This window comes from Saccopteryx bilineata, chromosome 1 (assembly GCF_036850765.1).
Source record: "Saccopteryx bilineata isolate mSacBil1 chromosome 1, mSacBil1_pri_phased_curated, whole genome shotgun sequence".
NCBI lineage: Eukaryota > Metazoa > Chordata > Mammalia > Chiroptera > Emballonuridae > Saccopteryx > Saccopteryx bilineata.
Genome location: NC_089490.1, coordinates 350,246,283 through 350,313,130, shown reverse-complemented (window position 1 = coordinate 350,313,130; position 66,848 = coordinate 350,246,283). Strand labels below are relative to the sequence as shown.

General features: G+C 40.4%; 5 protein-coding genes and 1 pseudogene across 5 annotated transcripts; 3 read left to right on the top strand and 3 right to left on the bottom strand.

Annotated features, from left to right (window-relative positions):
• Positions 1–7,954: 7,954 nt before the first annotated feature.
• On the bottom strand, positions 7,955–8,905 carry LOC136320582 (olfactory receptor 51E1). Its single transcript, XM_066253740.1, has one exon. It carries the CDS (start codon positions 8,903–8,905, stop codon positions 7,955–7,957), a length of 951 nt encoding a protein of 316 aa, XP_066109837.1.
• Positions 8,906–17,893: 8,988 nt separating this feature from the next.
• OR51D1 (olfactory receptor family 51 subfamily D member 1) lies at positions 17,894–18,868 on the bottom strand. The gene has a single exon (XM_066253739.1). The coding sequence runs from the start codon at positions 18,866–18,868 to the stop codon at positions 17,894–17,896; it is 975 nt and encodes a 324-aa protein (XP_066109836.1).
• Positions 18,869–32,020: 13,152 nt separating this feature from the next.
• Positions 32,021–33,613, top strand: LOC136319592 (protein disulfide-isomerase A3-like; annotated as a pseudogene).
• A 646-nt stretch (positions 33,614–34,259) lies between these two features.
• Positions 34,260–41,948, top strand: LOC136319591 (E3 ubiquitin-protein ligase TRIM68-like). The gene is given in 8 exon segments (XM_066252779.1): positions 34,260–34,361; positions 38,985–39,065; positions 39,891–39,953; positions 39,956–40,150; positions 40,519–40,530; positions 41,080–41,200; positions 41,400–41,731; positions 41,733–41,948. Coding segments are annotated over 8 exon segments (1,122 nt in total).
• A 3,634-nt stretch (positions 41,949–45,582) lies between these two features.
• On the bottom strand, positions 45,583–48,448 carry LOC136320580 (olfactory receptor 52I2-like). Its single transcript, XM_066253738.1, has 2 exons — positions 48,385–48,448; positions 45,583–47,328 (listed from the first exon to the last, which is right to left on the bottom strand). Exon 2 carries the CDS (start codon positions 47,307–47,309, stop codon positions 46,365–46,367), a length of 945 nt encoding a protein of 314 aa, XP_066109835.1. The 5' UTR covers positions 47,310–47,328; positions 48,385–48,448; the 3' UTR covers positions 45,583–46,364.
• An 11,143-nt stretch (positions 48,449–59,591) lies between these two features.
• Positions 59,592–60,545, top strand: OR52M1 (olfactory receptor family 52 subfamily M member 1). Its single transcript, XM_066253737.1, has one exon. The coding sequence runs from the start codon at positions 59,592–59,594 to the stop codon at positions 60,543–60,545; it is 954 nt and encodes a 317-aa protein (XP_066109834.1).
• The last annotated feature ends 6,303 nt before the right edge of the window (positions 60,546–66,848 follow it).

The window sequence follows — 66,848 nt, the reverse complement described above, 5'->3', positions numbered from 1 at the left end:
AAACACAGAAATCCATTTAGAGGGGTTATCAGTAGCCAAAAGTGGGTTAATTGGAACATTAAAAGTAATTTTGACAGAAATAGATTATAACAAATTAATTTTTTAAGTGTGAGTCCATAGTGATATTTAAAATGGGGGGGGACTTTTCTTTATAAAAAGAATGACGTGTAATAAATATAAAAGTATTGATAAATTTGCAAAATTGTCTTTTTCCAATTTTTAATGTTATTTAAAATAATTTAAAAATGTTTAGAGGTTATTGAAAAACAGAAAGTGAACACAATCTCAAAGCAGCACTGCATAGTGTAGTTACTAAACACAAAAGGATAAATGTACCTCTACTATGAAGAGATTGGCAATGACTCTCTTAAACAAGTGATCAAACTTAACCAATAAAAGCATAATCTGACCTTATCCTTCTGTTGTGAACAAGAACATCACTTATGCAAAATTCTTACCAAAAATATTCAACCTGAATCTAAACATGAAGAAATAATCAGAAAAATCTTGACTATGGCAAGCAGCACAAACACACACACACACACTCACACACACATGCACACATGTGCACACACTCAGCCTGGAACATAAATTAGAAGAGATTAAAGGGGCATAACCATAACCAGATACTAGCATTAATAAAATATGATTAGGACAATTGTGAAATTTAAATCTGTGTTGTATATTTATGATATTATTAGGTTAGTATAATATGCTCAGTTTAGAAAATGATTTTGTGATTATATAGAAGAATCTATTTTAGAATATGCACATTTAATATTTATTGAGAAAGGCTGTAATGTCTACAACTTCCTTTCAAGTGAATCAGTGAAAATTAAAAGTGAATGTGCATATGTGTATGTGTGTGAATATGAGTGTAGAGAGAAGGGAGGAAAATAATAGAGAGATAATGTAAGGCCAGGAGCCGCCATTGTGGCCATTCACATGCAGGTTCCCATTGGATTCGGGCAGACAGTAAAGAAATGGTGGGAGTCGAAGGATGGCAGGCCATTCTGTTTATTGGTGTCTCATCAAGACAGGCAAGCCACAAGAGAAGCCAAGGGATCTGCTTTTCCCATGAAGGACAAGGGATCAGGGAGGCCCCTACAATGGTGATAGCAGGAACCAAGAGAGCAAGCTCCCAGTCTGCCCCACTTTATAGTATAGAAATCAAAACTTTTAATCCAATATACAAACAAGAAAGTCTCTGATACAAAGTCACTTCTCTGAGGCATAATGGGATTCCTCATGAGTGCACCACCCTACATCATGCAATCAGTCAAGGGTGTGGGGAAAAGCTTAGTCTTAAAACTAAGCCTTAGGCTATAAAGACCCTGCCTGCTTACAGCCTGTCCCCCACACCCAATGCAAACTATAAGCGAGCAAACATATATATCATACTTACAAACTTATTTGACCAACAGATAAGAAAAGAAAACAATATGAAAAAATATCAATCTGGGTGATGGGAATATGTTGGTCAAATAAGTTTGGATTTGTGGTAAAGAAAGCTGGTGGATTTGACCTTCTGTTTCTAGGCAACCGAACTTTCCCAGACACAACCAGTCACAAGTTACCAATCCTTGAGTGCTAAAATGGAAATGATTTTATTCCTTAGGAGAAAGGAATCTTTAAATATCTTTGACCCTTTAGTGTCCTAGAGATAATAATAGAAGGCCAAACCCAACCTGATTTCCAGGTTTAACTGACTGCTTTGCACTTCATGGGAATCAGAAAACGTGGAAATCCAACTGTGCTACTAAAATGAGCATCTTAATAAAGAGCAAACACACAGAAAAACAACAACAAACCATCCTTTCACCACACAGAATCTCTTCACAATGTCAGATCCCTCATAGCTCTGTAAGAGTCACAAAACATGAAAAGGAAAAGGCTGCCTTAAGCTGGATAGCTCGTTGGTTAGAGTATCGTTTTGAAGTGCAGAGGTTGCTGATTTGATCCTCAGTCGGGGCACATACAGTAACAGAGTGATGTTCCTGTCTCTCCCTCTCTCTCACCCCCCCCCCTTCCTCTCTCACTAAAATCATTAAATAAAATTTTTAAAGAAAGAAAAGAGAAAGGTCATTATTACAAGAAAAATATTGTCATATAAGAGCTGCCCCTAATTTTTGGCAGCTTGTCTTACATGGTACCCTATAATTTTGTCCTTGAGAGCTCCAAGGTTCTGGTAACATTCAGTTTGATTTAGCTTTGGTTCCTTCCACCACAGCCAAAAGCAATAGATCACACAGAGGTGCATAAGACCTGCATATCAACTAGGGGATAAAGACAAGCTCTAACTTAAGGGATTGAGGATTTATGGATTGCTCAACAATAGAGAAATCAGTGCAGGATAAAAGAAAATGAATTGTGTGTAAGGTAAAATTAATTCTCAGATTCCTGCAAGTTATATGGAGAGGCCAGAATTCACCTTCTATTCTGACTTAAACTACCAGTGTCAAGGAGTATTTTCTGGATTGATCCATGAAAACCCAAATAAGATTGGGTAAAAAATAAATATCAATTGTATTAATCTGAAGAAGCTACTAGTCTTTACTGTGTACAAACTGTATAATATAAATCGTGAACAAATATGTGCATCTAGAAGATGATGTACTAAGGGTTGGGATAGAAGGGAACTAGATTAAAAATTGAGTTTATATTTAATTTATTTATTTCCTTGTTCATTCACTGACTGTACCTGAAAAAAAGTCCAGGGGACAGAAATTTTGAACTCATCAAAATCAGAACAACGAAACTGAATGAGGTTTCTGAAGAAATGTGAGTTGAATTAGTAAAATGAAAAGTAAGAATAAGAAGACAATTATCACAATAAATTGCTCTGTAAGAAGACTTAAAGGCTCACTAATGAAAAATAAATAGAAGATTTTTGGAGAAATAGGAAGGGGTTTTATTTGTAGGGTCCCAAATCACAGCAACATGGAACATCAGAAGAGAAGAATCCCTTCAAGGTAACCCGATCCAATCAACCACATACTTTACAAATCTCCAGTATCTAGTCCTGTCCATGGCCAGTACAGGAAGTATAAGACTGTTTAAAGTGTTTAAGTCAAACAGACATGAATTATAATTTTAAATCTTCAAACATCCAAAAATGTGAGAAGTCTAATAATTAGAACACAAGAGATATTTAATGATTGATAAATTAGTAAATTTCCATTGATTTGTATGTCTGTTTTTCTGCCAATACCATGCTTTTTTGATATTCATGGCTGTATAGTATAATTTGAAGTCAGGTCATGTGATACCTTTGGCTTTATTCTTTTTTTTTCTCAGGATTCTTTGGCTATTCAAAGTTTTTTATAATTCCACACAAACCTGGTAATCTTTTGTTCTATTTCTTTAAAAAATGACATTGAGATTTTAATGGAGCTTGTGTTAAATTTGTATAATGCTTTGGATAAGTGAAGAAGGATGCTTGAGGGTCTAGAATCAAGCTCATGTGGTTATGCTAGAGCAGCTATTTTCAACATTTTTTCATCTCATAGCACACATAAACTATTCACTCAAATTTTGTGGCACACACACACAGATATATATATATATTATTTTCTTTTGCTGATCTGACCAAAAAAATCTTGATTTATGCACACTGGACAGCTATTGTTGTGTTGGCTATTGTCATTTTTTATTTGGCACTCTAAAGGAAAAGAAGTTAGTGCCTCCTAACTAAATTGTCAGGCATTGCATGTTTAAAAAAATCTTGGAGCCCTGGCCAATTTGCTCAATGGCTAGAGTGTCAGCCTGGCATATGCTGTCCCAGGTTCGATTCCCAGTCAGAGCACACAAGAGAAGTGACCATCTGCTTTTCTCCTTCTCCTTCTCCCCTTTCACTACCTCTTCCCCTCTCAGACAATGGCTTGAGTGTTTCGAGTGTCAGCCTCCGGCACTGAGCATAACTCAGTAGGTCTGAGCACATCAGACTCAGTGCTAAAAATAGTTCAGTTGATTTCAGCATCAGCCCCAAACGTGTGTTGCCAGGTAGATCCTGGTCAGAGTGCATGCAAGAGTCTGTCTCACTATCTCCCCTGCTCTCACTTAAAATAATAATAAAAAGAAATCTTGTAGCACAGCAGTTGAAAATTGCTGTGCTAGACAGTGTGTAGTGACTTAAAACTCTCTAAGGTCAGATTCTTAGTCTTATTCATCTCTGTAGTCCTAGCCCCACCTCCAATATAGTGTCCTATCTGACTATATTTTTCCATATATATTTGTTTAAAAAATCAATAAATAAATATGTTGATTAAGTGATGCTAACTAGTGACACAGTGATATGGTGCCAACTGCCTCAGCACTAATTTTTTGTACCCTGACTCAGGAATGGCCTTTGTTTGTTAGTTTTCATGGTGAAGTCTGATACTGACAATTGCATCCTCCTCTTTGTCCCCATTTCAGATCTCCTCCAGGTACTCCATACCCTCATTCTTCAACTTTCTTAGAGTTAAAAGCCCTGAAACCTGTTGGCTTCTTTCGGAGTGGAAAAAGCAGACTAGAGCTAATTCTACATCAGCTTTATTTCCTTTGGATTAAGATCAAGTGTAATAGAAAAAGTTATGAGATACCAGGAAAATGAACATGAAGAAGTTAAAGAGTACCTCTTTAAGAGTTAAACAATGAACATCAACTCTGAAATCCTAAACCAACAGTATAATATAGTCCTTCTCAAATCAAGCCTGCCTAGCTCAAGAATGCCAGATGTTGTGCAAAAAGAGCTGACACTCCACATGGATGTTCATTGATTGCATTCAAGGGAGTCTTAGCTGAGTTAAAGGAAAGGTATAAGACACCTTATTAATTCTAATAGATATGACTCAGAAGTCTCACTCAAATTTTTCTGAATAGGAAATGGTTCAACTATTTTTAAAAGGGGAGGTTGTCAAGAGGAGGTCTGGGAACAATGAAGAGAGAATACTTCTTTTGGCTTGACAAATCATAAAGAGCTTCATTTTATAAAATATTATTAAAACAAAAAGTGGCAAAAGGCAATTCAGGCCAAAGCTTTAAAAGCACATGAAACCATTAGAGAACAGCCAGTACAGTATAATTAAGTAGCTGAATAATATGGTATGTGGAAAAATAACATGAAAATAAGCATAAAAAAGAAAAAGGAGCTCACTGATATTCTAAGAGGGTTGGACTCAATATGAAAGGCAATAGAAGACTTTCGATGGAGTTCATGCAGAGAAGTTAGATAATCAGCTCTGTTTGGAAAAACTCCTCTAAGCTGTGTGGGATTTAAGATTGATACAAAAGATGTTGAAAGGCAAGGAAACCAGCGTGGAGATTATAAAAATATTCAAGCAAGAAGTGAGTATCTGGACTAGAGCGTTAGTAGTCAGAATGGAGAACACAAGATATGTTTATAAAGCATTTCTAGTTAAAAGCTAAAAAAATGAACAAGTGACTTATAGACAGATTTAACATTATTCAGACATCTTCAGGATTCAAAAATGGTCCAAATGACTGAGATGGTAGGGCCAGAGACAGGAATATACAAACAAAAGAAATGGAGAAGGTAAAGGATGCTCGTGTAAAAAGCATATGATGAGGTCTTTGTCCAGAACCTACCTTAACTTCCAGCCCAACTTCCTCAATGAGGCAGCCCCTTTCTCTTATTCTAGTCTTTAACTCTAGACCCTTCCAGCCAGGGGACCCAGGGTGTGCATTTATATTCACAAAATATTTAAGCCTATTTAGGATCAAATATATGAAATTTTATCCAGAACATATATACTATCATATAACTGGAATCCCTCCTAAATTCTATAATGATGGTAACATCTCTTAATAAACATGTCTGCTTGATTTATCTTTTATTATTCATCCATCTCCAGTAGGATTCCAAATATAAAACAGACACACACATTTAGCATATACCCGTACAGAAGCATGCACACAAACATTTAATAAAAATATGAAAAAATAAACACCAAAATGCTAGCAATTTTTTTTGTTTTAAAGTGATAGGTTTATGAGTTTTATTACATTTTTACTTTTTTCTATTTTCAAAGTGCCTAAGATTTTTATTTGTAGTAATCATATATTGTTTTCCCAATAAGAAAAAAGATCTTTTTTTCATTCTGTCTTTTTCTCTCAATCTCAATGTCACTTCTGGTCAATGGTCTAATCCTTCAGTCAGTTCAAATGAAGCTTGCATTGGCTCAAGTTTATGCTCCTTGCTCTGCTGGCCACCACTCACCTAGGTATACCAGATCCCATAGTGCTCACAACTCTCATTTTCTAGATTCTAGTCCAATAAATCAGAAATGCTCTCTCTGTGTCCTATCTACCAAGTAATCCTGTGTTATGGCCAGAAAGTTCTGGGTGGCCATGTTCCATGTTCTTCGCTGTACTATCTGCTTCTCACATTCAGCTACCTCTCTTAGGCTAGTACTCTCCCTGTGGGTGGTGCTCTCATTTCTTTCACGTTCATTTCTACTGCACTTTTGTAAAGTCCATAGCTCTTTCTTCCTACTCAGTTTCCTTCTGGAAGTGCTTTGCTGTTTGGCTAGTGAGGGTCCTGGAATCTGAGGGACCATTTTTATGCTAAGTATAGCTGGTAGGGATACATGTTTTATTGTTCTCTCTTGTGGACTTATTTTCCAAGCATTGATGCTGTGGGCTTCACTTGCAAGACAGCTCAGAACCTTGGGGATATATGTTGTCTACTTATATTCTCTACTCTGCCTCTGTAGACTCATGCTTGCCTTAGCCTTGCTTTATGGTTAGCCCATGGGCTTCCTCAATGTATTGCTGATTTTTGCCCTTGACTCCCTGGTTTGTGGTAGACCTTCCATTTCTTTCATAAGTGCCATGATATTTTCAGCTGCATCTCTCTTAAAAAGTGTCTCTCCAGATATCCAGTGATGACTTCCACTGCTAATCATACTAGTTCCTAAACTGGCCACTGATTAGGAATTACCTAAACACATTTCTGCTGCTATTATACAAGTACAATGATGAATGGACCAGAAACTGTTGAGATTAAAGCCACCAACAACATTAATGGAAAATTTCTAAATACAATACTATATGCATGAGAAAGGAAATTAAATACCTCCCCTAGAAATGCAAGACTATAGAAATGTCTAATTCACTATCCCACTGCTCTCTCTAACAGTTCCTCCCCATGATATGAGATTGGGTATCAAAAGACAATTTTCTTGTGTGTCCTTATATAATTCATTGGTCCCCACTGAACATCAATTTCTTCATTGGCACAATGGGGGTACTAATTATATTCCTGCTTAAATTGAATAAGGAAAAGTGTTCACAGGTTATGAAAACTCTCAGAGCATAATGTGTTATCTTTCATTAATGCAAGTAACAGTAATCTTTTCATGGTTTTACTTCCAATCTTCCTCTTATAGACTGGTGCCCAGAAGAAAAAAAATTATTTGTTGTCTGTGGAAGTCATTTTGAGGAAGGAAATCCAAATACATCTCCTTTTCTGAGATCCAATATGGTTGGGTATTCTGAGGAGAAAAATATCATGGTTTTAAATCAAATTGTCTGATTGTATTGAATGTTTGTGTTTATTTTACTATTTCCATGCCTTTGATAAATATGCTGTGGATGTCCCACCTTTATCTCAGAATACTGTGGACTATCAGTGCAAGCCATTTAGAGATTTAGACTGAATGGTTAAATGAGAAATAATAATCCTCCAACCACAACCACCTTAGGGTTTTAATAATTATATGTAGAAAAAAAAAAACTAAAGGGAAAAATAATATTCAAAAATAGAGATTGGAAGTATAAGGTTCTGCTGCCCCTATCCACATGGAGTTGCTCCAAGCAGTTTTGCCTTTGAAGAATCAGTTGTGCTTTCATTAAGCAAAAGAAAATTTTTCCTAATACTGTCTCCCAAAATGTTGGCATTAACATCTGAACTGAAGGACGTTGACTAAGAAAGAAGTGTGATCACTGACACCTAGGGGTCTGAAGTGCGGGTTCGCACATGGAAAAGATGAAGGATGCGCTGCCGGATCTCCTTCGTCTTCATTCCATAGACAATGGGGTTGAGCACAGGAGGGACAAGCAAGTAGGTGTTGGCCATGATGACGGGCAGGAGGGCGTCATGCCGCTTGCCAAAGCGGTGCACCATGGACAAGCCAATAAACGGTACATAGAATATGAAAACAGCACACACATGAGACACACAAGTGCTGAATGCCTTTGTCTGGGCTTCACGTGTCAAGCCCAACACCATCTTGAGGATAAGCAGATATGACAAGGAAATGAGAAGTGAGTCCAGGCCAATGGCAGAGATGATGACAATGAGGCCATAAATGACATTGACCTGGATATCAGCACAGGCCAGCTTCATGACATCTTGGTGTAAGCAGTACGAATGGGAAAGGATATTGGAGCGGCAGAAAGGCAGCCATTTGATGAAGACAGGCAGGGGTGCCATTAGTGCAGCACCTCGTACCATAGCCGCCATGCCGATCTTGGTAACTCGAGGCAATGTTAGCACAGTGGCATGGTGTAGTGGGTGGCAGATTGCCACATAGCGGTCAAAGGCCATGGCCAGCAATACAGTGGACTCCATGCCAGATAAGGAGTGGATGGCAAACATCTGTAGCAGACAAGCATTAAATTGGATGGTAGTAGAATTGAACCAGAAGATGGCCATCATTTTGGGCATGGATGAAGTGGAGATGAGAATGTCAAGGCCAGAAAGCATGCAAAGAAAAATATACATGGGTTCATGTAAGCTGTGTTCAGTCCGCACAATGTAAATGATTGTCAAGTTACCTAGCACAGCAATTAAGTACAGAGAGCATAATGGGAATGCCAGCCAGAACTGAGCTTCTTCCAAGCCGGGAAGGCCTATTAGAATGAAATATGTGGCACTGGATTCATTGCCATTAGGGCCCATCTTAGTGAAGAAGCTGAGCTGCAACCAGTGCCAGGCTGGGAGAGGCTGGAATGCAAAGACAAGCCACTGTCAGATCCTCTGGAATCACAATACCACACTCTTTTCCTCTATGCTGATGACTCAGTCTCTGATTCAAACTCTAACTTCATTGTCCATCCAAATTCTAATTCTATCCTAAACTCAACTTAACCATCCTTCAAATCTCAAGGCCCAAATAAAAATTCACCAAGCCTACTTACTAACCCCACCCTTGACTATAAAAGTGATGCATGTAAATAAAGATTGCTGAGGTGAAAAATGTCTGACTTGGGTTTGCTCAGATCATCTCTCTCAGTTGAAACAATTAGAGAATTAATTTTCTTCTTTCCACCATCCACAAATATTCACATGCTCTTACTTTTTATTAGATTGCTTATATAATATATATAATAAATACATGTAAATCTATACTCAGTTATAATTTAGGAGCTAGCTATGAAAATAGTGCCATTTATTGTTAGGGTATATTTAAGATAATTTTATCTTGGGGAGAAAAAGCAAGGGTAGATTTACAAGATCTGACTTTAACAACTGGGTTAGGGCCTTCTGCATGGGCAACCAAAGAAGAGTTGAGTGGGAAGAAGAGCTCATGCCAGCATCAGGAGGGGCTCACACCAGTCACTGGGTTCAAGATGTGTCAGTAATCTTTGTTCTATTATTAAGCTGTCACCAAGAGACCAAACACGAGGAGAAAACACTAAAAGCATGAGTTTAGAACAGAGAGTTACAGAGTTCAATTCAAACTGCTGAAGGGAAAAGGTATAAGGAGTCATAATTAATCTAGAACTTAAGGCCAAAAGTCCAAAGCTATTGATGTTGCTTAAGTCTTCCATACTGACCTCTCTGTAGCTTATGACATTTTAAACTGTTCCCTTCTTCTTAAAACTTCCTCCTCCCTCTGCTGCTTTTCATCTCTCTCTGATCACTAGTTCTTGGTCTCCTTTCTGAATATTCAGTCTCCTCTGCTTGAACATTAAAGTATACTCTTAAATGATAGGGCTCTCAGGTTCTTATTCTGTGTTCTTATTCTATGTCCCCCTTCTTGGGCCATGTCATTCCCTTCAGCAAATCCATTTGTTATGTATAAACTATTGATTCTCAAATCTATATAGCAAGCCCTGAATTATCTTGTGTGTTGCAGACTCGATAATTCTAAAATCTTACTAAAAGGATCTACCTATGTATTTCTCAAGCACATCAAACTCTCCCTGTCAAAAAAAAAAATTCTTTCAAAGGCAATGTTGTATAGCTATTAAGAATATGAGCTTTAAAATCAATCCAGGATTCAAATCCCAGTCAGAAACTTCCTTAGGTGTACAATCTGCATCAAATCAATTAAGCTTTCTAAGCCTCAGTTTTCTCATCTTTAAAATGAGGATAATAGTCTCTGCCTAACAGCGATCAATTTGGGGATCAAATAAAATGATGAGTGTGCGTCCTGGACAGTAAGCTCAGTTGGTTAAGAGCATCATTTGGAAACAAGGTTGCGGGTTTGACCTCCAGCCAGAGCCCATACGGAAAGCAACCAAAAAAAAAAAGCACAACTGAGTAGAACAACAAATGCTTCCTTTTCCCCTCCCCATCTCTCCCTTCTTCTCTCTGTCTCTCAAAAAAATCAATAAAAAATAAACTCTGGCTGAATAGCTTGGTTGGTTGGAGTGGCATCCCGGAGCATGGAGGTTGCCAATTTGATTCCCCTGTCAGAGCACATAGAGTAGCAGCTTGATGTTCTTCTCTCTCTCCCTACTTCTCTCAAAAAAGAAGAAAAATGATGAGCCTGAAGCATTTAACACAATGCCAGGCACATAGCAAGTGTGCAAAAAAGAAAAATTCGATCTGTTGTTGTTAACTGTTTTTCCTCTAGGGTTTCCTGTTTTTGTTTTGATGGCCGAAATAGTCACACAAGCCAGATACTCTGATTCTGACTGCAATGACTCTCATTTAACCTTTTTCAACTGCACAGTCCCAATAATCTTCTAACCAAAAGAAATCAGGTCATTAACTATTGATTTTTAAAAAATTCCTTTGAAAGCTCCAAATTAATTCTAGAATAAAGATAAATAGATAGGCTGCAGTAAAAGCTCTGTCTTCCAGCATCTGGCCCTAGCTTTCTCTCTTACCTCCCCCTGCCATGGCCCCTATGATTCAGCCATGTTAGAATACATAGCGTTTTATAAAGTAGCATTGATTCCACGCCTCTGTGCCTTTTTTTCATTTTTACTTCTTGTCCATTTGTCTAGATCATCCAGACCTCCTTCCTTTTCTACTAAGCAAAAGCTTTACTCATTTTTCACATCCTGGCTTACTACCTCTATCTCTCTTCTACACTGTTTTCCTAATTATCTTATCCCTGGGGTATATAATTCAATATTTCCTTCTCTGTGCTCCCAAAGACTATAATTATTGCATATTTGTTTCCCTTAAATTATGAATTCTTAATGGTAGAAACCCTATTATATTTATTAGTGTTCAGTTAATGTTTACTTTAAAAAAACAAAAATTAGTTTTATCAAAGGAATAATCTCTCAATAGGTATCTAGTGAGTGTAACACAGCCAAGAATGTAGGAAGGATCACACTTGTCTGAACTTGAGACTTTTGAGAAGAATAAAAGAATGTTTGAAAGGTTAATGGGCCAGAGGTGGTCTTAACTTCAGAACATAAATCTTTAGGGTCAAAAAGAAAAGACCTCATTTCCTCTTACCCAGGAACACAGGAGGCATAAAGAGGGTTCGTGGAGAACAGAAGAGGGGCAAAGCCTTGGCTCTAAATAAATGTAAAGTAGGCATCTCATGGTGTGTGTCCAAGAGAGGAGTAGATGTAAGATCCCTCACTGAGAGGCATTAGCAGGAAAGCGCTGATTCTCCAGAAAGCCAGATATCCATACCACCCAGAAACTTCACATGAACAGCCATGGTGGTACAGGGCAATTACCAGGATATCAATGTGCTGCCTTAGGTGACGTGTTGGGAAGGAATTATCCATTGCTATATTCAATCCCATAACTTGTGAGGCTGAAGTGATGCAATGAGAAGAATCTTGGGAGTAGGAATGCAAGTTTCAGCCATATATAAATGCAGAAGACAATAATAACTCATAGTCCTGCAATAAACTTATATGAGATTATGTAAAAAGGCACTGTAAAAATTGCATTAGTGTGCAAAGCACTTTCTTTTATATTTCCATAAAAATAGGAAACAAGACCTCTGATAAATATGGAATTCCTAAAAACTTTTCATTTCCCTGTTATTTGTCACCTTCATTGCCACTCCACCTCAAGCACACACTTATATACACACAATGACAAGCAGTCAGTCTCACAATGGCAAAAACTAAGCATTGATATGGAGAAATCAGAGAGGAAGATTCAGCTGGACAGGAAGGGAGGTGTTATGGCAGCAGGATAGTGGCAGCTGTCACTGGAGGTAAAATATCAGGCCGGACCTCAGAAGGCTGCAGCAGGAGAGAAATAAAGGACTGCACAGGGAGCAAGCCAGAGGGCCCAAGTACCACCTGGATGTGCCAGACTGCACATCCCTGAAGCATCCTAATCTCACAGTCCCACCAGGAGGCTGGCAGAGGGACCAAATGACTTTCACCCTGAGCACCTGCTGGTGATTAGAACCACAGGCACATACTCAGAGATAGAACTTCTGGGACTCTGGAGAAAATTGGTAATAAATCATTCTAGTTTGAAAATAAAGTATAATCAAGGAACAATAAAAGGAACAGCTTTGTTGTTGTTGTTGTTGTGTGTGTGTGTGTGTGTGTGTGTCTGTGTTAGAAAGTCCATCCACACTATTCTCACCTCCAGGGAATAATCTCGTGCTTGCAACTTCTCTCTGAAAACATCTCACTATCTCAGGAAGTCCCAGATGTGTTTCTTAGTTAGAGAACTGTGAAAGACATCTTGGGTTTTTCTTGTGGATGAGGGAGGAGCCCCCAGCTTCAAAGAGTAGAAATCCACGTTGGGGTCTTCAATTCTCTTCATTCCTTCCTCTGGCCTCTAAAGCTCTGTCCCCCAGTGCCAGCTCAGCCCCCTGGCCAGCCCTTCCTCACCCTCTTGTGCAGACTTTCTCAGCTCCTACCTTCTAAAAACCTCATGGAAGAGCAGTAGGAAGACAGGCCAGAGTTATCAGCTACAGCTCCTTTGACCCACAGAAAAAAAATGAGGTCACTCCCAACACTGATTGTATTGTTTTTATGATAATAGCAGAAATCATTGAATGCCTACAAAATTGCAGACACTGCATAAAGCTTGTTCCTAACCCAAGAACAATGTTGCATGGTAAGAATTCTATGCATCTTATCTATATTAAATATGAGAAAACTGATGTCCCAAGGGGCAAGTAATGTTGCTAGGGTTTAATAGTTGACTGGTAAAGCAGAAATTTAACCTAAATTGTCTAACTCCAAGGCCTGTACATTTTCCCTTAATCTAGGCTTCCTTTAATTTTGGGTACCTTCTGAAAGCTAACAAATTCTGCCCAAGAGGGAAGGTAGAAGAGGGCTTGATAAACAGGATTATCTGGCTCAGGTAGACTCCTGGAAGGGAACCCAAACAGACAGTAAAAAAGACCTCTTGACTGAGACATGGGCATGCTCCTCCTTTTAGACCCAACTCCGCAGGCTGTGGCATGGGCAGCGCCCACAGAGGAAGTTGAAAATGTTTCTCCTCTACCAAGTACTTCCTTCATATAGGGTTAGACTCTCTCATCAACCTGTCAGACAGGTATTAGTAATCCCATTTGATAGAGAAGGATGTTGAGGGTTAGTAGGATCTCTCATTTCAAACCCATGTGCCTTCCAATAGGCCAAGCTGCTGTCCTGCCCCTTTTACAGTCTCCCCAGAACAGAGAGATGCTTTTTAAGGACTATTTTAATGTTAATACCCAAGGAATCCAAAATTTGAGAAACCAAGTCCGGAGGGCATCTCCAGAACTCGGGACACCTGACCTGTTCTCCTCACTTAGGTTCAATAGGGAAGGGAAATAAAAAGGAGGTGGGAGAGAGTACTTGTGGTCACTGCCATATCTGAGCTAAGCACACAGAATACTCCATGCCTAGAACAATGGGTGGAGGTCTTGGGTACTACTGCCAGCCTCTGTGGGAACATCGGGCAGAGAATGTCTTTACAGGGAAGCCCCCAGGCCCAGAGAGAAAAAGCCAACCTAGGGGGTAATGCTATGACCCACAAGGACATGCAGGGCTCATCACTCAATCTGTGAAGAAGCCCCTTTTCCTAATACTCCATCAGGGTGGTAGCTGCAGAATCACATCCACTCCAAATTATCACATCCTCTGTCCCCCATACTTTGGAACCCTTGTAGGACCTTGGCCATTCATTTCAGAATGGCCAAGATTAGAATGGAAGGTTAAGAGTGTAATTTCCAACTCAACAAAAAGTGAAACTCTCAGCCCTACTACTATTCACTCAATTAAGCCTGGCCCCCCAAAATCACTCCTATGCAGAGCTACCGGGGTTTCTGGTACCTGACCTAAGGAGGACCAGAGTCAATAAGAGTCTCAGAGAGCTGGAAAGCTGGACCTACTTATCAGTGGCCATCACAGTTATTCTGGCTGTCGCCAGCATACAGGGAGATGTGGTGCAGTGGACAGTAAGATCTGGGACTTTGATTAAAACATTGATTGCTTTAATAATTACTAATTGGCTATCTATTGAGGACCAAACTCTGTGCCAAGCACTGGAGGTATTAAGATGCAGTGTAAACAAGCCACAGTTCAGACCTCCAGCAATGGGGAAAAAGTGAGACAAATATGCGGCCACCACCACATGCTGTGATAAATGCTAAGACAAGGATCCTGAGAGCCAATAGACAATAGCTCACCAAGTTGTCAAACTCAGAAGGCTTCCTTGAGGAGGTGACATCTGAGGATTTATGGGTCCAGTGGCAGTTAACCAGACAGGGTTGGGGGCATGGGAACAAAAAGATACAGTTAGATGATAAAAATAGAGTGCCTACTATTTGCCCCCAGCTGGAGATAAAACAGTGGATAGAACAGAAAAAAGATCACTGTTCTCATGGAACTCATGCACTAGGAGGGTGACAAATTAACAAATAAATAAGAAAGGACATTTCATACAAAGATAAGTGCACTGAAGACAAGTCAGAGTTATAGGAGGCAAAGGATGGACAGGATTCACATATTTGAGATGAGAGTCAATGAAAGTCTCACCGAGTAGGTGACATGTAAGCTGAGAACTGTGATGACGTAATGCCATTCTAAGGTCTAGGCATCATTAAAGGCAGAAAAGACAGGAGAAAAATGTCCTAAGTCAAGAATGAGTTTGGGGGTTGATAGAACAAAAAGAAGGTCAATGTGGCTGGAGTATCAAGAGGGCAGGAAAGTTTTAGAAGATAAGGGCAGAGACAGGGGAAGGGACCAGATCATGTAGTGGCTTGCAAGACAAGGCAAGGAGCTTTGATTTAATTCTGGATGACATGGAGGAATTTAAGCAACAGGCTTGATCTAATTTGTTTTTTAAAGTGCACTCTCACAAATAAATAGATCCAGAGAGAAAGAGAACATACCTTGTTTGGAAAGCTGCAAGTGGTTCAGTGTGACTCATGTAAAGAATACAAGGCAGTGTAGACACTAATTAGCGTTTTAAATGGGCTGAAGACTAAACCTTGATCCTAGGCGCAGAGCCCCAGGAAGATTGCTAAGTCTCCATTTCAGCCACAGCCTGACTCCGGATGCAGAGCATCCAACTGACCTGGACCCCCATTCAGAGCCCACAGCACAGACAGAGCTATAATGTGGTCCCGAATCACACACTGAGCTTGGACCACATTACCAACCTGGGACCAGCCCTGTTCACACACTGAACCCCAATCTAATTCTAGCCCCATTGCAACCCCCTGTTTTCTGTCCCTGTTCACCTTCACTTAGGCCAACTCCCGCCAGGCTCTAGATGGGCACCCAGTAAACTGATCACTGGAAGGTTCCTTGAAAACTACCCATAAGCAGCATCTAACACCATCTATACTTCTCTTTGTCACACAGACTGAAACTGCTGCGGCTGGCTGTCCTTTGAGTCAGGGGCCACCTTCATATCGCTGATCCCACCCCTGTACTTCTGGCTCTTCACAACCTGCTTTCTCATTCACTCAGCAGGTCTAATGGGAGACACCTAGCTACTAGCAGCCCACATGCCGGACGTACCCCTGCTTTCCGGCACTCACCGCAGCTGCACTGCAGGAATGCGTGCCTTTTCCTCCAGCTCTCTTCCTGAAGAGCTCTGGCCGACTACACAGCAGCACAGCTCTCCTGTCTCTACCCCTCCTTCGGACCTCTCTAGTCAGGGTTATTTATTTATTCTCTGTCTTATCTCCTTCTCCTTCTGCTTCTCCCTGCTGGGGGGGGTGCTGCCCAGAGGGTCTACCAGCAGCTGGTACCCCTCAGTAGCCACCTGTGGGTCTGGTGCATTTCTTGGCTTTTTTTTTCTGGGAAGGTGTGCCTGGGGAGATGGAGAAGGCGGGGAAGTAAAGAAAGGGGCTCCCTAGTGTCCTCCCCACATGGGCCCTGTGCCAGTTCCCAGTGTGAAGTGAGACAGGGGAGTGAATGAGGAAAGGCTACAAGAAATTCATTTGTGGGCCCATGATCTTTGTGAAGGGCTTTTCTCCAAGTTTCTTCCCAGTTTCATTAAACTCAGCCAGAGGAAAAGCAGAGTAAGCTTTCAGGGAGACCCCACAATTAAGTGCCAGCTCATCTTCTTGCTGAAGCTTTCTCCGTCCTCCACTTTCTTTCCATGGGTGGCTCCTGCTTGGGTCCTTACTAAACCCGGGTCCTAATGGGCTCATCTGTCTTTCCCAGAGCTTCAGGGCTACATCTCCCTTGTCCTCAGGCTCTGAGTCCCCTGTCTAACAAACTCATACCAGCGGTCCCCAGGGGTCATGCCTCTGCCTTCCTCCTTGGCCTTGAGTTTCTGTATCTCTGGCTGAAGGAGATGGATGTGATTTCCTTAACTTCCCCTAACCCAGCACCAGTCACAGAAGACCGAGGACATCTGGGTTTTCTCTTAAGGGCAAAATAGCAATGGAAGATTTTAGGGAGTTATAGAACAATTTAAATGTGAAAGCACTATAAATACCTTACATATTTAAATGAGTTTTTAAAAATCACGTCTATAAATAAAGCAAAGTAAATTTTAGTTGGTTTCTCATTTCTTACTGATTAATTTCACAATTGTAAGTTTCAAATTCACAGCACAGGATGTGTTGACTGAAGCTGTGCAAAAACATAGACAATGTCTGTGTACACACACACACACACACCACTAAAAATCACATATACCCACATAAATATACCTACACACCCACAGTCACAATCAGAATACATAGCACTTTTATGGAAAAGCAGTCTCCAATAAAGCCACATATATGAACATTGGCAGTTTCCACATACATACAGCCTCCTGCACCACAGAAATGTAAACTTTTCATGTAAACTGTCTCCTCTCTTATTACCATCTCCCTCCCCTCTCTTCAATTAGAATCACCCCCCCCAAAAAAAAAATAACCACTTGGGGTCCAAGAAAAAAGCTTTATGGACAACACAGCTTCACCGACATGGATTCATGGGACCAAGAACAATTAAAATCATATATCAAGACAAGAATTTATCATAAGCTGTGGCATTTACAGCCTTATCATGTCAAAATTATGTGTTTTTTAATTGGAAAAAAGAAATAAAGAATGGCCACTAGATCAGAAACACTAGAATAATCATTCTTCAAGATGGCTTCCCCAGACTGGGTCATAAATTCTTTTCTATTGACACATTCCTGGAAACAGAAAACCAAGATCTATTTAGATAACTAAATGACAGTGCAATGGGTTGGATGCTCCAATCACCAAGAAAGTGAACAGAACACTTGTCCTCCCATATTTGGTAGTATTTGAGGATACTGGAAAGATTATCCTGCTCACCTGCCACCCTGTGAGAATATATGAAGAATCCGTGAGCGGATCTCCTTGGTCTTGGCTCCATAGACAATAGGGTTAACCACAGGTGGTAGTAGTAGATAGGTATTAGCCATAATCACATGGAGCAGGGAGGTAGGGCCACCCAGCCTATGCACCACTGAGAGCCCAATGAGGGGCACATAGAAGACCAACACCGCACAGAGATGGGAGATACAGGTGTTGAAAGCCTTGAGTGCTGCCCCCCAAGAGGACAACTCCAACACAGCCCTCAGGATAAGGACGTAGGAGAAGCCGATGAAGAGGGAATCCACACCCATGACTGAGAGGATGATGAAGAGTCCGTACACTACATTGACTGTGGTGTCAGTACAGGACAGTTTCATAATATCTTGGTGCAAACAGAAGGAGTGTGTGACAGTATGTGTTTGGCAGTATGACAACCGCTTCAGGATGAAGGGCAGTGGGAAGAAGAATACAAACCCCCTGGTCAGGGAAGCTAGTCCAATCTTGGCAACAGTGGGCCCTGTGAGCACAGAAGCATGCCTCAGTGGGTAGCAGATGGCCACAAAGCGGTCAAAAGCCATGGCCAGCAAAACAGCTGACTCCATGGCTGACAAAGCATGGATAAGGAACATCTGGGCCAGACAAACATTGAATTCAATCTCCTGGATGCCTGTCAGGAAGAGGCTGGCCATCTTGGGCATGGTGACAGAGGAGAGGACTAGGTCAGTGGTGGAAAGCATGGCCAAGAAAAGGTACATGGGCTGATGCAGGCGCTTTTCTATGCGGATGATGAGGACAATGACCAGGTTGCCCAAGGTGGCCAATGCATACATAAAACACAGTGGGAGAGCCAGCCAAAAGTGAATGTTAAGCCCAAGGCCAGGGATGCCCACCAGCAGGAAGTATGTTGGGTGAATCACTGTTCCATTCAGAATGGCCATGACAGGACTCGAGAGTTGAAGATGTTGCATTCAAGTCCACGCTCTATGAAAAGGAAAAGGAGAAACATTCCGTTAGTGGTTCAGAGAGATGAGAGAACGTAAAAAGGAAAGGGCACTGAAGTAGTGATAATAGCAAAGAAAAAGACTGCGTATATCTAGTAATTCTGAACTCCAGCTTGTCTCTAATTCTCCTTGTGCACACCTCCCTGGAGGTCCCATTAATCTCAATGTGCTGAAACTATGATTAACAGCTCTTCAATTGCAGAGCTTATGTCACTGACCAGGGATGCTGCTCTACGCCACTTCCCCAACAGAGTTCACTGACTTGCACAGAACCTTCCACACTGGCCCCAGCTTTTATAGTGCATATGGAGTTTCTCTTCACTCTACAACACTTGCATTCCCTTTGGTTAGGGTTGGTTTGGGTCTAGGATTTGAGGCTAAGTCTCTGATTGCCTTTAAGATCATTCTGGTCTAATTTAGAGCAAGAAGCAGGTATTTAGTCTGGGACTGGGTTTTAAGAGAAAAGTTCGTGTTTAGGCATGAGCAGCATTTGTCAGACTTTCCTGATAGATTCATCTGAAACAGTTACTGAGAACACTATCCCCCTGGTCCTATTTCAGGACCAGAGAATCAGAATTTCCAGAGGAGGCATCCAAACATCTGATTAAAATAAACAAATAAAAACAATAAGTTCCTTCTCCTAAGGTGTTTTTTTTTCTGAAAAGTTTGGAGAAAACTAGCCTGATATTCTGGGAGGTGGGGAGATAAGGTTGAAGAAAAACTATTATTCTTAGCCTCTGGGAAAGAACAGAATCTTTCATCAGGGCCTTTCAAGGTCCACATGACAGTCAGACCCAGATTGTGCTTGGCTGGAGTGTGACATGGAAACCAGACACAGCTGAGTCACGGAGAGAAAAATCAGTCCTTGTGCTATTCAGTGTCCCCAAGCACACCCCCCATTCCCCACTACTCTCCCTAGTGATCTCTTAATAGCCCAGGCTCAACTTCCTTTCTCTACACACACCACTCTGTTCTGAGATCCAGACCCAGATAACTTGCTGCCTCATCATGCTTCCACTTGATAGCCTGTGGCACTCATACTCATCTTACTCCAAAGAGGACCCCTTCCAAATGGTACCACTCAGTCACCCAAGTCATCCAGTCCCATCTAGTCCCTTCTGGGTTTCTCCAATTCTTGCACCTGTATGTGTGATTTTCTTTTTCCAGTTAATCTATTATGGCCTTTATTTTACACAACTCCCTCCCTCCCAATTTAATTATATCATCCAATCTGCTCAGATCATGAAAAGAGCTTCCTAACTCACCTTCCTGACTCCAAAGCCAGTATGTGTCAATCCACCTTTTATATCACTACTCAGCACACTTCACATGTCAAATTCCTGGTTAGCAAGTTATACATGACTCCCAAAGCCTTCAAGACAGAGTTGAAACCACCTGGTCTGTATTTAAGGCATTTCACACTGTGGCTCCAAGGTAACTTTCCAGCCCAGCTACTCCAGTTCCTTCTCCACTACCAATCACCATCACCACCACATGGGTATCTTTCCCTAGGTAAATGAATCCCCTTGCCTTGTTTCTTAGTGAAGGGTAGGTGGCTGGAACTGGGGAGTCCAGAGTTCAAAATGTCTCACAGTAGTTTGAAGAAATCCCTCTTTGAGTAGGCCACTGAGGAAGGTCTGGGATTCCGGCCTCTGTAGTCCACCTGGGAGGTGTAGGAGCAGACAGACCTCTCCAAGCAGCCAGGTTTTCTAAGCAAAGGCCTGACTTCCTCAGCTATGCCTCCTCCCTTCCAGGTTTCTGTAGCAAATCACCTCTACCCTCTTTTCACTGAACTGAGCCTGGTGCACTTGCCTACAATACCTCAGTCCAAAGCCACCGCCCATATATAGAGTTTCTGGGGCCCTAGGGATTGTGAGGGATGATGAAGAGTGAATTATTCCAGGCTCCCTGAGCAACGGTCTGCTCAGGTGCCCCAGGAAAGCTAAGCCCTGCCCCCTACTCAAAGGGACTGCACTCTGTTACTATTCTAAGTCCAGCTCAGGAAACCAAAGGGAAGGCAGGTGCTGTAGAGTGGAGAGAAAAAGTGGATTGGCTTGCACTGGAAGAAAGTAGTAGCTATTAGAATGGAGGCATAGACATGCACTAGAAAGCACACGGACAGGGATATTCCTGATTACACTCAGAATGCACTATCCAAGGGGATCCAGAGCTGTGCTCAGGCCGCCTCTCGCTTCTTGATACTGCCCCCTTGTGGTAATATAGGGGAGTTGCATTCCCGTGGTTGTTGAGGCCATAAACAATGACTTCAACGACCAAGCACCTGATCTTGAATCAACTCATATACAGCATTATACTTCCCTTTCGCTATCCCTTCCTCTCAAGACAACCCTTTCTTCCTGGAATCACTAATCATAGTTCTTCCCCTCCCCCCAGTAAGACAGTGTGGAGTTGTTTCTATATGTAGGACTCTGTAAAGAAACCAACTTGTGTCAAAATCCAGGTCCTACCCCTCATTAATTGTATGACCACCCTTAGCCTCGGTTTGAAGGAAAAAAACAAAAAGATATACTAGCAACTCTCCAGTGAATGTTTGTACTTATTATTATTAGTCAAAACAACTGAAAGAGCCACTGAAGGAGGAGTAAATCCAGTTGAGAGAGTGCTACAACAGACAGAGGAAGAAAATACATTGGGAAGGGAAAATGGGCAGCCCCACAGAAGACTGCTGAGGGAGCAAGCAGTTTATAGACTGAATACAGATGGTCACTGGTTACCTTGGGAAGAACTATTGAGGAGAGCTGGTGAGACTAGAATCTTAAAGGAAGCAGAGTGAGTAGTATGTTGGGAAGAAATAGAGAAAATGGATATAAACAGCTCTTTTTTATTAATTTTAATGGGGTGACATTGATAAATCAGGGTCCATATGTTCAGAGAAAACAGCTCTAGGTTATTTTGCCATTTGCTTATGCTGCATTTCCATCACCCAAAGTCCAGTTGTCTTCCGTCATCTTCTAACTGCTTTTTCTGTGATCTCCTCTCCCCCTACCCCCTCCTTCTCCTCCCCCCCCCACCCCGCAAACCACACACTCTTGTCCATGTTTCTGAGTCTCATTTTTATGTCCCACCTATGTATGGAATCATATAGTTCTTAGTTTTTTTCTGATTTACTTATTTCGCTCAATATAATGTTATCAAGGTTCATCCATGTTGTTGTAAATGATCCAATATCATCATTTCTTATGGCTGAGTAGTATTCCATAGTATGTATGTACCAAAGCTTTTTATTTATTTTTTTTTATATAATTTTATTTTTTTAATGGGGTGACATCAATAAATCAGGATACATATATTCAAAGATAACAAGTCCAGGTTATCTTGTCGTTCAATTATGTTGCATACCCACCACCCAAAGTCAGATTGTCCTCTGTCACCTTCTATCTTGTTTTCTTTGTGCCCCTCCCACCCCCGATCCCTCTCCCATTCCCCCCTCCCCCCCGTAACCACCACACTCTTATCAATGTCTCTTAGTTTCACTATTATGTCCCACCTACGTATGGAATAATACAGTTCCTGTTTTTTTCTGATTTACTTATTTCGCTTCGTATCATGTTATCAAGATCCCACCATTTTGCTGTAAATGTTCCGATGTCATCATTTCTTATGGCTGAGTAGTATTCCATAGTGTATATGTGCCACATCTTCTTTATCCAGTCATCTGTTGATGGGCTTTTTGGTTGTTTCCATGTCCTGGCCACTGTGAACAATGCTGCAATAAACATGGGGCTGCATGTGTCTTTACGTATCAATGTTTCTGAGTTTTTGGGATATATACCCAGTAGAGGGATTGCTGGGTCATAAGGTAGTTCTATTTTCAGTTTTTTGAGGAACCACCATACTTTCTTCCATAATGGTTGTACTACTTTACATTCCCACCAACAGTGTATGAGGGTTCCTTTTTCTCCACAGCCTCTCCAACATTTGCTATTACCTGACTTGCTAATAACAGCTAATCGAACAGGTGTGAGGTGGTATCTCATTGCCGTTTTGATTTGCATTTCTCTAATAGCTAAAGAAGATGAGCATCTTTTCATATATCTGTTGGCCATTTGTATTTCTTCCTGGGAGAAGTGTCTATTCATATCCTCTTCCCATTTTTTTATTGGATTGTTTGTTTGTTTGTTGTTGAGTTTTATGAGTTCTTTGTATATTTTGGATATTAGGCCCTTATCTGAGCTGTTGTTTGAAAATATCATTTCCCATTTAGTTGGCTTTCTGTTTATTTTGTTATCAGTTTCCCTTGCTGAGCAAAAACTTCTTAGTCTGATGTAGTCCCATTCATTAATTTTTGCCTTCACTTCTCTTGCCATTGGAGTCAAATTCATAAAATGCTCTTTAAAACCCAGGTCCATGAGTTGAGTACCTATGTCTTCTTCTATGTACTTAATTGTTTCAGGTCTTATGTTTAGATCTTTGATCCATTTTGAGTTAATTTTTGTACAGGGGGAGAGACTGTAGTCCAGTTTCATTCTTTTGCATGTGGCTTTCCAGTTTTCCCAGCACCATTTATTGAAGAGGCTTTCTTTTCTCCATTGTGTGTTGTTGGCCCCTTTATCAAAAATTATTTGACTATATATATGTGGTTTTATTTCTGGACTTTCTATTCTGTTCCATTGGTCTGAGTGTCTATTTTTCTGCCAATACCATGCTGTTTTGATTGTCGTGGCCCTATAATAGAGTTTGAAGTCAGGTATTGTTATGCCCCCAGCTTCATTCTTTTTCTTTAGGATTGCTTTGGCTATTCGGGGTTTTTTATAGTTCCATATAAATCTGATGATTTTTTGCTCTATTTCTTTAAAAAATGTCATTGGAATTTTGATGGGAATTGCATTAAATTTGTATATTGCTTTGGGTAATATAGCCATCTTGATTATATTTATTCTTCCTAGCCAAGAACAAGGTATATTCTTCCATCTCATTATATCTTTTTCGATTTCCCTTAACAATGGTTTATAGTTTTCATTATATAAGTCCTTTACATTCTTTGTTATGTTTATTCCTAAGTATTTTATTTTTTTTGTTGCAATCGTGAAGGGGATTATTCTTTTGAGTTCCTTCTCAGTTGTTTCATTGTTGGCATATAGAAAGGCTATTGACTTCTGTATGTTAATTTTGTATCCTGCGACCTTACTGTATTGGCTTATTGTTTCTAGTAGTCTTTTTGTGGATTCTTTGGGGTTTTCGATGTATAGGATCATATCATCTGCAAAAAGTGATACCTTTACTTCTTCTTTTCCGATATGGATGCCTTTTATTTCTTTGTCTTGTCTGATTGCTCTGGCTAGAACCTCTAGTACCACATTAAATAAGAGTGGAGAGAGTGGACAACCCTGTCTTGTTCCTGATTTAAGGGGGAAAGCCTCAGTTTAGTGCCATTTAATATGATGTTAGCTGATGGTTTATCATATATGGCCTTTATCATGTTGAGATATTTTCCTTCTATACCCATTTTGTTGAGAGTCTTAAACATAAAATTGTGTTGTATTTTATCGAAAGCCTTTTCTGCGTCTATTGATAAGATCATGTGGTTTTTGTTCTTTGTTTTGTTGATATGGTGTATTACATTAACCGTTTTACGTATGTTGAACCATCCTTGAGATTCTGGGATGAATCCCACTTGATCATGATGTATTATTTTTTTCATATGTTGTTGTATTCGATTTGCTAGTATTTTGTTTAGTATTTTAGCATCTGTATTCATTAGAGATATTGGTCTGTAGTTTTCTTTTTTTGTGCCATCCTTGCCTGGTTTTGGTATGAGGGTTATGTTGGCCTCATAAAATGTATTTGGAAGTATTGCTTCTTCTTCAATTTTTTGGAAGACTTTGAGTAGAATAGGAACCAAGTCTTCTTTGAATGTTTGATAAAATTCGCTGGTATAGCCGTCAGGGCCTGGACTTTTATTTTTGGGGAGGTTTTTAATGGTTTTTTCTATTTCTTCTCTACTGATAGGTCTGTTTAGGCTTTCTGCTTCTTCTTGACTCAGTCTAGGAAGGTTGTATTGTTCTAGGAATTTATCCATTTCTTCTAGGTTGTTGAATTTAGTGGCATAAAGTTTTTCATAGTATTCTACAATAATTCTTTGTATATCTACGGTGTCCGTGGTGATTTCTCCTCTTTCATTTTGGATTTTGTTTATATGAGTTCTTTCTCTTTTTTCCTTGGTAAGTCTTGCCAAGGGTTTGTCAATTTTGTTGATCTTTTCAAAGAACCAGCTCCTTGTTCTATTAATTTTTTCTATAGTTTTTCTGTTCTCTAATTCATTTATTTCTGCTCTGATTTTTATTATCTCCTTTCTTTGGCTTGTTTTGGGTTGTCTTTGTTCTTCTTTTTCTAGTTCCTTAAGGTGGGAAGTTAAGTGGTTCACTTGGGCTCTCTCTTGTTTGTTCATATATGCCTGAAGCGATATGAACTTCCCTCTTATCACTGCTTTTGCTGCATCCCATAGATTCTGATATGTCTTATTGTCATTTTCATTAGTCTGTATATATCTTTTGATCTCTGCACTTATTTCTTCTTTGACCCATTCATTTTTTAAAAGTATGTTGTTTAGTTTCCACATTTTTGTGGGATTTTTTTCCTCTTTTTTGCAGTTGAATTCTAGTTTCAAGGCTTTATGATCAGAAAATATGCTTGGTACAACTTCAATTTTTCTGAATTTGCTGATATTATTTTTGTGGCCCAACATATGGTCAATTCTTGAGAATGATCCATGTACACTGGAGAAAAATGTATACTCAGTCACTTTGGGATGAAATGTCCTGTAGATGTCTATCATATCCAGGTGCTCTAGTGTTTTGTTTAAGGCCACTATGTCTTTGTTGATTCTCTGTTTGGATGACCGATCTAGAGCCGTCAGCGGTGTATTGAGGTCTCCAAGTATGATTGTATTTTTGTCAGTTTTTGTTTTAAGATCAATAAGTAGCTGTCTTATATATTTTGGTGCTCCTTGGTTTGGTGCATATATATTAAGGATTGTTATGTCTTCTTGATTCAGTGTCCCCTTAGCCATTATGAAATGGCCATTTTTGTCTCTAAGTACTTTTCCTGTCTTGTAGTCAGCATTATCCGATATGAGTATTGCTACACCCGCTTTTTTTTGGATGTTATTTGCTTGGAGTATTGTTTTCCAGCCTTTCACTTTGAATTTGTTTTTATCCTTGTTACTTAGATGAGTTTCCTGTAGGCAGCATACAGTTGGATTTTCTTTTTTAATCCATTCTGCTACTCTGTGCCTTTTTATTGGTGAGTTTAATCCATTTACATTGAGTGTAATTATTGATACTTGTGAGTTCCCTATTGCCATTTTATATCTTGCTTTCTGTTAGTTTTGTGTCTTGTTTGATCCTTCTCTTTCGTTTTTCTATCTTTTGTTTTTATTTGGTTGTATTCCATACATCTTTCCTCTGTTGCTATCTTTTTTATCTCATGTGCTTCTGTGGTGGTTTTTTCAATGGTGGTTACCTTTGAGTAATGAAAAGGGTCCCTACCCTGTTCATTGTAGCGAACTATTTTGTGAGTACTTTTGCACTCCATCGTCCTTTGCTACTGTTAATCTCCGTCTTCTCCCCCTCTTTCTTTTTGTTGTTGTCACAGTTTAAATTTGGTTTTATTGTGTTCTTCTTGGAGCTTTTACTTGTGGCTCTGTTTTTTTTTGTTCTTTGTATCTGATTGGAGAACCCCCTTTAGTAATTCCTGGAGTGGGGGTTTTCTGATGATAAATTCCCTCATCTTTTCTGTATCTGTGAATGTTTTTATTTCTCCTTCGTATTTGAAGGATAGCTTTGATGGGTATAGTATTCGTGGCTGAAAGTTCTTCTCTTTCAGGACTTTAAATATTGGGGTCCACTCTCTTCTAGCTTGTAGAGTTTCTGCTGAGAAATCTGATGATAATCTAATGGGCCTTCCTTTATATGTTGTATTCTTCTTTTCCCTGGCTGCCTTGAGAATTTTTTCTTTGCTGTTGGTTTGTTTCAATTTCATTATGATATGCCTTGGAGTAGGTTTGTTGGGGTTAAGAAAACTTGGAGTTCTGTTTGCTTCTTGAACTTGAGGCTTTAGTTCTTTCCACAGGCTTGGGAAGTTCTCATCAATTATTTGTTTAAGTATGTTCTCCATTCCATTTTCTCTCTCTTCCCCCTCTGATATACCTATTATTCTTATGTTATTCTTTTTGATGGAGTCAGATAATTCTTGTAGGGCTATCTCATTTTTTTTAATTTTTGAGTCTCTTTCTTCTTCTCTCTGTTGTGCCTCAAGTTGCTTGTCTTCTATTTCACTAATCCTCTCTTCTATCTGGCCTGTTCTATTAGCTAAGCTTGTTACTTCGTTTTTCAGCTCGTGAATTGAGTTTTTCATCTCTGTTTGATTTGTTTTTATAGTTTCAATTTCCTTGGACATATATTCTTTGTGTTCATGGAGTTGTTTTCTGATTTCCCTATATTGCCTTTCTGTGTTTTCTTGTATATCTCGGAGGATTTTTAGGATTTCTATCTTGAATTCTCTGTCATTTAGCTCCAAGGTTTCCAATATATTAAATTTTTTCTCCATAGATTTTTCCTCATCTAGCTGTGTTACCTCTCTTTCTTTTGTATCCATGATATTCGAGTTTCTCTTCCTTAATGGCATCTGAGGGTGGTTTTGTTGATAGTATTAATGAGATTTAATAAAGAATAAAAAGTTAAAAAAAAATAAAAAAATAACAAATCGAAGAGTTGTTTTTTTAAAAAAAATTAATAATGAAATAAAGAAAAATAAAATAAAATAAAAATTTTTTAAAAAGGAAATTATTCCCCCCCTCTTTTTTTCCTCTCCTCTCCTCTCTCCTCTTTCTTGAGAAAATCTTGTGGTGGACTGTGAGTTATAACAAACAATGCCTGTGATGGAGGGCCTGAATTGGGGAAAAGTAATAAAGGGGCAAAAAAGAAAGAAAGAAAAAAAAAAAAGGAAAAAAAATAAAAGAAAAAAGAAAAAAAAAGAGCGTATGGACCCACAAAAAGCAAATAAGGAAAAATTTGGGTCAAGAATAAAATGATTTGCTTTTAGGTGTTGGTTTTCTAAGAGTTATGATGAGAGGAATAAGAGGAAAATGGAAAAATGGGGGGACAAATTAAAAACTTACTATTGTATTTAGTGGAACAAGAACTAGATAATATGGAGAGCCAGGGATGGGAGCACTGCTAGTGAGTTAAAAAGGTGAAGTAAAAACCCCCCAAAATGCCACAAACATAGGTTTGAGTCCCAGATAAGATAATTTGTTTGTTATTGAGGTTTGAATGAGAGGAGATGTAAAGGAGAAAGGAAGAAACTAATATAGAGGGAGAAAAGAAAGAGAGAGAGAGAAAAAAAGAGGGAATCACTAAAAGAAGAAAAAAGAAAGGAGAGAGAGAGAGAGAGAGTTAAGGGTTTTGGAGTGCAACCCTCATAGAGAGAAAGGAAGAGAAGAGAAATGATAATGGGAGATGTAACACTTATGGGTAGTGTAGTTCAAGGAGAGGAGAGAGTAAGACCGGTAGAGAGTTAATCGGCCAAATTGGAGGAGGAAAAAAAAGTCTCAAGAATGAAGATAAGAGAAACAAACAAACAAATATAATAAAATGGGATAGGTTATAAAGTCTGCAGATTATTCTTGATTTTGAGAGGTTATCTTCTTGCTTTTTCTTTTCTCTCCCTCTTCCTGGTCGGTGACTCTGTACCCCGGGTTCTGCCCCTTTGGCACACTCAGGTAGAGGTTTGCAGTTGATAAGTCTCTATGGCAATGTCATGTATTGTGCTTTCGTCTCGTTGGGAGTCGAGGCTCATTAGCATTTATAGGCTCCGACAGTGAGAGAGTCCGTGTTCCTGGAGCCTTTCTCCTAGTCTTTCCTTCCTCAATTAGTAGCCTGATAGTCCAGGTATGGGGTTGCTGCTGCCTCTGCCTGGATAGTAAGAGGCTCAAAGAGCTGGCAACTCCCCACTCTATTTCCACTCAGCACAGGGCTCTGGGTAAGGCTCAGTCAGTCAGAGCTGCTAGCATAATCAGGCGGGCTTTCCGCCCACTCGAAGACCTCTGGCTCTGCCACTCTATCCGGTAACACAAGCGGGCGCCCACTTCCGGGGCGCTTGGAGGAAACTCTCACTCACTGTCTGCAACCAGGATATCCGGCCAGCAGTCTCACGCTCTGAGTGAAACCCCCAACCGCAGGGAAAAGTTGCAGCGTTGGAATTGAGTCTCGCTCCGTCCCCGTGTGCGGCTTTTGCAAGGCGCTGGGGCGGCCCGAGACTCCGCTTTGGCCCACACAAAGGCCCCCGACTCTGCCCCTCTCTGCGATAACACGGGCGCGCACTGCCGAGGCACTCGGAGGAATCGCTCACTCCTTATCTGCGCGCGCAAACCAGGATATGAGGCCGGCCGTGGTTCCCTCTGAGTGAAACAGCCTCCAGCACGGAAAATCTCCACCGTTGGGATTAGTTCTCACTCCCTCCCGTGCGTGGCTTTCCCAGGGCGCTGGGGCTGCCCAGAGACTCTGCCCTCAGCCCACAGAAAGGCCTCTGACCCTGCCTCTCCGCGGGGCAACACGGGCACCCACTTCCGCGGCCTAGGAAGAAATCTCTCTTCCACTAACTGCGCACCGACCAGGAGACCGGGTAAAATGGCCGCTCCGCTTGTCTTTCTTTGTTTGGGTTTGGCGCGAGTGTTAGCTTGTATTGCCCGGGTTGCCACAGGATCAGATTTTCCTCGGCTTGGATCTCCGAGCCACAGCCTGGTTCGGCCGTTTTTGCTGCGGCGGCCTGGATCTATTCACCCCCTTTGCCCGCCTCAGTTTCTATATTCACAGTTACCAGAGAAAGCCGCCCTGTTTAGGTTAGTGAGGAAGGCGGAGCATTTCTTACTCCCTATTTCCTTCGGGGTTTGGTTATATATTTAGCCAATTTTTCACTCAATCATACCTTTGGGTGTATTGCGAAGAATCTGGAAGCTCCAAGTATAGGTTTTTCTGTTTCTGGTTGAAGATCTTGTTGAGTTTTGGGGGAGATTTATCGGTATCGCTTCCTACTCTGCCATTACTCTGACGTCATCTCTACCAAAGCTTTTTAATCCACTCGTCCTCTGACGGACACTTGGGCTGTTTCCAGATCTTCACTATTGTGAACAATGCTGCCATAAACATGGGGATGCATTTCTTCTTTTCATAGAATGGTATGGTGTTCTTGGGGTATATTCCTAACAGTGGGATATCTGGGTCAAAAGGCAGTTTGATTTTTAATTTTTTGAGGAATCTCCATATTGTTTTTCACAGTGGCTGCACCAGTCTGCATTCCCACCAGCTGTGCAGGAGGGTTCCTTTTTCTCCACATCCTCGCCAGCACTTAAACAGCTCTTTTAATATGTTTGTACATGAAGAGAAGGAGTGAAATGGGCAACACGTGAAGAATTGATAGATCTAAGAAAAGTTTTCTAATGTATGTTTTAGAGCTAGAAGAGATTGAATAAAAATGTCAACAGGATGGAGTTAGTTGAGAGGCTCTCTGTCCTTTACCTCTCACACTACTAATGAAGTTATTCCAGGATGTGTCGCTGGTTGATCCTCTGTCCTTCCTCCTCTACATGATAACCATGAATAGAGTAGAAGCAATATCTCCTGCTCCCATAACTTCTATCTCCTAAACAATCTAGACCAATATCCTGACCTCAAGACATAGTAATGTCAGCCCTGGCCGGTTGGCTCAGCGGTAGAGCGTCAGCCTAGCGTGTGGAGGACCCGGGTTCGATTCCCGGCCAGGGCACACGGGGGAGGCACCCATTTGCTTCTCCACCCCTCTGCCGCGCTTTCCTCTCTGTCTCTCTCTTCCCCTCCCGCAGCCAAGGCTCCATTGGAGCAGAGATGGCCCGGGCGCTGGGGATGGCTCTGTGGCCTCTGCCTCAGGCGCTAGAGTGGCTCTGGTCGCAACATGGCGACGCCCAGGATGGGCAGAGCATCGCCCCCTGGTGGGCAGAGCATCGCCCCTGGTGGGCGTGCTGGGTGGATCCCGGTCGGGCGCATGCGGGAGTCTGTCTGACTGTCTCTCCCTGTTTCCAGCTTCAGAAAAATGAAAAAAAAAAAAAAGACATAGTAATGTCTATTTGGCAGTTCCGAAAGCAACTCAAACTAGCACCTTCAACTAAGCTAATTATCTCTGGTCCCAGTTTGTGCTCCCACCCAGTCTATGTTTTCTATTTCTTGTCATAAAAATGACTCTGTTTCCCAAACCAGAAATCTAGAAGCCATCATCTCTGCCTTCTCCCTCTCTTTCTCACACCTCTCTCTACAAATATACCTAATCAATCATAAAGTCCTCTTTCATACAGTTGGTCAATAGATATATGAAAACATGTTCAACATTATTAATAATCAGAAAAATGCAAACTAAAACCACAGTGAAATATTATCTTATACCTGTCAGAATGGCTATCATTAATAAATTAACAAACAAGTATTGGCAAGGATGTGGAGAAAAGGAAACCCTCATGCACTGTTGGTAGAAATGCAGACTGGGACAGCAACTATGAAAAACAATATGGAGGTTCCTCAAAAAAATTAAAAGTGGAACTGCATTATGACTCATCAATTCCACTTCTGGGGATTTATCTAAAGAAACCCAAAACATGAATTTGAAAGAATATATGCATCCTTATATTTTTTGCAGTGTTATTTACAATTGCCAAGATATGGAAGCAACCCAAGTGTCCATCAATAAATAAATGAATAGAAAAGCTGTGGTACATAAATATAATGAAATCTTACTCTACAATAAAAATTGAAATCTTACCATTTACAACAGCATGGATACACATAGAAAGTATTATGCTCAGTGAAATAAGTCAGTCGAAGACAAATAACATCATTTTATTTATATGTGCAATTGAAAGATCAAAATAAATGAACAAAAAAATTGAAACAGACTCAGAGACATAGAAAGCAGACTGGTGATGCCAGAGGAAAAGGGGTTTGGGGTGTTAGGTGAAAGTGGTGAAGGGATTAAGAAGTACAATTTGGTAGATATAAAATAGTCACAGGAACGTAAAGTACAACATAGGTACAAAATAGCCAATAATATTGTAATAACTATGTATGGTTATGTATGGTGTCAAGTAGGTACTAGAACTATCCGAAGGGACACTTTGTAAAGTATATGATTTGAACTGTTAATTGTGTTGTGTGCCCATCATCCAAACCCAAATCATTTTTTATCACCGTATAGTTGGCCCTCTTTACTCACCTCCCCCTCCCCACGACCTCCCTTCCCGATAACTATTTTTCTCTATGTCTATGAGTTTATTTTTATATCCCCCCTATAGGTGAAATCATATAGTTCTTAGCTTTTCTAACTTACTTATTTCACTTAGTGTAATGTTCTCAAGGTCTGTCCATGTTGTCATAAATGGTAATATGTCATCATTTCTTATAGCTTAGTAGTATTCCATTGTATATATGTACCACATCTTCTTTACCCAATACTCTATCACAGGACACTTTGGTTGTTTCCATGTCTCGGCCACTGTAAATAATGCTTTTGCAACAGCATGGATGGACCTGGTGATTATTATGCTTAACATGTTTGCAAAGATTCTTCACAGTCTTTCCTAGCAGCTGCCTCCAACATGCTGGAAGTCAACAGATGGCAACTTCAAAGAGAGTTGCGTCTCCATCGTGGGCTCTGCAGGCCTCTTGTTCTGTCAAGTTCTTCGTCCCCTGGTGAGGACACCATAAGAGGCATCTGTGTAAATACCAAATGACAAGGAATTGTTCCATTAGCCAAGGTTGATTGTACTGCCAACATAAACTCCTGTAATGTCTGGATTCAGTGGCTATCCAGCCCTGACAATGGGCCCAGGACTGCTGATGGGATTGTCAACCACCTGAAGAAGTAGACAGAACTGGCTTCACTTTCTCTCAGGGGTAAAAAGGAATTTGAGAAGTTTATTAATAATAAAAATGTGTTTGTGGTGGATTTTCTCAAGGATTTATTCAGTGAAGCTCACTCTGAGTTTCTAAAAGCAGCCAGCATCTTGAGGGTTAACTAGTGATTGGCACACACGATGCTGAGTGTCTGGTAAACAAGTCCGATGACAGTGGAGAAGGTATCACCTTGTTCTATCCTTCACATCTGATAAACAAGTTTGAGGACAAGACTGTAGTATATACTGAACAGAAATCGTCCAATGGCAAGATTTTAAAATTTATCCAAGATAACATTTTTGGTATCTGCCCTCACAGACTTGATATAAGGCAAGAACTTACTTAAAGCTTCTTCTGATGTAGACTATGAAAAAATTGCTTAAGTTTCCAATACTGGAGAAGTAGGGTGATAATGGTACAAAGAAATTCCTGGATGGATGCTGGACACAAACTCAACTTTGCTGTAGCTAGCCACAAAATCTTTAGCCATGAACTTTATGGTTTTGGTTTGCAAAGCACTGCTGAAGAGCTGTATGTTGTCATTATCAGGACTGCAAAAAGAGAGAAGTTTGTCATGCAGAAGGAGTTCTCACAGCATGGTAAGGCTCTTGAGAGATCCCTGCAGGATCACTTCGATGACGACCTGAAGAGATACCTAAAGTCTGAACCTATTCCAGAGAGCGACCAGGATCACATAAAGGTAGTGGTAGGTAAAACAAAGGTTCCCCATGATGCCCATGCCATAGTCCCCTCATCTTGTGTTGTGAAAATATAGGGAGTTATGACACAGTTTCTTTTCTTTTATTTTTTTATTTATTTATTTTTTTACAGAGACAGAGAGAGAGTCAGAGAGAGGGATAGATAGGGACAGACAGACAGGAACGGAGAGAGATAAGAAGCATCAATCATCAGTTTTTCGTTGCAACACCTTAGTTGTTCATTGATTGCTTTCTCATATGTGCCTTGACTGTGGGGCTACAGCAAACTGAGTAACCCTTGCTCAAGCCAGCGACCTTGGGTCTAAGCGGGCGAGCTTTGCTCAAACCAGATGAGCCCACGCTCAAGCTGGCGACCTCGGGGTCTCAAACCTGGGTCCTCCACATCCCAGTCCAATGCTCTATCCACTGTGCACTGCCTGGTCAGGCACAGTTCCATTTCTATGACAGTGATGTAACCCAAATTTTGGTGTAAATCAAAACACACCCTAGCCTAAGTCACTTACCTATCTTAATATAGTTGTAAAATCATAACCTAGAACATAAAAACACAACTAAGCCACAGAAAAAGGAAAAGGACATAAATATACTGTACTGTACACTATACTGTAGCAACATAAAAATGACTCACATCTCAACTTTTTAAACTTTTTTTGAGAATGAGCATTGTAAGCTTAAAATATCGTATGTCAAGACTGTCATAACATGAGGAGCCCTTGTATTACCTTACATAGCAAAAGGAACTTTGCAGATGTAATTAGATTTAAGGACCTTGAAATAGTAGATGATCTGGATCCTGGATTATCAGTGTGGGGCCCAATAATCACATGCATCCTCCAAAGTAAAGATTCTTTCCTAGTTGCAAAGAACCAGGGAGATGGCATCTAAAAAAAAAAACCCAACCTGTAGGAAATCACCCATCTAACCTTGAACCCTCTATGACTTGGATTGGGGAACTTTAGTTAAAAGCCCTGAGTGAATGTCTGTTGGATACAAACACCAAGAAGTTGTGTGAGCATGTGACCTTTGTGCAGACATAAAGGGATGCATGTGAACGGGCTTTAGAAAATTAACCTAAAGGTTCTAGATTGTCCTTCCTTTGTGCTTGTTAATTAGCAAAAGAAAAGATTGTACTGACCCAAATTAGCCCTTTCTCCATGTCAGCAAAATAGTCATTAGTCATTCTTTCCCCTTATTACCTGGCCTCCCTTCCTTGTAATCCTGTTAACTCTGTTCTGCTTCTGATCAATAGAAGCTAAGGGAAAAGAAAATTCAGGAGGTCTTCTTTGCCTCCCTTGGCAGGCCTCCCCCTCTCCCTCTTGATATAAGTTTGTGTCTTGAGTGGGTTTCTTCCATGCAACACTGGTAGTTCCCAGCAGGCTGGAGTTCTACATCAACCAGTTATTTCTGGCTCTGAAGATAGGGGAAGGGTACCACAAACCAAGGACGCAGCAGCCCCTGTAAGCTAGGAATGTCCTCAGGCAGCAACAAAATGAGGATATTGATTCTGTAACTGTAAGGAACTGAATTCTGCCACCAATCCAAGTAAGCAGGAAACAGACTCTCCCCTGGAATCTTTAGAAGGGTCCACACTCCACAGCATTGTGCTACTTTGATTTTATTCTGGTGAAGAAACTCATACCACACTTCAGACAGATCTGCAAGATAACTTTGGGTTGTTTAAGCCATGAAGTTTGCGACAATGTGTTCTGGAAGCATTACAAAACAAATACATCTATTATTATAAAACAGGGGTAGTCAACCTTTTTATACCTACCGCCCACTTTTGTATCTCTGTTAGTAGTAAGATATTCTAACCACCCACTGGTTCCACAGTAATGGTGATTTATAAAGTAGAAAAGTAACTTTGCTTTATAAAATTTATAAAGCAGAGTTACAGCAAGTTAAAGCAAATAATAATAATTACTTACTGTTGGGCAGATAAAATGTATTATGCTCACTTTGTTAAAGATGGCGCTGCCCACGTGGAGGCCATTGCCCAGGTGATATTAATGTGTGTCTCTGTGGGCTGTGGGCAGGCAGAATCCTTGTAGCCTGGGGCTTGGTTTTGGGATTAAGCCTTTCCCACCCTTTTTGATGTGGGTGGTACAATCCCATCATGCCCCAGATAAGTGACTTTGTATTAGAGACTTACCTATTTTGTATATTGGATTAAAGGTTTGGATTTCTACACTATAAAATAGGGGCAGAACAGGAGCTGGCTCTTGGTTCCTGAGATTAGCATTAGAGAGCAGAGAGCAGAGAAAGGCCGCATGGAAGAGGTCAGGAGAAGCAGCCAAGATGGTGGAGTGTTGAGTGAGAAGCCAGTTTGGGCAGAGTTTGTGCAGGGAGAAGGAAGGAGATGGGGAACAGAGATGATTAAGCCTGCTGAGCTAGAAACCTTTGATTCTAGGAAACTCGGATAAGTCAGTAGCTTTGTGAGCACTGAATGTGAGTGGGTTTTGGAGCCCAGTGTGTGTTTTTACTTGCCCGCCAGGTGCAAGCTAGGATTAAAGACTATGGCCCACCAGTTTTTAGCTTCGTTGTTTCTTTGCCGACTGTGTGGATACAATGCGAACCTGCATAGACCAGGCTGCTGTGATGGTGGCCCTGGCTACTGGCTTTACACTTACCAAGTACTTTGTGTCGAATTTTCGCTAAGTTTGGCAGAACAAATCTTTATAAAACAATTTACTATAGTTAAATCTATCTTTTTACTTATACTTTGGTTGTTTCGCTACTGTCCACCATGAAAGCTGGAATGCCCACTAGTGGGCAGTAGGGATCAGGTTGACTACCACTGATTATAAACTCTTGTGTGGTCTGCTTTGCAACATAGCTAAACATCAGGACCATTTCCCATCTCCTGAATATTCTTTTTTTTCTTTTCTTTTTTTATTAATTTTAATTTATTGTGTTAACATAGATTCAGTTCTCCCCCTCAACTACATGCCCCCTATTACATCCTCTTTGTCCTCTTCCCCATAAGTCCCTCCCCCCTTCCCTCTAGGATTTGCTGTCCTGTTATCTGTATCTATGTATTATGTATATATAATTTTACTAATCCCTTCACCTTCTCTAATTCCATCCCCTCTTCCCCCTTCCCTCTGACAGCTGTTCCTCTGCTCCCTGTGACCCTGCCTTTGCCTATATTCCATTTCTCAATTCACCTTGTTCATTAGATTCCACATATAAGTGAAATCATACGATATTTTTCTTTCTCTGCCTGGCTTATTTCATTTATCATAATAATCTCCAGGTCCATCCATGACATCACAAAAGGTAAGATTTTCTTCTTTTTCAGAGCCACATAGTATTCTGTTGTGTGTATGCACCACAGCTTTTTAATCCACTTGTCCACTGATGGACACTTTGGTTGTTTCCAGCTCTTGACTATTGTAAACAATGCTGCAATAAACATGAGAATGCATGTCTTCTTTTGAAGCAATGTTATGGTATTCTTAGGATATATTCCTAGAAGTAGGATAGCTGGGTCAAAAGGAAGTTCCATTTTTAATTTTTTGAGGAAATGTCATACTGTTTTTCACAGTGGCTGCACAAGTTTGCATTCCTACCAGCAGTGCAGGAGAGTTCCCTTTTCTCTACACACTCGCCAGAACTTAGTATGTGTTGATTTGATCATGAGCGTCATTCTGTTGGTGGTCTAGTTTCATTTTTTTGCATGTATCTGTCCAATTTTCCCAACACCATTTATTAAAGAGACTTTCTTTACTCCACTGTATGCTCTTACCTACTTTGTCAAATATCAATTGACCATAAAGGTGTAGGTTTATTTCTGGGTTCTCTGTTATGTTCCTTTAATCTATATGCCTGTTCTTATGCCAGTATCAGGCTGTTTTGATTAAAATGGCATTGTAGTATAACTTGATATCAGAAAGTGTAATACCTACCACTTTATTCTTCATTTTCAAGATTGTTGAAGCTATTAGTGTTCTTTTTTGGTTCCATATAAATTTTTGGAATCTGTATTCTATATCTTTGAAGTATGCCATTGGTATTTTAATAGGAATTGCATTGAATTTATAGATTGCTTTAGGAAGTATAGACATTTTAATGATGTTTATTCTTCCTATCCATGAACATGGTATATGCTTCCATTTGTTTGTATCTTCCTTGATTTCTTTTTTCAATGCCTTATAATTTTCCAAGTACAAGTCTTTAACCTCCTTGGTTAAATTTACTCCTAGGTACTTTATTTTTTTGTTGTTGCAAGATGAAGTGGATTGCTTCCTTAATTTCTCTTTCAAACAGTTTATTGCTGGTGTATAAAAATACCACTGATTTCTGAATATTAATTTTATATCCTGCTACCTTGCCAAATTCATGTATCAGGTCTACTAGTTTTTTAACTGAGACTTTAGGGTTTTCTATGTACAGTATCATGTCATCAGCAAATAATGATAGTTTTACTTCTTTTCTAATTTGGATGCCTTTTATTTCTTCTTGTCTGATTGCTGTGGAGCAAATAATGATAGTTCTACTTCTTTTCCAATTTAGATGCCTTTTATTTCTTCTTGTCTGATTGCTGTGGCTAGGACTTCCAGAACTATGTTGAATAAAAGTGGTAAAAGGGGGCACCCCTACCTTGTTCCTGATCTTAAGGGGATTGCTTTTAATTTCTTCCCATTGAATGTGATGTTGGCTGTGGCTTTGTTATAGAAGGCCTTTATTATGTTGAGGTATGTTCCCTATCTACCCACTTTGCTGAGAGTTTTTATCATAAATTAATGTAAAATTCAGATTCTAATTCAGGAAGTCTGGGATGGGGCTTGAGACTCTGTATTACTAACGAGCTCCCAGATGGTGCTAATGCTGCCAACCCACTTGGCCCACACTTTGAATACAAAGATTTTAGGAGACCATAAGATAACATGGCAAAAAGAGATAAAAAGAGGCATGGGTAGGAAGTCCAAGGTTTTCTGGCAAGCCTGAAAACAGACCTACTCGACAAAAACTTAGAGACTGTGGGAGTTGGAAAGATTCTCAGATCAAAAGCTACTGTGGCCTGACCTGTGGTGGCGCAGTGGGATAAAGCATCGACCTGGAACACTGAGGTCGCCAGTTCGAAACCTCGGGCTTGCATGGTCAAGGCACATATGGGAGTTGATGCTTCCTGCTCCTCCCCCTTCTCTCTCTCTCTCTTTCTCTCTCTCTCACTCCTCTCTCTCTAAAAATCAATAAATAAAATATTTAAAAAATAAAATAAAATAAAAAAGTTACTGTGATGTCACATGGGCAGGAATCCACTCCCTCTTTGCCATCTTTTTGCTCCCAGCATTCATTCTGTCTCATCACCTGAAGGACACTTCTTTTCTCATTACCTACCAGTGCCAGGAACCCTTGTTACCAACCTGGCTTACAGAGATAGCCTCAGGAGGTTTTTATCTCTTTTAGGGGAAATTCCAATAGGCTCTGGAACATCTGAGGAAGGAGCAAGAAGAGGCCTGGAAGCTGAAAGTTGATGAGAGGAAACGAACTGACAGCTGGAAGGTAGGTTGCCCCCCGGGGAAGGAGTTTGAGTGGTCTGGAGTTGTCCTGGAGCTGGCCCATCTAGCTTCCTCACCTCTGTGAAACAGAATGTGAGGTTGAAGTCATAGAGCCAGGAATCTCATACCACTCTCTACCAGAGATGCAGCCTTAACTGTGTACTCCTCATTCCACTTTTCTGACTTTGATGTAGGGATAACATCTGGCCTAATGTTCTCAGACGTCTCATGCACACCTCACATATGCATTAGCTCACAGTGGTATGACTTGTATAATGCTTGGTAAAACAAAATTTCTGTTTCACTTTCTCCAGTTAGAGCATATTAAAAAGAAAAATCAACTCTGAAATAAATTTGAAGGCCATACTACCAAACTATCAGAACTTTTGATCAATAAAGGGTAACATTGAACCAGTCAAAAACAGCATATTGAACTGATTTAATACAAGTAAGACATAAAAGCATATAACAATGTAGTTGTTATACTACCTTAGAGGCTTAAGTGTAATGTTCTGGTCATTATTCTGAAAATAAAAAATAGTCCAGAGCATATAGTACCAAACCCTGGGCCTTCCTGGAGTTGATTAGAATAAGTAACAGGGACACAGAAGCACGTCCAGAAGCATGTGGAGGATGAAAGATAAAAATTATAGTATCCTTTTTCTTGGCTTGTACTGTGCCTGCTGGCACACAGTTGGTACCAAAACATTCCAATATGAGAGAGAGAGAGAGAGAGAGAGAGAGAGAGAGAGAGAGAGAGAGAGTCCTCAGTCCTAGGTGGCCCTTACATAAACAATATTAGTGCTTATTTCTGATCTTGGCTGTGCAGATACAGATGGAAACTCGAAAACAGAGTATCATTAGGGAGTTTGAGAAGTATCGGCGATTACTAACAAAAAAAAGCCACCAGGTCAGTAGTTGGAGGTAGAGTCAGCCCCAGCTCTTGACATCCTAGAGCAGGAGGAAAGGGAGACCAGACAGAAGCTGGAGTCAAATCACAACTTGCTCATCCAGCAGAGCCGGGTCCTGTGGAGGCTGATTGCAGAGCTGGAAGAGAGGTCTCAGAGGCCTGTCTGCTGAATGCTGCAGGTGAGTGCATCCCGTACACATTCCTCCACCCTGATCCCCACTAATGCCTGCTCTGCTCCCACCCTTAGTTGGTTGGACAACCTGGCCCACTGTAGGTGTGTAGGTGGGGCAGTGCTCAGCTCTGGCATCACACCAGTCCTTCCCCTTTGGCCAGAGAGTTGGGATGGAGCCTGGTGTCAGCCTGTCCAATTCGGCCTGCCATGCTGCCCTCCTGTGACCTTCACCCCTCCACCCCTGCACACCTTCTCTCCAACCTTGTTCTCTACCTCCCTTTCCCTTAGGAAAACTCCCTTCCACAGCTCAATGTCTGTCTGGTCCCTCCAAGGAATAATACATACTCATGAGCTGCATGTTTTTTCTCCTTCTAGGATATTCAGGAAGTCTTAACCAGCTATGTTCCCAGCCTTGGAACCCCTAAGGAGACCTGGGAGGGATAGTGGGGCCTGGCCAGAGGGGGAAGGAACAGAGACTCTGCACTATAGGAAAGCAGGGGCTGCTCCATAATCTTCTCCCTCTTTCATTGGCCAAAGAAGCTTTGTTCATCTTTCTTTTTCTTCTTTGTATTGGGTCAGATTCATTCTTATTTCCAATAAGAATTTCAGAAAAGTTATAAAATATGGGTTTTCAAGTAGATCTCCCAAGGAGGAAAGAACACTACAGATGTGTCCATTAGTGCTCTAAACTCTGACCATAGCTTTTCTCCTCTGTGCACACCTGTTCCTCTCCCCGTGTCAGGTGCACATCTAACCCTTCTCACAGCACTGGAATATGGAAGTTCTCTCTGTGTCACAGACCATTCAGCTCAGTCAAATAAATATCACATCTCTGCTTTGTCTGGTGATCCTGGAGAGGGGCACCTCCCTGCCAAGCCCCTTTTTCCCTGAATTAAGGGAAGGTCCATGAGGCAGAGCTAAGACTTCTTGCCTAAGGCTTATCCCTCCTCTACTAGAAGCAAGTCTTGGAACCTGCAGCAGCCAGAACCAGTCATCCTAGAGCGGAGGACAGATTGCCAAGTGCCAGGCCAAAGAGCAGTCCTGAAGACGTATGCAGGTACTGAGTGCTGAGGGAGGTTGTGATAGGCTGCGGGAGGGACCCCTCCAGGAGAAATAAAACAGTTCAGTGCCCTCTGGATGCCCCACACCCATGTGTCATGTGTCACTGAGAAATCTGTGGCTATGTTTATCAGAGAGACCTTGCCTATGCCTTCTCGCTCTGTACCAGTGTTGCCAACCAGGATCCTTTTCTCTAGCTGATGTGGACCTGGATCCAGACACTGCTTGTTCCCACCTCATCATGTCTGAGGACACAAAATGTGTATGCTATGGAGACACCAAGCAGAAACTTCCCGACAATCCTGAGAGATTCTACAGCTGCAATATCGTCCTGGGCAGCCAGTGCATCAGTTTGGGCCGGCGCTACTGGGAGGTGGAGGTGGGAGACAGGTCTGAATGGGGCCTGGGGGTGTGTAAGGAAAATGTCAACCAGAAGGAGGTGGTCTATTTATCTCACTATGGATTCTGGGTGATAAGGCTGAGGAAGGGCGGTGAGTACCCAGCAGGCACAGATGAATACCCCCTCTTACTCCTTGCAAGTCCCTCCCAAACAAGTGGGCATCTTCCTGGATTATGAGGCCCATGATATCTCTTTCTACAATACGATTGACAGCTGCTCCCACGTTTTCACTTTCCCCCACTATCCCTTCCCTGGGCGCCTCCTGCCCTATTTTAGTCCTTGCTACAGCATTGGTGCCAACAACACCACTCCTCTGGCGATCTGCTCCCTGGACAGGGAAGACTAAGAGAGCCACCATCCCAGACAGAGGCCTCAGAATTTTACCTGGCCACCAGGGTCTTACAGAGCCCTGTCCCTGACAAAGGTCCCCTTAAACTGAGCTGAGCCTAGACTCTGTGGATCCCTCTGCCTGGCCCCGTGGTCTGCTGCTCCTGAGCCAGAGTCTCTCACTAAACCACTCGTGTGAAGAGCTGAGGTTTAGTCAGACAAGCACTGTGCCCTCGGAGAGGATCAGAGTGCTCTAACAATGAAGACTTCCCTTTTCTGTAGCTCAGACTCCTTTTTTTTAGTCCCTATTGGTACCATAATTAAGTGAATGAGGACAATAAAGTAGATCCAACCTTCTGGAAGCCTGTTGGATAGGGTTTAAAACCACAGGCCAGAACACTGCGCCTATCCAGAGCCGCCTGCAGTGCTGAGGCTAGTGAGAGGAGGCCTCACCTGAAGTTTGCTGCAAATGAGCAAGTGTTGGATCCCAGCTCCCTGACCTCCAAACTGGAGAAACGCATTGCAGATTGGCCAGACCAGTGGTCGGCAAACCATGGCTCATGAGCCACGTGGCTCTTTGACCCCTTGAGTGTGGCTCTTCCACAAAATACCATGTGCAGGTGCAAAGGCCAGCTTAGGAGTACCCTAATTAAGTTAATAACAATGTACCTACTTATATTGTTTAAGCTTAAAAAATTTGGCTCTCAAAAGGAATTTTAATCATTGCACTGTTGATATTTGACTCTGTTGACTAATGAATTTGCCAACCACTGGGCCAGACCATTCCAGTGGTCATCCCCTCTGAGCGCAAGCTGGGCACAACACTGTGTCCAAGGAGACTTGTCTCTTGGCCCTGCCCTTCCCTGAGTGGTAGGATTGGAAAGCCTGTGAGCTTTGTTTTTATTTTCACTTTATGGATGAGAAAACTGAAATGGCCTTGGTAGAGCAAATTACTTCTCGCAGAGCTGTTGAAAAAAAATTATAAAGTATTTCTCGCATTCAAATGAAATAAGAATGGCAGGCTTGCTTCTCAGGTCACGTGTCTGCTTGTCATTCATTACATTTGGTCTGAAACTTCCCACTTATTTGAAAGGTTTTCCATCTTCCCTGGAAAAATGGGTAGAGTGGCTGCATATTCTCCTACCTCACAGGGTTGTTGTGGGAATTTTAGATCCATCTCATAGCTTTGTTTCTTTCTCAGGGACAGAGAAAGGCAAGCCATGGGAATTGCCTGTGAAGCCTTCCTATCTCACCTTCTCATCCAGCATCTTCACAGCAGGGCCTTTGTGTCTCAGGGTCTCTCCTGACAGTCTAGAACCTTTTAGACAGAAAGTGGCCATGCCAGGGGCAAACTCTGGTCCACAGCAATATATTGTGCATCTATTGTATACATCTCTCCTCTTTGGATTAGAAACAGGACTGTGACTGCAGGATAGAGAATGGAGATAATAATTTGAAAAGGAAAAATGTGCCCAGGAAGGAAGGCTCACTTACCTACAAGTTAGTTATTCTAAAGTTTAGATCTTTTTGTGTTACAAAGGGAATCTGCATTGTTCCGATAACTATATGACAATCCCCCTGCCTTTGTCTTCTCTAAATCTGTGACAGAGGAGAAATAGGGGAAGGAAGTGGGGGGGGGAATAAGACTAGGCACAAAAAGCCAGTTTGGGAGCCTTATATTATCATGAAGGGGAATTAAGACTGTATATCTGTACTATTGACATAAGAGTGATTGCTGTGTGCGGCAAAGATAGTTCACTGCAGGCCTTAAGAGTATGATGTGGGAATGATTGTGTCTAGAAACAAACTGCACAACTAGCATATGAGAATTAACAGCTTTACCTACTGTGAGGGGCTGCAGTATGTATATAACATACTTGTCACCATGACCGTATGATACAACCTTTGATGTAGTTGAGCCGTGAGGGTCTTTTCTGTTAGGGTAGGATTGAGCAGCAAAAATAGTCTTTCTACTTTAATTGTATTGGCTGTTAACATATAAAGAAGGTAAAACAAACCAAAATGGAAAAATAAACTCATTCTGCCCATCATGCTTCCAAGTCACTTCTTAAGCATTACCGTAGAAGGGGAATGGACTAGTCGGTCACAGACCTGGTCCAGGCAAAGGGCTGAGCTGATCTACAGTAGAGGGACCATGTGTCTTTGTGTAGGGGGCACCCACAAAGTGGGCAAGAGAGGGGAAGAGGCAGGTAGGCAAGTAGCTATGTGGAGGGTACAGTGCCTGGAAAATTGTTTATAGACTAGAGAAAAAGATCTTTAAGAAATGCTTTCCATTGTATGTTCATAGACACTTAGCAAAAGAGGCTAGGGACCAATCATCATTGTTCTTTTACTATGGTTTTATTAGAACAATCTTTATAAGGTTCAGAGAAACCTAGAATGAGTTAAGAAGTGGAATGTCTTTAACTGTAATATTATATTCTGAGTCTACCTTTTTTCAAGCAGGATTGGTTGTAATATCTTAAAAACAAATATTGAGAGTATTGTGGGCACTGGTTAAATGCGCACACATTGCTTCATATAATAAGGCAGGGCTGTATTTGAATGGAGTGGGAAAAGCACAGGATTTTCTGTTTGGGGGTGGCCATGGAAGAGAACCAGCCCACTCTGGAAAGTATGTAGTTCAATAAATATTTGAATACCAACAGTGGGTGCCAGATAGTTTTAGGGAATTCTAATGTGAATGAACACAAAGCTAGCAGGGCAGGTTTTTAATGGAAATATGGTGAAGAGATTTTGGTTTGGGTGCAAGACTATGCCTTTGTTGCATTCTATCAGATAGTCAATTCTTTGGTTTACTTATGAAGAAAGAATAAGTTGACTTTTCAGAATAGAAACCTTATCAAATATGCTTAACCACCTCATCTTGATTTGTTTTTATGTTATGGGGTTGCAAGAGAAGGAGAATTTTCTTTTACTATTCTGGGAACTCAGTGCATTATCATGTTTCTAGAGCCTGATTTACACTCCACTGGTATTCAGACAGAATATATTCTACTAGAAAAACAAGTCCAATGTTAGTAAAAGATATTGATGCAGCAGAGCTGTTTGGGAGAATTATCACAAGATTTACAGTTATAGAACTGCAGTTCCAATAATTCCTAAAACCACCTCTTAAATTATGGAATTAGAAATCTATTGAGTATATTATTTTAAGTATGTGTGACATGTTTTTGTTTTGATCTTATGTCATGTGCTTTCCTTAGCTGATTTTCAATACCCTCTGTATATTATCATTATTTCTTCCATCAGTGGAAAGGAGATAGTAAGACTCAGATACAGTAACTTATCAATACTATCAGGAAATTATATTTTATTAAGATTTTCAAATGTACCAGAGTCAAATATATGTACCTCTTATATTGATATGTGAAATTTTTTATTTTAGCATATGCTGATAATTTATTTGCTGAAAGGGGAAAATGTAAAAAACAAGTATCTGGTGAGCTGGAGAATAGCAGTGACATTTCAGCTTCATTCTTGATACTGTTAACTATAAACCTTTTTATCACAGAGCACACTCCTTAGAGTTGTTCAAAAGAAGAAAGACCTATGTTATATTTGATGTCTCTTACAATTAAGTTACACAAGCAGTACTAGGAGATAAAGCAAAAGATGTTCAAAACCGAACTCACATTGCCTTGGCCCTTGTTGCTTAAAAACAAAAAGCTGGTGATTAGTATACTGACTCCAACAATAGGGGACATAATAAAAGGATATAGAGTTATTTTACTGGACTTAACAATGGTGGTATATATGGGTATCTAAAATGAATTGAAACAGAACCAGAGGCTCAGTTTTTAGTCCCATTTTACTAATCTGCTTCTTTTGCCATGGAACAGATTTCTCTTTCCAAATTGGCTACCATCAGTGATCCCAAGTTTACAGCTCCTCATATGAACTGGAATCCATTTTGATTGGAGAAAGACTCTGAGCCATGTGTAAGCAGATGACTCAAGTTGAGTGGATTCATCAGTGGGCCAGAAGGCAGAGTTATGTCTTAATAGCTGCTTCCATATAACCACATAAAAAATGAACAATTCTGATGAAACCAGCCAGGTGTGGGGAAAGCCAAACAGTTGGTTTCTGCATCAGAGGGACTAGTAGGATATTAAGTTTGAAATATGGGTCAGAAGCTAAGGAAAGAAAAACACCAAATCTTCCCAGACTTATCTCTAATTCAGATACTAGTTGATTGAAACCATTCAGTCTGCTGTCAGAAAATTAACCATTCACATTCTTGCTAGAAATTGAAAATTTATGCAATTAAATTCTTTACAGCCTCATCTTAGAACTCTTATGATATCAGGTGAACTAAATCAGTTCCATAGATAAGACATATGTAAAGTAGGCTGGATGCTCAAGATCTCAACAGACTTTGTGTTCATGAACCCAGGTTGGAATGATCAAAGAATCAGTTCATCAGCAAGCTCCAGATTCGCTCCCATATTTGTTTTGTCCTCAGACCATAGATGATGGGGTTTAAAGCAGGTGGGATGATCAGGTATAAGTCAGCAAGCAGCACTTGGATGTGCAAAGGCACTATGTCCTGCCCTAGCCAGGCCACATAGATGGATGCTATCCCAGGTAAGTAGTACAGAGCCATAACACTCATGTGGGAACCACATGTGCTTAATGCTTTTAACTGGGCATTCTTGGAGGAGAGACCAAAGACTTCACAGAGAATCAGGTTATAAGAAGCAGCAATGAAGACCACATCTGCACCCACAATAATGGAAGAACCAATCAAACTATAGAGACTACTGGGCTTGGGGTCTGTGCATGCCAACTTGGCCACAGCTATGTGCTCACAGTAAGAATGGAGAACCATATTGGAGCCACAGAAAGGTAGATGACTCACCATCCAACTTAATGGAGTCATGAATATGACAGCTCTGATGGTGACAGTCACACCCATTCCCAGTATTATTTGAGGTGTGAGAATCTGCTTATAGTGTAGGGGCTTACAGATGGCTACATAGCGGTCAAAAGCCATGATCAGCAGCAGCCCTGTCTCCATAGCTGTGGCTACATGGACAAAATACATCTGAGTGAAACAAGCATTAAAGCTGATGGAGCCGCCTCCTGAAGAGAAGATGCTCACCATCTTAGGCACTACAGAGGATACCATAACAATGTCCACAGCAGCCAGAACACACAGGAAGCAGTACATGGGCTCTCGGAGGGTAGAATCCGTCCAGATTATGGTCACTAAGAGGGTGTTTCCTACCAGGGCTATGATATACATGGCACTCAGTGAGATAGCCAGCCAAAGGTGTGAAGACTGCAAACCTGGTATACCCACAAGGAAGAAGGTGGCAGAAGTTTCCATTGAGTGGTTGCAGGGCAGCCCCAGCATCACTGATGAGACTGCTTTCCTGTTAATGCATAAAATGATGTAAGAAAACGATGCAATCCTCTATGACTTCTTCTCAGCTGTCATGTTAGAAGAACCTCATAGTATTTTCAGCTCAGGACCAAAAAACTGACATCTGAAAAAGTTATCCTTATCTACCTTCTATACTCTTCATTATTTATTCTTTTTCTCATATTTCATTGTTCAGAGATCAGCTTGTGGATTACTTCCTTTGGAAGTCTCATCTCTACCTCCTCTCTCATTCCATGTCAAAGCTAAATTAGGTACCTTCTGAGCTTTTATGAAATCTCCCATGTTGACCTCTGGGACTGATGGTAAATTAACAATTCCAATAACTCTACCTATGATTTCATTGTATTCAATAATGTGTGTCTTGATCATGAATATACCAAGTTTGTGGTGGTATACAGCACTGCGGTGCACAATCCATTAAAAGATTATATGTGTGCTCATTAGAGCAAACAGTTGAATAAAAGGATGGATGAAAAGAAAGTGTTTTTCTTTTATCTATGTATATACTGTTCTAAATGTTTAATATTTGTTGAATAAAACAATGAACTTCCTGATATTGGACATGTCATATTTTGTATCCCCAGTATAGTACTAGAGAAAAGATGAATGAAGTGTCTTTCTGGTTATTAGTAGATTCACAAAAATAAGGTCATTAGAGAACATAATTTTTCATAGAAGATAATAAACTGTCTGGAAATATTTATAATCTCTACCTTTATTTAATTCAGCCTGGATTTCCTGTTGAGCTAGGTTCAATTTATAGATCAAATAGCTGCAAATAAAACTTTAGGGCTTCTTTATAGATGGATTCCCCCAATAGGTTTTCAATATAGGTAATTCTTTATTCATGATGAGCTACCAAGACATTCCAAATGGCAATAAGACATTCTTTAGAAATTTGGGGATATGATTACAAACTGTGGTCTTTAATGAACCAGACATAAAAACAACAACAACAAATCCTAAATACTAGAAATGCCTTATAATGGAACAGACTGAACAAAGTAATAAGCTCTGCTTTGTAGTCAGATTGAAAGATCCTTACTGTGTATAGTCACTGTGTGAGACTTCTGTCTTCAGTGATAGATCATGAGAATACAAGGGAAAGCTGTTTGATATAGAATGGAAGTGAAGAGGTACAAGGTTATCAGAAATATATAGTTCAGGTTATCCCTAAGACGTCTCTGTGTTTTCTGAATACCACAAACTCAGAGTTGAACATTACTGCGTAAAGAGCTGAAAAAGAGCCTGAGAAACCAGAATACCTCTTCCTCCCACTTGCTTCTGACCCAGAATCTCCCTCTTGGGCTGCCCTGTATAAATCTGCCTTCATTCGGAGGCCAGTCTCAGTTGTGCCTGGCTCATCCTTCCTCTCTCTACCCTGGCAACTTCTAGCTGGTCATATTTTCATTCCTTTGAGGGTCTTATGTCCTCATTTCTCTTTCCTCTTAATTAGTACTGCTAGAGGTTTCTATATTTTATTAGTCTTTTTAAATGACAAGACATTTAATTTGGTGAGTCATTTTTTTCTTTTTTAAATTTTATTTTACTCTTCAATCTGTTGCTAATGAAAACTTTCTTTCTAAAATCAACAATGATCTCTATCAATGACCTGTTGTCAATCCAGTGATTTCTTTTCATTTTTTACTTTACCTGACCTTTCCAAAACATTTACCATTACTGCTTACTCCCTTTTTATATTTTTGATTGAAGTGTATTGTACATACTGTAAAATGCACAAATCTCAGGTATATAGCTTGATAATGTTTTATAAAGTGAACACATGAACACACCCACATGGCCACTACCCGGATCAAGATACAGACGGAGTTGCTTCCTGGTTGTTAAGATAGTCTCAGAAAGCTGTGATCAAGAACCCTCTTAGGACAGTTCCAGCCCATAGCCTGCCTCTGCCTTTAACCTTACAGTAACATTCACAGAAAGACCTAGAGGGTGCCAATCACTAAAAATAAAAGGCCTAGACGAGCCACTTAAGGCCAAGAAATAAGTTATAGGATATGTTAGGATTTTTCAGTCCTATTTAAAGGACAGGAAAAACACAATTGTTTAAAGGTAAAGGCAGTAATACATAACTCATTTGATATAACCTTTGTGTTTATGATAACACTATGCCTCCCCTCTACAACCAAATAAAGATGCTCTCAATCATCCCTACTGCTGTTTCTTTCCCTACAACTCCTTTGGTCTCTGAAAACTGTCTTATCATACCATGATTGAATTTATCCCTTTTTCTTTCAACTTTGAACCAAAGTAATCACACGTCCCCTACTCCTTCTCCACACTCCCCATTCTCTCAGCATTTCCAGAAGATGATATTGGCATCATAGTACCCACCAGGCCTGGCCAGACCTTTATAGTGGAGTGGAGGGCTTATATCCTCCTTTCTAGGGTGACCCTGGCTTTCAGACTCCATCATCTCAATGTCCAGTCCCCAGGTCTGATACTCACATCCCTGGAATTTTCTATACAACTTCCTCTGATGTCTCCGCATTTCTTTCACTCAAAAGAATGGAGATTTATACAGGACCCTTCAGGAGAAGCTGTAAGTGCAGCATAAGATCAAAGATGAACCACATAGAGTCATGGTGAGTATGTCACTTTTAAAGACCTCCCCCTGGGAGTCGTTCTTCCTCTTTAGGTTCTCTATCATCCTGCATTGTCCCTGGACCCCTCAGCTCCCCTTGGCCTCTGCCCAATAGCCAAACACTGTAACAGCTCCAGAGACTGGCTCTTCTCTGTGCTCTGGCCCCTAGGGTGTTCCTGATTGCAAGAGGAGGCAGATGCTTAGTGGATGAAGAGTCTTTGTTTCTTCAAGTCCTCAGAGGATACTTAAGATTGGGGAGAATATAGAGTGCATCCTGCAAAGAAAACAAAATGCCCGAGATTAGTTAGATTTGCAAAAACCTGTTGTGTGCCAACCACCCTACTGAATGCTTTTCAATTCAATTTTCACAACCCTCTAAAGCAGGTGTCAGGAACCTTTTTGGCTGAGAAAGCCATGAATGCCACATATTTTAAAATGTAATTCCATGAGAGCCATACAGTATGTTTAACACTAAATACAAGTGAATGTGTGTGTTTTATGTAAGACCAACACTTTTAAAGTACAATAAGACTCTGATTCCTTTTAATAACGTTGTTATGCTGTTGCTAACCAATGATGAATAAAGGACTTCTTACCATTAATGCGACTTCTGGTGCTGCATGGTTTTGCTGGTGGCTTTGTAGTCTGGTTTATACGTGGTGGGGTTAAGTTTCATGCAGTCATTGAGACTTCCATCCGTTAAACGTGATCGTAGGTTGGTCTTAATGTTCTTTAGATGTGGAAAAGACTGCTCACATGCATATGTAGAGCCAAACATTGTCAGTACAGCAATAGTCACACGCTGCAGTGTGTGGTATGTGACGGGAAGCATGTTCCAAGTTTTGACAATCAGCTGGTCCGCGGGTTGAAGTTTTTTCATTTCTCCCCACTTGTGTTTGCTTGCCAACTCTGCTTGCTGTCGTGCAAGTCTTTCCAAATCTTCATTCAGGAACTTGAACTTATTCACCCACATGTCTGAGGCCTTCAAGTCAGCAGCTTGTAGCTCAAAATCTCTGACGGAGACACTGGGAATGTAACTCAGGTCGGCACTGTCCACTGCACACTCATGTGGATGGGTGATGAACTTAAAAAGATGAGTGCGCTCACAAAATTCTCCAAAGTGCACTTTGAATGACTGCAGGAGATTAGATGTGAAGCCTGCTAGCTGCTGGAGATCAAGATGTTGAGCAGGGTCACTTGCTGTGCATGCATCTTTAAACTCTCCCAGTTTTTCCAAGTGTAGTAAACGACCTGTTTCAAAGTCAGCTATGAAGAGTTCCAGCTTGTTTTCAAATGCAAACACTGCTTGTTGAAGGGATAAGACTGTATTTCCAATGCTTTGCATTTTCACATTGATCTGGTTCAGATGTTCAGTCATGTTTATGAGATAGGAGAACTTCAGGAACCACTCAGTGTTTAGCTAACTCAGGATGCTCAACGTTTTTCATTTCAAGAAAAGTTCAGATTTTGCTCAGACAAGCTGCGAAATGGCTGAGCACCTTCCCTCTTGACAACCAATGCACATTGCTGTGCAAAAGCAGACCAGGATAATTATTCCCAACTTCATCCAGCAGTGTTTTAAACTGGCGATCATTCAAAGCTCGGGCAACAATAAAGTTGACCACCCGAATGACTAGCGACATCACCTCACCAAGCTGCTCACCACACATCTGAACACATAGCACCTCCTGATGTAGGATGCAGTGAAAACTTAGGATGGGTCTCTTTTCATCTTCATGAAGAAGCGCTACGAATTCTCTGTTTTTCCCCACCATGCATGGAGCACCATCAGTACACACTGAAATAAGTTTACCCATCGGTAGATTTTTTTCTTTAGCGAACTCAGTGAAAGACTTGAATAAATCCTCCCCTCTTGTTGTCTCTTTCACAGGCAAAACAGCAAGACTTTCCTCACGTAGTGTGTCACCGACAGCATACCTTGCAATCACGCTGAACTGGGATAAATGGCTTACATCTGTTGACTCATCCAAAGCGAGAGAAAAGAATGGTGCTGCATTTATGTCCTTCATTTGTGTTGCCTCAATTTGATTTGTCATCATGATAGTACAATCGTGAACAGTTTTTGCCAACAGAGGCATGTCTTTTATTCATTTGATTATCTTGACTTTATCTGAAAAGTCATCAAGAAGTTCATTGGCAACATCAAGCATGAATATTTTGGCATACTCCCCATCTGTGAATGGCTTTCCATTTCTCACAATTGCTAAAGCACGAGCAAAGCTAGCCAAATTCCAGTCACCTTGTTGAGTCTAAACACAGAGTTGCTGCTGACTAGCTTGCACTCTGCACAGTAGCTCTTGACATGCTTTCTTCCTGCTGTCCTTCGCTGGATATTTCAGTGCAAATGTAGTATGGCATGTGTTAAAGTGCCACTTTATATTTGACCGTTTCATCGATGCAATTTTATCATTGCATATTAGACACACTGCAGAACCTGCTCTCTCCACAAAGGCTAATTCCTCTGTCCATTCCTGCTGAAAAATACGACACTCTTCATCCTTTTTTCTTTTAACCATCTTCTTCATCAAAAGGGTTTCTGCAATTAGTTAGCTGACTACTTGATTAAAAAGAGGGAAGTTTACTTCCTGACCTCACAACAACCCGTGTACGTTATGCATTATCCAATAAAAATTTGATGTTGTCCCGGAGGACAGCTGTCTTTGGCTCCAGCCATCCTCAACCATGAACATGAGCGGTAGGAAATGAATGGATTGTAATACATAAGAATGTTTTATATTTTTAATGTTATTTTTTTTATTAAAGATTTGTCTGCGAGTCAGATGCAGCCATCAAAATAGCCACATCTGGCTGGTGAGCCATAGGTACCTGACCTCTGCTCTAAAGTAACTGCCATTATTACATCTTCACTTTATAGATGAAACTGAAGGGAAGAGAAGGTCACAAAACTAGTAAGCCAGAGTCATGATTCAACTTCTAGCAATTGTAATTCATTTCTTTGTTGTAGAACTCTTCGTACTAATAGTATACTTAATTTCTCAAAGTCCACATCACTGTTCAGTTCAGTTCCTCAATTCTGCCTGGGGGCTTGTAGTGGGCTTCACTGTTTAATATTTCTCATGACTCTCTGTTATAAAGTCCCATTTGAATAAAGAAGGGAAGTAGAGTGTAAAGGGATGAAGGAAATAAGCTTTTCAAACTTGGGGAAGGGCATGTACTTTAGCACAAAGATATAAAAAGACAAAACATTCTCCAAGAATAAAGCAGAAAAGATGAGTGCAGGATGTTTGAAAGAGAATGAAAATGAATGAGGGCAGAAAATAAATTAGGTGTATGCTCCATATTTTGAAGGTTATTACTTCTGCCTGGGCATCATCATGGCACAGTAAGAAAGCTAAGGAAAAGAAGCCAACAGGCACAATATATAAAATTTATTTTTTAATGTCAAATGTTTTAGAAATATATGGAAATATATAAAACCAAGAAATGATGTTACATGCAGAGATTGTATGTAACTAGAGTTTCTAGTGATGTGAATTGTGAGAGGCCTTTGTTTCCATTGTGGGCTAAGCAGTGCTTCATGCCTTCCTCAACCTGACTCATCACATTCCAAAAAATGGAAAGAGGTGCTTGAAGTTAAATTTACCAGGCTTATCATTTATTAGAAGGTCTAGACTTCAGACCTGTGAGAGAACTAGTCCCCAAACTGTTGTCCTTAAATGTTTAAACTCTAAAGCCTGTGAAGCCTATACAATAATCCAGAGAATAGGCCAGAATGTAAACCTAAATAAACAACAATGTGGAATATTGATAGAAAAGTTAGCAATCAAATGCAGAAGGTAAAAGGCATGCTAACTAAATAGCCCCAGCATGAGATGAGACAGCTAAACTTCGACAGTGCCAATGAGGACAGATGGAGCACCTCTTCTTGGGATTCAACCTGACTTCCGCTGAGGCATTAATGGCAGGAGCAGATCCTTACAAACAGAGTGTGGCCTCAACTCACCACATCCAGTACCATGGCAGAAGGGTTTCAAAAGGAAGATGAAGCATTCCCAAAATGGTGAAGACTCAAGATAATAGAGTAACAATAGAGAGAAAAGTTCTTTATAGAAACAAGAGCTTTCAACATCTTTGATTCTTCTACCCTTTAGAACATAATAAGAAAGATTAAATCTACAACTCACTAGGCCAAACTTTATTTGGGCATGCCACCATGATAGGAAATACAGACAAGGGCCAATAAGGCCCATCAGGAGATTGAAATAAGATTTCAAGGTCTAGCAATAAGAATACAGAAGAGAAACTATATTGTGTGAATAATTAGGAAATCCCATTGAGGGTTCTCATAAATTAAGATGGAATATTACAAATTTCTAATAGTGATTATAAAAGTATCTCTTTGTATATATGTCAGAACTTTTCTATGGAAAACATAAATATTTGCCATATTTTATAAATTATTCTCTCTACTTAAGAATATTTAGTGTATGGTGGCCTGACCTGTGGTGGCACAGTGGATAAAATGTCAATCTGGAACGCTAAGATGGCCTATTCAAAACCCCGGGCTTGCTTGGTCAAGGCTGATATGGAAGTTGATGCTTCCTGTTCCTCTCTCCCCTCTTCTCTCTCTTTCTCTCCTTTCTCTAAAATGGACAAATAAAATCTAAAAAATAATAATAATATTAAGTAATGTATATAGTAAAAAATGGGTAAAGAAATAGTTCAAAATAAATATATTGACAGGTTTATGCTCTGTAGAAGTCAAAAAAATAAAAACAATATTTTGCTTTGTTTTTCTCATTTATATAATAGATATTTTAAAAATTACTACAGGGAAATTTAGCAAACGAACTCAATGCTAGGTTAAACAACTGGACAAAACACTTTTGGAAAACAATTTGGTGGTAGAATTCTTTAGGCCTCCACATGGTTGAAAATTTCCCTGCGATTCTGTCCTAAGGTTGAGCCAAAAAAAGCCTATTGACAAATATGTTTGCTCTACTTGCTATAGAGGGAAAACAAAAACTAGACTTGCTACTACTCTGGAAAGTGTAGGTTAAAGTAACCACAGTCATGGACATACAAACTATTGTAACTTGTGTTTGTAAATATTTTAATTGAAAAAGCTAGAAGCAAAATTAAAAATTAAAATGTTGATGAATCCATATTTAAGTAATTTTCTTTTTTATTTGTATAGCATAGATTTTATATTGTTTGTTTTTAAATAGCATAAGCGATGATTAACAAAACAATGGTTTTCATATTGGTTATATCAGTATCTGATGCTTTTCCCCCTGCCCTTCTCTTGTGAACTTTCCCAATGTCCCTCTTTAAGTCTCTGAAAACCTCAAACCTAGGGAGAGAATAGAGACCTAGAGCCGGCCAACAGCCCCAGCAAGAGAATAGAAATAAATGTTTATAATCTAGCCCTGGGAGATGAAGTGGGATAAGGAGTGAAGACCGCTCCCAAGAGGGGTCAGTGAAGATCCAGAGGGAAGGGTGAAGGTTTCTCTGTGCAACCCTTGGGAAGTAACTGATTATTTTCAGCCTCTGGATAAAGAGGGGAGGACACAGGAGAAAATATTAAAGAGACTAGGGTCCTGTCCTCCTCCTTTACTGTGAAATTTGTCCAGGCATCTTGACAAGAGGTGATCACTGTAAGAAACAAAGCCTAGAGCTCCGTGGATGGCACCCCAGTGGGTAAGTACATTCCAGAAATGAGACCAAAGTCATTAGAAACATTTCAATTTTTAGAAACTACATTTGACTTTGGTTCATCCAGGACTTACCTTCTTCACAGTTCTAGTCAAAAGTTGAGGAAATAAATTGGCCCTAGTTTGGCCTGGATTAGGCATTAAAGAAGCGGAGAAATCCCAAGGTTTCCCCAGCGTTTTTTTGCCTAGTGCTCCCCATTGTACAGAGTAAAGATTAGACTATTCCAGCCTGATTGGGCCTCTAGCCTGCTCCAGTCAGGCAAGATCTCCTGAGTTGATTCTTACACAATCAGCAGGTTTCTTCAATTGATTATGTCCATGTAAAGGTCTATTCATACAGCTGGGAAAAAGGATATGAAGTCACTAATGTCATATGGAAATAGTACTATGTCTGTGTTCTGTGGAAGACAGCCACGAACCAAGGGGAGGGGTCCATAAGAAGGGAATACAATGCCTATTCCAGAGGTCAGGCATCCTAACATTTGACCTTCTGTGCGTGCACACACACACATACACATGCATAAAGCATCTCTAATGTAGCTATTAGTCCCTTCATTTAACAGACTGGGAAATAGAATAGAACACTGAGACAGAGAGATTACACTCCCTAAGTCACACATCCAGAAATAGTGGAGTTAGTATTTGAACCTAAATGGGTATTGCTTCAAATCCATGTTTATTTCACCATAACAAAACATCTCTCAGGAGCTTCAGACCCACCATCAGAATGCCTTTTCCCAGATTTGAAGGCATGGCACTAGTGTCCAGGTAAGAATGCCCTATGTGGGCTGACACAGAAAATATTTCTTAGTAATATTCTAAATAAAGCAACTCAACATAAGTGCTACAACCTAGTTCAAACAAACCACCAGTCAAGAAGCCAATTATCAAATGGGAGGATTTTATTTTTAAACATACATTCACGTTTTCTTTGTCCCAGTCTAAAACAATTTCACTGATTAAACTAGGTCTGGCACAAATCCAAGTATTTGGGTTTTATTGAGTCTTATGACTGGTTCTTTTGTGACGAAGAACAACTACCTTGACCTCTCCTGACAATGAGTGAGTGATTAGGCCCCTTTCTACTTTAGGATGGTCATTCATCACAATAATTTGAGAACACTTACGACAGTCTTCCTGCTCTTAGATAAAACTGTATACTAACTAGTGTTCCCCTTAAATCTCTGTCCCATCTCTACAATCCCTAGACTTTTAAAGCATCCTTAAAAATGTTCCGTGAAACAGAAACACAGGAGACTATTCCAATTTGCAGAATGCAAATTTCAGGTCTGCTCCCCATAGTGAGCAGTAGAATCCAGGGAAAGGGAGCTGTTGCTATGTGCCACGGTCTCACACTCATTCTGTTTGCTCTTTATACTTATCCTTTGCAGTTGATGTTCTCCCCATTTTTCATAATAAAAGAACTTAGACTTTAAGAGGCTAGGCAATTTGCCCAAACACTGAATAAGATAAAGACCTGAAGTGGGAAAACTTGTTTGGTAGATGGCAAAGCTGTTGACCTGAGCGGTACTGTGGTACTGCCTCCTAGGACTTCTCTGTCCCTTTCTTTTCTTATCCTTTAGATCGACAAAAACTTCCATTTGATCCCTGAGGGAGTGAATTCACACATGTTATTATTTATTAGCATATTAAAGTACACAATTCACAGAATTTTAAAGTAAGAATTAATGTAGAAGAATGCATGTGAACCATTGTAAAGTTTACAAAACTTTCTTTTTTTTTCAACACCTACTCAAAGACTGACCCACAAGAAAGGAAACTCATAAAAAATTAAAAAAATTAAAAAACCTTAAAATTGTGTTGGAATATGAATTAAGAATCCATGAGGTTACATAAAAGTATTTCTATGCTTATTTCCTTTTTTTTCTTTTTTTCTTTATTTTTTTTTTTAGGTGAGAGAAGGAAAGATAGTGAGGCAAACTCCTGAATGCGCCCCACAACCAGGATCCATCTGGCAATGCCAATGCTCAGGTACTGGGCTATTTTTAGTTCCTGAGGCTGACCCTATCAGACCAACCGAGTTATCCTCAGTGCCCAGGGCCACACTCAAACCAATTGAACCACTGGCTGAGGGAGGGTAGAGGGACAGAAGAGGTAGAGGAAGGGGTGGAGAAGCAGACAGTCACTTCGCCTGTGTGCTCTGACCCGGAATCGAAACCAGGACGTCCATACTCTGGGCTGACACTCGATTCACTAAGCCACCAACCAGGGCCACCTATTTCTTATGAAGTAAGCTATTTATGTTTAGACAAGAATATTTGAAATGTGCATGAGTTTATGTCAGACAATTGGGGAGAATTCAGTGACTACTAGCCACTTATTCCATTATAGGCTAGAGATACCAAAGAAGGCTTTGTAGAGAAGTGATCTGGGATGGGCCTTGAAGAAGGAGGGAAATTTGCTTGGATAAAAGTCAAGAAGGTAATAAACCTCTCAGTGAAAACATGACTGTTTGAAGAAATGCACCATAGTGAGTGTGATCATGGGGAGTCTAAACTTTGACTCTGCTAGGAATCTGATGGAAAACATGAGGATATCAAGCCCAAGAAATGGTAAGATGCAAATTAGACCTTCAGCTTATGAACCTTTAGGATGTGAAGAAATAGGAGCCATTATTAGATCCTTAGTGAGAGGACCTTATAGGCAGAAGAGCAAGAAGTTGGACAAGTGACAGCCTGTGCTTCATGCTGACCTCTGCCTCTTCAAAGAATAGAAAATAGTCAACAGGACCCATTTCACTGAGCACATCCTTCTTGGTCTCTGTAGTTCATTCTTTTTAATCACTATCATCAGATAATGAGGCAAAATATTCATTGAAATTTATTCATAAAAAGATGCATCTCTTCTTTTACTTCTTTTACTTCTAATTATATACAATGCCTAGATTATCAGAAAGTTTAAGGTAAAACTTACTTAAGAAACTTGACCTTTCATTATCTTTTTAACCATGAAATCTGGGCAGCCTTAATAAGACAGTTTGTTTGTTTGTTTGTTTGTCTTTTAGAATTAGGTCCTATGCCAAACATCTTTGAAAAAGTCATTTAGATTTGATAATATGACCAAACCAGTGTTAAACCTTTAGAGAAAAGTAATTGTACATCACTAATATAAGGGGATAATTTAATAAGGAAAATGTTTTTGATTGGGTTTTAATAATTTAGAAGATTATTTTTAAAGTTCTTGGCCATTTTTAAAAGATAGAATATACATACAAAAGGAAAAAAACATAAAGAAGGCTGTGTTTTTAAGTTAAAGTATATTTCTATATAACATATATATTTGAATGAAATTCTAACATAATCTTCCTCCCACCATTCCCTCACTTACTGAATTATGTAAACATTTTACAATGTAAATATATAGCTGTAAAAATGTTATATGCATAATTCTAAGTCATTGAATCAATGTACTAGAATTTAAACAATGTTTTATTTTTAAACACATATTTCTTCCAACTTTTCATTATTATAAAATCAATAACTACAAATAGCAAATCATTGCTTGTTATTGATGTTATAACGTTACTATAGATACAGTAATATGTATATGCACATTACATGGATTTACATTTAATTACTGCTCATAGAACTCTTCTGTATTTTCTATTTCCTTTAGAAAAATTTCCCCAAATCAATGTTACTGGATGAACAATTTTGGAAACTTCTATAGTGGAGTAGGGCAATTTAGCAGCAGAAGTTATGAGCATGACTATTTCTACATTTGCCAGTGGGTGTTTTCATGCATACTTTTCTTTGTAAAATATGTAATGTCAATTTTCAAGAAGGCATTTGTAATTTGTCTTTATTATAGGTTCCATCAGTTGGCCAGGATGGAAATAATAACTACTAGTCTACAGTTTCCAAAGGCAATCTCTCTCACAGAAGTTAAAAGCTAAAACTTAGAGCTCCTAGATTCTTCACACCCTCAGATATGTTTATGTCTAATAATGCCTGCTTAGCGCCTACTTCTTTCTGGCTCACTGGTATCCCAGGACTGGAGTCTCTGCACATCTGGTTCTCCATCCCCTTTGGCTCCATATACCTGGTGGCCATAGTGGGGAATATCACCATTCTGGCTGTGGTCAGAGTAGAGCGCAGCCTGCACCAGCCCATGTACTTCTTCTTGTGCATGCTGGCTGTCATCGACCTGGTTCTGTCCACTTCTACCATGCCCAAACTGCTAGCCATATTCTGGTTTGGTGCTCACAACATTGACTTAGATGCCTGCTTAGCCCAGATGTTCTTCGTCCACTGTTTTGCCACCGTTGAGTCAGGCATCTTCCTTGCCATGGCTTTTGATCGCTATGTGGCCATCTGTGACCCACTACACCATACTTCAGTGCTCACCCATGCAATGGTGGGTCGTTTGGGCCTGGCTGCCCTCCTCCGGGGAGTACTCTACATTGGACCTCTGCCCCTGATGATTCGCCTGAGACTGTCCCTTTACCGAACCCAAATCATTGCCCATTCCTACTGTGAGCACATGGCCATGGTTACCTTGGCATGTGGTGACACAACAGTCAATGACTTATATGGAATGGGAATTGGCTTCCTAGTATTGATCCTGGATTCATTAGCCATCACTGCCTCCTATGTGATGATTTTCAGGGCTGTGATGAGGCTGGCCACCCCTGAGGCTAGGCTTAAAACACTGGGGACATGTGGTTCTCACATCTGTGCCATCCTTGTCTTCTACATCCCCATTGCTGTGTCCTCTCTTACTCACCGCTTTGGCCATAATGTGCCTCCACATATCCACATTCTTTTGGCCAACTTTTACCTACTCATCTCACCCATCCTCAATCCAGCTGTCTATGCTGTCCGTACAAAACAGATTCGACAGAGACTTCTTCACATTCTTAAAGCTGGGGCTCAGCCTAAGTAACTATTCTGCACCTATTTAGTGATGGTCAGAAAATGTCCTGACTGGGGAAGCCAATGCAATGAGACCCATGCAACTGAGTCTTACCTGAGTTGTGGAGATAAGGGTCTATGAGGAATGCTAGAATATATTCTGTTTGACCATAAATTTTCTGAAAGTGGAGAAGGGAGTACCTGAAATATCTGAACGTGTAAAGAAATCAAGGCATAAGTTTTTGTACTACAACATCTTTTTTCTTATTTGACTTTATCAACTTAAGTACAGTAGACACAATCATGCAGAGCACAGAAGTAGGATCATTTCTATTTTTGACCTTTTTTGGAAAAGAATTTGTAGTTCCTCTTTGGAGAGTGTTATGAACAATTTCTAGAAGGTAAAATTATATGCTAGCACCTTCTTGAAGACCATTTACAAATTTCATTAGTAAAAGCCTGGAAAACTTCAACTCTGTTGGCAAGTTTTTCTAATCCTTTTGAATTGCCTCAGAAAAGGCCTTTTGTGGAGGATAGAGGCAATATGAATATTAGAAATCTCAACCTCCATCACCTGTTAAATTTAATTTTCTAAAAAAGGAAAGGAAAGAAAGAAAGAAGAAAGAAAGAAAGAAAGAAAGAAAGAAAGAAAGAAAGAAAAAAAGAAAGAGAATCTTAACTTAATGGGACCCAGCTTCCAATAGGCATTAAAATTCTGAAGCCAGATCATTTCCCCACTTAAACATATAGATGGAAATGTAATATTGCATATACCCTCCCAACAATAGAGTTACTGGAAGTAAGGAGGAATAAACAGAAAGACATTGGGAGATTTTGTTTTGGAGGCCCTGAAATGGTATACATGAAGGACAGCAGTCATACTGAAATAATAAAGTGACATAGTTAGAAGAAGGTAACAGTTGGATTATTGCCATGAAACAGGTTGGGTAGAGAATGAAGTAAGGGTGATGAGAATAAACAAAGACTCAGTGGTAGATACCAACCTTGAAATAATTTTAGATCTTTGGTGAATTCTTGCTTCAAATTTAATATTTTGATAGGATTATATCCTTTTTATATTTATTGATCATAAACATTTTATAATAAAATTACTATTCCAGGCTAGAAACCAACAGAAATTGTGGTAATATAGAAAAAATAGAATGAAGCAATCATTTCTAATTGTAGTTATTAAAAATTATGGTATTCCATGTTAGTTCTAAAATATTTTAGACTTTAAAATGCACATCTCACCTCTATGGTTTACAAACCATTACAAAAATCTAAGAGAGCTAAAGTGACTTACCTTAGGTTAAAAATAAATTATCTTAGTATTTTGAAAGTATAGTCTAAATTCAATGATTAAGCCAGAGGTAAAATTCAAGCCTCATATCATTAAAAAATAATAATAATAATACCCAGGATACTACAAACTCTTTTTTCAGGTTCAGGTAATTTCAAATTTTATTTTCTTATAATTCTTTGCCTAAACCTAAGGTTAGCTGCATCATATATATAAATATTTTTCTCCATATTTTTAAGGGAAGGGTTGCTAATTCCCCCTTCTTCTAATCAAGGGCCTTGGAGTCCAGTGCTAAACTCAAGTCCAGTTGTTGGGGAAAGGTTATGTTCTATGAACATAATTTTAGTGCCAAATTTAATCTACCTGCTGATTTTTATTAGGAGTTGATAAAAGAACACTATAAAAGCCTCAGATGTAGAAGCTTATTTTACAGCATTATCTCCTGACCATGACCCTAGGCTTTGGAGAAAATAAAGAAAAACTCATCAGTGGCACTGATGCTGGGGGAAATGACAAGGAACTTTTGTCACGGAATAGCTTTTTAGCATAATGCCTAAAATCCATTTATACTGTGTTAGCAGAGAGTGTATATGGATATTAAAGGCTTAGTACTAAACCTTCTAAATGTAATTAACTTTCTAGCCAAATAACCTCAGAAACTCCACAGTAAGGTATTTCTCTCTAGAAATCTGCTTGGACTACTAGAGATCAAAACCAAATATCAATCATCTCTAGCTTCTTCATATGGCATTGAATAGTTGGGAATAAAGAAGAGAAAATACCATCTGTATGTATGCTCCTGCATTATCTAAGGACAACAACCCATGACAACACCCATGCCTAGCAGACTCAAGGTGTAAAGTTGGTTACAGTAGAGTATTTTATTCTGTTGTCAATTGTACTTATGGCTGGACAATGAGTTATGAAGGGGTTATCTCAGAACAAGATGGAATAGAACATGTAGTGGTAAATGCAGTATGGGGCCATGGCAGAAGTCCAGTAATTTCATCTCTCTTATTAAAAGCCAACATCTTGTTTCTCCTTCACACAAATAGCTCTGTTCCCTTTTTATCACCCATCCCAGGGTGATAGTAAAAGACACTGTCATCAACCCCTTCTGAGTTTGCAAGTCTTCATGGATAAGTGAAGATTGGGGAAGAATTGAGGGAGGAGACGTTGTTATGGTCATTTGTAAAAGGTCTTATGGCACAGGTGGTTAAGAACTTGGGCTCTGATCTGATGAGGCAGTGATACAGTGGGTAGAGCATTGGCCTAGGATGCAGAGGACCTAGATTTGAAACCCCAAGGTCCCCTCCCCAGTTTGAGCACAGGTTCATCAGCTTGAGCGCAGGGTCAGCGGCTTGAGTGTGGGATCATAGACATAACCCCATTGGTTGCTGGCTTGAGATCAAAGAGGTCACTGGCTTGAAGCCCAAGGTTGCTGGCTTGAGCCCAAGGTCACTGTCTTGAGAAAGGAGTCACTGGCTTGGTTGGAGCCTCCCAGTCAAAAGCAATCAATGAATAACAAAGGTGCTGCAGCGAAGAATTGATGCTTGTTATCTCTCTCCTTTCCTGTCTGTCTGTCCCTATCTGTCCCTCTGTCTCTCTTTCGCTAAAAAAAAAACAAAAAAAACCTTATAACAAACTGTAGAAATGAATCTGATCCAATAACTGTCAGACTTTGGATGTGTTGCACAATCTAAGTCTCAGTTTCTTCTTCTCAAAAATAAAAGTAATAAAACTAACTCATTATGGGTTTGTTATTAAGGATGCAATAAGATAATGAATCTAAAATGCTTACAATGCCTGACACATAAAGAAAAAACAACTTGTCTCTTTAAAAACCCAGTATTTTATTGTACACTGAAAGACCCAAGGGAGAACAATAAGGCAGAAGAGCAACTAGAACAAGTTCCTGGAAAAGTCAGAGAGTGTCTGCAATTGTGCCTCACTCAGGAATGTACCAGCCTCCACTCTAGAACACTCTGTTTTTGGTTTCTCTGTAGAAAGTCAAATCAACAGAGCCAATTTTCTTCTGTTCTCCTTGGCTGCCCAGCTCCCCTCATGCATATTTGAGGCTTTTTAATTTGTAACATTCACCTTACTCGTCTTATGACAGTAAAAGGCTAACTAACTCTAAATATTTTCTTTGTATAACTGTTGGGGACCAAATAAATAAACAGAGTATTTTTGCAATTTGGATATGAAAAGCCAGTATACATGGCCACCATCACAGCTGCCTGGCCCGTGCAGGTTAGCATTAGATTCGGACAGTCGGTAACAAAACAACGAAGCCAAAAACTGGTGGGCCATCATCTTTAATCCTAGCTTGCACCTGGCGGGCAAGTAAAAACACACACTGGGCTCCAAAACCCATTCATTCAGTCAGTGCTCACAAAGCTACTGACTTATCCAAGTTTCCTAGAATCAAAGGTTTCTAACCTCACCAGTCTCATTCACCTCTGTTTCCCATCTCCTCTCTGAACAAACTCTGCACAAACTGGCTTCTCACTCAGCACTCCACCATCTTGGCTGCTTCTCCTGGCCTCCTCCACGTGGCCTTTCTCTGCTCTCCTCTCTAATGCTAATCTCAGGAACCGAGAGAGCAAGCTCCCTGTCTGCCCCACTTTATAGTGCAGAAATCAAAACCTTTAATCCAATATACAAAATAGGGAAGTCTCTAATACTAAGTCACTTATCTGAGGCATGATGGGATTGCACCACCCCACATCATAAAGGGTGGGAAAGGCTTAGTCCTAAAACCAAGCCCCAGGATACAAGGATCCTGCCTTCCCACACCCTGCCCCCAACACACATTAATATAATTATGCCCATTTCAAGCATAAGGGCAACTAATATCATCACCTGGGAGACAGCTTCCACGTGGGCAGCGCCATCTTTAACAAAGTGAACATAATATATTTTATCTGCCCAACAGGGGGTAAAGTATAATAATAAATAATTTGGGAGAAAAATAAATATGGGAGTGCTAGGATCAAAAATATGGGACCTTTTTCTTTCTGTACAAATGTTTTTTTATTTGAGGAGATAGAAATGGAATAATGTAAATATTAAAAGAACTTAAGAGTCTGAGAATAACTCAGGAGAGACTATCACAGCTGTGGCCATTTTAAATTTTGCGGCTCCACAGTCCTCTGCTCCCAAAGTCTTTGCCTCAGGCCCTTGGAAATCCCTGCTCCAAAGGGCGGAAGACTGGCCTCCTCAGGCAGGGGTGACCAGCCAAGTGCTGGTAAAGCGGCAGGGATAAGGCCGCCCGCAGACTAGGGTTCGTGCTAGCCTCGTGGCTCGCCCTGCACGGTGCCTCTGAGGTGAAGCAAGCAGGAGACAGCAGAGGCAGAAGTGGTGGCTTCCCAGGTCAGCGGGGCGAAGAAAACACAAATGGAGCCAGAGAGAGCTCCAGCCGGTGCTCGGAATCTGCAAACAAAAGGTGCACAGCAGAGAAGGTGCGCCCCAAATATAAGGCTCCAGATGCCGCCAAGTTCCCAGGCGCACAAGCAGGAGAAGCCGCAGCGTCTACTGCCACCTTGTGCCCCAGCGGCCGCCAGCATTAGCTGGCCGTGGTTCCCTGTTGGTAGCGCAGGCAGCCACCCTCGCAGGCGGCGGAGGGGGTGTGTCCCGCTGACAGCAGCGGATGCATGGGCCCAGTGAGTAGCGCAGCCTCCTGAAAGCGCCGCCAGGGCCCCAGGGCCCCAGATCCCAGTGGCGGTGGCGCTAGGCTGACCTTCCTGTGGGCAGGACCCAGCTCTGCCCGGGAGGCCCAGCGCCTGGGAGAGGAGGGAGAAGCATTCCCCTCCCAGGTAATCTGAATCTGCCATTCCGCTGGGGTTGAAATGGAGGGATATATAGGCTGCCAGACGCAGCAGCTATTAGAATTTGAGAATGATTAGAAGACTGGGATGCTTTTTAAAGTTGTATTACTTTAAAGTAATACAATGGAGCTCAAATTCTAATAGGTTGTAAATCCATCAATATCTGTAGGGAAAAAAAATCTTTACACTTTTTTTATGCAAACCTATGCTGCTTCAGCCTGGAGCAGCCTGGCTAAATTAGCAAGTCTTTAGGATGCACATTCCATTTTATTTAAATTTGAATAAGCATGCTTTACTTGTACCAATTAAAATTAAAAATTTATAGGGATGATATAATTTTACTTTTTCAATAGTAGAGCGGCATTTCTAATTTTTGCATTCAAAAACTTAATTCAGGCTTTAAAAAATCACATTTAGACATTAAACAAAGACTTCACAATCACAGAAATCAAGAGTGAAACCTGAGATTTTAGAAATTAGAACGTGGCCTGCTTGATCTTATGCAGGAACATAATAAGGATAAAAAAACAAACAGAACTCTCTCTAGAAAAATCTCAAGACCACCGTATGAGATCTCTGTTTAGCCACATCCAAACAGGCGCCCCCTTCGCCCTCTTTCCAGGCATGGAATAGGAAAGGAAGAAAATGATCTAAAACATTAAAGAAAATTAGATAGAAATACAACTTTAAAAAGCAACTTACCCCCATTCGACTTTATAACCACACGACTGCTCCGTCACACGACTGCCCTGCGTCTGGCAGTGCAAGCATTGCCCAGCTGGGTGTACGACAGTGCAGACCAGCTTCCCACAGCACTACAATCTCCTGTGCACCATTTCAACTGGTATCCCAGAGTCGGTGCAGCAATTTGTGTTCTGTGTCTTAGATATTTTTCATCAAACCCCTCCCAAGATGTCTACCAAGAGAAAATTGTCTGCAAATATTAAACCAGTTGTACTGGTAATGCAGTGTTTTATTTAAACCTAACGAATGTAAAAATAAGAAACAAAAGGGTGTAGAGATGATACAAATGGCATAAAATGAACAAAGAAAATTATGGTATATAACAATAATGAAAGAAAATTATGATAAAATATGACTTAAAGATTTTTATAACATCATTTCACAGTACTGTACATATAGCCTACTCAACTTACGACCAAATAGTGTTACAATCAGTCTGTCGGAACCAATCATGGTC

Excerpts from the sequence above, each read along its gene's own strand:
- LOC136320582 (XM_066253740.1), bottom strand. The coding sequence starts at position 8,905 with ATGGGCCCTAATGGCAATGAATCCAGTGCCACATATTTCATTCTAATA.
- OR51D1 (XM_066253739.1), bottom strand. The coding sequence starts at position 18,868 with ATGCAACATCTTCAACTCTCGAGTCCTGTCATGGCCATTCTGAATGGA.
- LOC136320580 (XM_066253738.1), bottom strand. The coding sequence starts at position 47,309 with ATGCTGGGGCTGCCCTGCAACCACTCAATGGAAACTTCTGCCACCTTC.
- OR52M1 (XM_066253737.1), top strand. The coding sequence starts at position 59,592 with ATGTTTATGTCTAATAATGCCTGCTTAGCGCCTACTTCTTTCTGGCTC.